We start from the raw sequence: 60948 nt of genomic DNA, 5'->3' as shown, positions 1-60948 counted from the left end.
ACACGACTGAAGTGACTTAGCAGAAGCAGCAGTAGCAACCCCCCAAAAGGTAAACTTCGGGACACAGGGTGGGTCTCTGGATTTCCCACATGTAGTTGCCATTACGTTGGCCACCCAGTCATCGAGGGATCCTGTGAAAATAGCAGTGACTGCGGACATCCTTAAACTTCCTGTTCATATCAGGTTCTGCTCATTCCTCCTCTGCCTGCAACATCTCCTGAATCTAATCTCTGCACTGTGCAGCATATGGGATCATAGTTCCCCAACTAGAGACCAAACCAGAGCCCCCTGCGTGGAAGCGCGGAGTCTTAACCACTGGACCGCCAGGGAAGTCCTCCTGAATCTATTCTTGCCTCTCTGTTCTCATGGAAACCCTGTGGATACATTGTCCACTGGAGCTTAAACGATGGAGAGTCCACACTGGCAAAAACTCATTTCCATCTGCCTCCGCAAGCACACCTCCTGGATCCACCCCCTCACCTGTCTTTCTCCTTAGACTTTTCCCCGCCTCATTTCCCTGTAGTTTATCCCACACAGTGTGTCAGGGTGGGCTGAACCTCCCTTAAGAACCTCCAGGGACTGTCTAGTGCCCAATAAATTAATGGTCAGTGCCTTCCCCTGCATTCTTCCATCTTCCATCTTGAATAATAACTATCGTTGACTTGTTCTTTGGTCCATGCTAGATAGTAAACTACTTCACAACAAGGTTCTACTGTTCATTTTGTTGTTGGGTCACTAAGTCACGTCCAACTCTGTGACCCGTGGACTGTAGCCCGCCAGGCTCTTCTGTTCATGGGATTCTCCAGGCAAGAATACTGGAGTGTGGAGAAGGAAATGGCAACCCACTCCAGTATTCTCTCCTGGAGAATCCCATGGACAGAGGAGCCTGGCAGGCTACAGTCAGTGGGATTGAATAAAAAAAAAAAAAAAAGAATACTGGAGTGGGTTGCCATTTCCTCCTTCAGGGGATCTTCCCGACCCAGGGATCAAACTTATATCTTCTGCATTGGTCAGGGGGATTCTTTACCACTGAGCCACAGGGAAGCCCAATTGTTCATTACAGCAGTAATTAACATTGTAATTCAACTATACTGCAATAAAAAAATAAAAAAAATGATTCAACTGTTCATCATTTCAACAAATATTTATTAGGAACTTCTTTGGCACCAGACACTGTCCTGTATGCTGGGGATACACCAGAGAACCAAAGATCCCTCCCCCCAGGGAGCTTACATTCTACTTGGGGGGGGTGCGGTGAAGGGGAGACAGACAATAAACTATAAAACTTATAATAAATAAATAAGTAAATTATATAGTAAGTTAGAAGATACTTGCTATGTGAGCTTTAATTGCTTTGGAGTTCATCCACTTATCTGCATATAAAAATACTCAAATAGAGAACTCCCTGGCAGTGCAGTGGTTAGGACTCCATACTTTAGCTACTGAGGACATGGGTTCAATCCCTGGTTGGGGAACTAAGATCCTGTAAGCCATGCAATGTGGCCAAAGCAAACAATTTTTTTAAACTATTAGGTTCAGTTTGGATAGGGCAAAATGCTGAGACTTTGGATGATGATGACATTTGATGCCCCCAGGTCTGGAAGGTCTGAACCCTAAGGACGGAGCAATTGATGGAGCAGGTGCTAACCTGCTAACCACCGGGCCTTGTCTAGAGCAGCAGAAGGCTGTTAACCTCAGACCAGACAGAGGAAAGCTCCACTTCACGGCTCTCAGGGAGGATGCTGGGTCAGTTCTCTGGTTTGGCCACCAGGGGTCATTTTACCCTTGTAAATCACTATCTGGAGGACTCAGGTAAACACAAAAGGCTTAGTAGGAACTAAAACACACAGTGGCACAGCCTGGGAAACTCTGACAGTCACACACAGACACACACACACACATGCGCACACACAGAAACATACAGCAGTGAGAAACAGAAATGCATGCAGGACATGGACATGAGCATGTCACCAATTCCCTTGTTAATCTCACTAATAATGTCAGGGTCTTAGGATGACATGGGGCTTCCCTGGTGGCTCAGAGGTTAAAGCGTCTGCCTGCAATGCAGGAGACCTGGGTTCTATCCCTGGGTCGGGAAGATCCCCTGGAGAAGGAAATGGCAACCCACTCCAGTATTCTTGCTTGGAGAATCCCATGGATGGAGGAGCCTGGTGGGCTGCAGTCCACGGGGTCCCAAAGGGTTGGACACAACTGAGCGACTTCACTTAGGACGACATAGTGCCAGCCCAGACTCCATTCAAGAAGGAAGGAAACAGTAGGTGGCTGGTAAATCAGACTTCCATTTCCTTACTTCCAGCTCACTAAGAGTAGTCATCCTGTTCCTGCCCTCCTGTCCATCATTCATCGGATTTACTTCCATGTAAACTTCTTGCCTGGCTCTTGTTCTGTTTCCTTTTCCCTGCCCAGAGAAACCCCCACCCCCACCTCCTCCTCAGTATTTGTGCAGCTCGTTCCACCCCCACCTCCCGCTGCAGCTCCACGATCCCTAGATAGTGCTCCACTGGAGTAGAGCACCTACGCACCTTGCCCCCACCCCCACCCCCAGAAGCTGCAAGCCTTTCCGATTGACTTGAGCACAGCTTTTTCCCTGGCATTAATAAAAACAATGTATATAATAGCCTGGGAAGAAAGTACACAAACTCTAATACTTCAGTACAGGTATAGTTCTAAAGCATGATCTGGGGATGGATTCTTTTAGAAAGTCTAAACTATTTTCATAATAATACGACTAAGCTGTTATTTGTCCTTTTCACTCATTCTCTCACAAGGAGATGATGGAATTTCCCAGAGGCTTCGTGACACTGTTGCTCTCACAGCTATTGGAATGTGTGCTTGCCTATTTCTGTTTTTAAAGTTATTCTTTTTTATTTCTAGTATGGTTAAGTATCAAAAGAACAAAGTATCAGCAAAAGTTCTTTGGAATGCTCCATGTTTAAGAGTGTAAAAGGGTCTGAGACCAACAAGTCTGAGAACTGTTACTTTAGAACAAGAATGTTCTCCTCATTGTATTATCGGTGAAGCAGCAGACGGGGCGCCAGGTGGAGGGGGAAGAACCGAGGACCTAGAATGGAGGAGATCTTGAAGGGGGAAGGCAGGACCTAGAAAGGGGACTAGGGACCAAGAACTTGGAGGGAAAACTCCTCTAACTCAATTTTGCCCTGCCCCCAACTATCCATGCTGGGTGTCAGGTCTAAATTGTTTCAAGTCACTAGACAAGAAGGAAACCAATTCAGTGAGCAGCCAATACGCTTTTGTATTATTAATATTATGCCTCAGTGCTGGGCAGGGAGAGCCTCCTAAGACTCCCTAAGCCTGCTGTGGCCGGTCTAAAGGCAGGACACCCATCTTCCGCTCCATCTACCAGCTGTGGGCCGCGTTTCCTGCCCACCAAGGACATTTCATCCAGTCTCCTGCCTCTACATGGGCAGGTTCACAGCAACACTTTCTAGGGGCTGGGGAAGGGGTCCTCCCCTGCTCACCATCACCCCCAGTTAAAGACATTTCCAGCGGCGCTCTTCCTACCGCGCGCCCCTGGGCCCCACACTTCGTTCTCTTCTGCATCCGGTAGCAGGAGCTGCCACTCCTAAGTCCCAGCGCCCACCCTACCGCTCCCCGGTGCACACCGCGGCGTGTCTGAGAGTACCAGAGGCGCGGGAGTGGGGGTGGGGGTGGGACCGTGCTCTGACACGAACGACTGTGCGTTCAGAAGGACGAATCCTCGTGGGATGGGGTGAAGGATGACCGGGGATCGGAGGGCTGGAGCTGCCCCTGGCTGGTTGTGGTCAGAGTAGAGGCGTGGGCAGTCTCGGTGAGCGGTTCAGCGAGCGCCTCCTGAGCCCCGTTGGCGGCCAAGGTCCTGTCCCGGAGCGGGGCTCTCAGGCCTCGCAGGGTGTTGCGGAAGCCCTCCGCGCTAAAGTAGTACACGAGGGGGTCGAGCACGCAGTTGGCACCGGCCAGCAGCACCATGACCATCAGCACCCCGCGCACCTTCTTGCGCGCCTCGGAGCTGGCGGGCACCACCTCGCCGCGTAGCAGCCCGTACACGGCCAGCGTGGCGTTGTAGGGCACGAAGCACAGCAGGAAGATGACCAGGCTCGCCAGCAGGAGGCGCACCGTCTTCCGCCGCCGCTGGCTCCGCGTGGCGTCGGGCCGCGCCAGGGTCCAGAAGACGCGGCCCGACGAGTAGACCACGGCCGCCAGGGGCAGCAGGAAGCCCAGCGCCTCGGCCAACAGCAAGAGCGGCAGTAGGCTGCCCTTCCACAACTTGTCGCTGAAGCTCTCGAAGCAGAGGGACACGTTGCGGCCGTCTCTGGCGCAGGACGAGGGCTGGTGCGCCAGGATGGTAGGCACGGCGAACACCAGGATGAGCGCCCACACGCCCAGGCAGAGCAGCCGCGCCACGCGAGGCCGCCGCAGGTGGCGCAGCCGCAGCGGGTGCACGATGGCGGCGTAGCGGTCCACGTTGATGAGCGTCAGGAAGATGCAGCTGCCGTACATGTTCATCTGAAAGACGGCGCCCGCCAGCTGGCACAAAAAGTCCGGGAAGGGCCAGTAGTGCCGCGCGTAGTAGGACAGGCGCAAGGGCAAGGAGAGGGTGAAGAGCAGGTCGCTGGCCGCCAGGTTGCACATGTACACGCTCACCACCGAATGCACGCGCAGCGCGCGCAGGAAGACCCAGAGGGCCAGCGCGTTGAGGGGGAGCCCGGCCGCCAGCACCACGCTGTAGACCACCAGATGCAAATGATGGATGGGCTGGTAGTCCGGGCACTCGGTGGGAAGAGACTTGGCCGAGGAGTTGGCTTGCATCGTGCCACTGTGCGCCGAGGAGCTAGGCTGGGGGCATCAGGGGGCGCACCCACGTCCTAGCATCTCCAGTCTCTGGGGCCGGGGCCTGGGGGCTGCACAGAGAGCCCCAGAGCAAACGGAGGTTCAGCATGGGCGTGTGGGTTGTGGTTGCAAGGCAGCCGGCCTGGGGGAAGGTGGGGAGCAGTGGGATGCCTTTGGTCACAGCCTCATCGGCAGTGGAGACCTGAAACAGGAGGGAAGCCAGAAGTCAAGATTGGGCAAGGAAGGGCTGAAGACACAAATGTTATGGAGCTGAACTCCCTGGCCTCTTGAGACCTTTTTCAGCCTCAGACCTTTCCCTTACCTTCCTTCTGTGTCCAGAACAGCTTTCTGCAGCCGTCTCCATGGCACAGTGTTAAATGCACAGACTCTGGAGTCAGACTTGCCTACGTAGAAATCTGTGCCTTTGTCCTCGTGTGCCTTAGCCACTTCCCTGGTAGTCCAGTTACTAAGACTCAGAGCTCCCAACGCAGGGTTCAATCCCTGGTGAGGGAACTAGAGCCTACATGCTGCAACCAAGAGTTTGCATGCCACGACTAACACCCTGCACAGCCGAATAAATAAATATTTTTTTTAAAGGAAAGAAAACTGAATTAATATCTCTACCCCTCATTTTCCTTACCTGGAAAACAAAAGAAAGAAAGGAGAGGCGTTCCTACTTCACAAGGTCATTAGACTCAACGAGTCAATATATATGAAATGCTTTGGTTACTGTTATCTGCTAATATCTCTTCCTTTCTTCCTTTCTTGTACAAATGCTTCCTGGGACTTTAGAAGGTTTCAGGCATGTTCAAAGCAGTGAACAAAACAAAGGCCTTGCCCCCACCTATTTTCCATTCCCCTGAAAGGAGACAGATGATAAAGTATTGGTAAATAGGTATTGGCCTCCTTGGGTGGATGGCTCAGGGGTAAAGAATCTACCTGCAATGCAGGAACCACAGCAGATGTGGTTCAATCGATGGGTCCAGAAGATCCTCTGGAGAAGGTAATGGCAACCCACTTCAGTATTCTTGCCTGGGAAATCCCATGGACAGAGGACCCTGGCAGGCTACGGTCCATAGCATCACAAAGAGTTGGACACAACTAAATGACTTAGCACACACACACGCACACAAATAGCTCTTATGTCAGGTGGTGAGAAGAACTGTGGAGCCCCTCCCCTGGCACCAGCCTGTTCTGCTTGTTCCCCATTATCTAAAGAATAAAGTTCAAACTCCCAAGTACAGGATGAAATCCCAGCCTCATCTCTGCTGTTGCTCCTGTGTGGGCTGGCTTTGTGGTCAGAGTGACCCAGTCCAGCTGGATGGTTTGACCTTGCTCACTCTCAGTTTTTTCATTTGTAAAATGGGGACAGTAATAGAATGGGGGTCCCATAGGCTGATGGCACACCTCAGCACAGTGCTGCCAGATGGGGAAGGCCTTGTGGGTTGAACTTCTCTGGGAGCTTCCCTGCAGAGTCTGACTTGGATGTTTCCTAGTGAGGGTTCTATGATGGGGGGAGATGGTGGTTTGGTCCTAAGGGCTTGAAGGGGGCGCTTAGCCCAGAGAAGGTGGCAATGAGCCAGGAAGTACTGTGGGCTCTGATAAGACTGAGACTGCCGGAAAGGGCAGACCACAGCCGCTGCCATCCTCAGGCAAAAGCTGGCACATGAAGGGTATGGCCAGAGGTAGTGGAGTCAGAAGACAGGACTTCATCTCAAGTCCTTCCTTAATGCCAGAAGGCCACAGAAGAGACCCCTCCATTGTGATCCCCACATGCTGTCTATTTTGTGTGTGTTGTAAAATATACAGAACTTATTAAAATTACCATTGCAACCATCTTTAAGACTACAATTCAGTGACATTAAGTACAATCGCAGTATTGTGTAACCATTGCCACTATTTCTGAAACTTTTTCATCATCCCAAACAACAGCTTTATACCCATTAAGCAATAACTGCTCATCCCCTTTCCCTCCCTCTCCTGGAAACCTCTATTCTACTTTCTGTCTGTGTAAATTTGCCTATTCTTGACCCCTCCTCTGAGTAGAAATGTAGAATTTCCATCCTTTTGTGTCTGGGTTATTTCACTTAGCTTAAAGTTTTCAAGGTCCCTCCATGCTATAGACTGTATCAGAGTTACAGTCTTTTATGGCTGAATAATATTTTCCTGAGCTTCCCAGGTGGGTCAGTGGTAAAGAACCTGCCTGCCAATGCAGGAGATGCAGGTTTGATTCCTGAGTCGGGAAGATCCCCTCCCTGGATAAAGAAATGGCAACCCACTCCAGTATTCTTGCCTGGAAAATCCCATGGACAGGGGAGCCTGGTGGGCTATAGTCCATGGAGTCTCAAAGAGTCGGACACAATTGAACAACTAAACAACAAAAACAAATATTTTCCCGTATAAACACCACATTTTGTTCATCTGTTCATTTGTTGATGGTGACTTGGGTTTTTCCATCTTTTGGATATTGTGGGTAATGGTAATGAAGATGGGTGGCCACGTGCCGACTTGGGGATCTTAAGGAAATAAGTTATCTGAAGACCCTGAGCCATTATCCCAAAGTACTGAACCTACTCCTTTCAGTTGGAACCACTTAAAGCCTTACATGGAACAAAGTTGTAAACCTGATCGTCATACGTTTTCTAGTGTGTTTTTCGCTTGTTTGTTTGTTCTCCCTCCAACCAGCAGTTTAAGACTTGTAAGAAGCACAGCACAAGAATAAAGAAACATTTCTCCTACGAAATACCAATTTCATCAACGAAAATAATGTTGGATGGGTCTTAAACATGCGGAAAAGCAAGTAACACCAGTTCTCTTCCTAAAATGTGCCCACTTCCCATGATCCTTTGCTCCAGTCATGCCAAACTAGTGATAATTCTGCAAATACTTGACATCTTCAGGGCTCTGCCTCTCACGTGCTGTCTCTTCAACCTGGAATGCCCTCTCTCCCCTTCTCTGACTGGTAAACTCAGCCACTTCTCAGAGCCCCATGATGCCTTTCCTGACTCCCGCCCTCCCACCAAACAGGCATAGTCCCCTCTTTGGTGTCTCCCCAGCACTTTGGACGCACGTCAGCTTTTCCTACTCAGGCTGTCATGAGCTGTTCTTGGTCTGCTCCTCCCACTCACCCGTGAACTCCCTGAGGGAGGGCCTATGGACTGTGACTTACTCATCTTTGTAGCCCCAGCCCCTCCCTCTATAAATGTTGAGTCAAAAATAATAGCTGCCTTACTGATCGCTCACCATCTCCCTGGGTGCCTTCTAAGTGCAAGCTCTAATCCTCCCAGCAGCCCTTGGAGGTCAGTGTTTCTCCTGATTTTTACTCAAAAGTGGTCAGTGAGGAGTGAAATCAGGACTCAAACCCAGGACGTCTCACCTCCAAAGTCCAAGCTGCCTCCAATAAGAATGGGTGGGTGGGTGTGAGCTAGATGCTGCACCTAACTTTTATTGCTGCCTAGATGAAATCTGTGCCCATAGGTGAACGCTTTTACTTCCTCCTTTGTCCAATTGAAATATGTACTGTTTAATAACCCACTTCCTTCTTTCTCCCACTTCAAACATTGGTACCACAGACTCATCTCTCACACACACAAATATGCCTCCTGATGATCTCCCCTTACCTACTGAATCAGTTTTCTACTTTCAGCTCCTCAGGTCATATCCTGTGTGTTTGTCCCATTTCCCCAACCAGATGATAAGGTTCTAGGGTAGGGATTAGGCCTTTTACAGCTTTCTTCCCAAGCTCACTCACACTTCAGTCTTTCCACTTAGCAGGCCCTTGTGATATTCACTGGCTGCCTGGAAGGAAATCTTCCCTCTGCCCCCCATGTCCATCCAGCCTGTAATCCTGTTATAATATTTCATGTGTCATTCCAACCTCTTATCACATTCCTGACTATCTTTTCCGCATGTGCAACTCTGAAAAGCATGTCCCTTTGGAGAGCCTTGTTTGGAAACTGCTTGTGATAAAACTTCCGTAACAGTTTACGGCTGCAATTTTTGTTGCTGTTTAGTCCCTAAGTCATGTCTGGCTCTTTGCAACCCCATGGACTGTAGCCCGCCAGGCTCCTCTGTCCATGGGATTTCCCAGGCAAGAATGCTGGAGTGGGTTGTCATTTCCTCATCCAGGGAGGGGATCTTCCCAACACAGGGATCAAACCCAGAACTCCAGTATCTCCTGTATTGCAGGCAGATTGTTTACCACTGAGCCACCTGGGAAGCTCACAGCTACAATTACAGTAACATTTTATCACTCTTAACCATTCTTTGGAGAATCAATAGCTCCTTACAATTAGGATGAATGAATGAGTGAATGGATAATTCTCTTCCAAGAATACTAAATCTCTCAGCACTTCCCTCGTGGCTCACTGGTAAAGAGTCAGCCTACAACGCAGGAGACACTGGAGACCTGGGTTCGATCCCTAGGTCAGAAAGATCCCCTGGAGGAGTAAATGGCAACTCCAATATTCTCGCCTGGAGAATCCCATGGACAGAGGAGCCTGGTGGGCTCCAGTCCATGGGGTGGCAGAGAGTTGAACAGGACTGAGTGACTAAGCACACAGCACACAAGGCTCTCATCAACAACACTGCATGTTAATGAGACCACAATGCATTAGGTGAGCTGCTACTAAAAGGTGGAGTTAGGAATTCTTCAGAGATGCTCTCTCCTTCCTCCTTCCAAAGCCGAGAAGCCCTTGGGTTGATGTCTCAAAAAGCCACCCCTCTCTGACAGACTCACACAGAATGGCCTAAGCCAAGCATTGAGAGCTGCCAGGCCCCTGCCCTAGTCCCCCACCCCATCCGCTTGCTTCCCTGGGGCTCCCTGTCAGAGGAACTGAATGGGCACAGTGCCAGGCCAGATGGCAGAGATGGGAAAAACTGCCAAAAAGGAGGCAAACAGGAAATGGAAGGCGGGCTCTAGGTATGGGGAAGGGGCAGCAAGCCCCTCTCCTCTGTCCTGCTGTCAGCAAGAGGTCAGGTTGGGGTGGGGGGCGGTAAAGCAAAGAAACAGCAGCAGCCCCAGAAGCGCAGAGACACCAGGACTTCATTTCACCAGGGAGAAGGGGAACCTCGAGGCCCACACGGGCTCAGCAACCTCAGCATGCCCAGAGGTCACGTGAGCACACAGCTGCACTCACGTGCAAGGCCACAGGCAGGTAAGGGTGCACCAAAGGATGGGCACACAAGATTGTTAGTAACATACAGATCACTGTGTAACACGTGTGTGTGTGCACGGAGCCTCAGACAGCCAAGCCAGGGGAGGAGGGCAGACCCAGCCCCCGTCTTCGGGACAACATCCTTAGATGGACAGACAGACGGGCAGCTTCAGGGGCACACACACAGGTGTGCAGATGGCCACAAGCAGATCCCTGCCCCAGGACACTGAGAGGCAAAGAGAGGCCTGGGGACTGCCCCTCCGGCATCCTCTCCCCCACCGCCCCAACACCATGCACAGACCAGAGTATGCGTGGTCATTCTCCTCCTCACCTTCTCCGTCTTTCAGCTTGCCATAAGCACACCCAGGGCCCAGATCCCTGTGTCCCTGGGACCTCTGGGACCGGCCCCACTGCCCTCTGAGCTGGGCTGGGCACCATGCTTTGCTGAGATAAGTCAGTGGGGCAGGGCTATTTTCTGCCTTGGCAGGAAGTGAGAATGGAGGATAAAAGTGGACAGAAGGCTAGATCATGATCTTTCCCTTCCTCTCCTCCACACAACTGGCCCGTGGCGTCCACCCTTCTGGCGCCTGACCAGGGATGCAGAGGGGAGCTGAACAGAAGCGGGGTGGGTGATTTGGGACACTGATGGGGGCAGGGAGGAAAGACAGACAGCTCCAGCTTCCTCCTGTCTGCTACCCTCCCCGTGGGCTTCCTGCCCCACTTCCCCCCTGCTCTCCCCGCCTCTCCGAACATCCACCAAAGGCCTTGCTCTCATCACCTCTTCACCTTCGGAATCTACACCCTTCAGAAATTTGGAAAGTGGGAATCTCCGGTCTCTTCATCCTTCTTGCCCCGGAAGACCAGCTCTGAATAGCTCTGACCTACTTTTAGATTTGGGCTGTCAAAAGCCCATCAGCATGTCTCCCCACCCCCACCCTCACCACACACACTGTGTAACCAGACCCTGTAGCTAACTGAACCCACTTCCTCTCTTGCTGCAACCTGGCAGCCACGAGAAGATGCAACCTCTACCCACAGACACGTGTGATTGTGAAGACTCTTATGGCCTGTATGTTCAGATTTCCCAAACGGATGCAAACTGTACTGAGCATCCAGCAGAAGGATGATGAAAGCTTTAGGAAAATCTCTGTCCCAGGGCTGCTCTGAAACACAGATGAATCCTGCCCATCAGCTTGTCCTGGGTCTGGGAAGTTTGTGAAAGTGACTAATAGTCGCTCAATCTTGTCTGATTCTTTGCGACTCCAGGGACTGTAGCCTGCCAGGCTCCTCAGTCCATGGAAGTTTACAGGCAAGAATACTGGAGTGGGTTAGCTGTTCCCTTCTCCAGGGGATCTTCCTGATTCAGGGATCGAACCTGGGTCTCCCGCATTGCAGGCTGATTGGGGCAGTCTGTAAGGTGGGGATAGTACCAGGTCACCCAGTTGAGTGGATGGCCTCCTCCTGACCCAGGGGTCATGGTCTTCCCCTCCACGTGTCCTGTCTAACCTCCATCCTCCTTCCTCTCTGGTTCAGGCCTGCTCTGCTTTCTGCAGCCCAGATCCTGCTCCAGCCTCTCCCCACCCTTCCCCTCTTGGCCTCTCTTTCAGCTCTTCCAACATCATCCTCAGCTGCATCTTTTCCCTTTCTCTATTCTCATCCCATTTCTCCTTTCTAGGAAAAGGCCATAAGTTCAATGACTAGTCGCCCGGTGAGTGGCTGTCACCTCCCCACCTGCATACATTTCTCCACCCTGCTGTCAAGAGCTGGAAAAACAGGAAACAAAGTCTCGATCACTCAGGACTCAAATGGGATCAACTCTCGGCAGCCCTGTGCTCTGGGTGGTCCTTGTTTTGGGACTTGGCTGGGTCCCACAGACTCAAAGAAACCTCGGGAAGCCTTTGGATTCATGGACCTGGCCCTGCCCTTGGGCAGCACTGAGTATGTGTGATGTGGAGCCCTCAAGCCTCTGTGATCCCTCCCCGGGGGCCTGGGCTTGGGAGGCTTCTGAGCTGCTGGGGTGCATGCTGAGGGCACCAGACAGGGACACAGCCGGGCTCTACGGTCTCTGGGTGGCCAGGAGATGAAGCTCAAGGGTTGAAAGTTTCTGCTTCTGTCTCAACCCAACCCTTGCCTCCAGGTCCCCTTCAGCGACAACCTCAGATCACCCTGAAGGGACCAGAGATGCAACCTGATGGGAGGGCCCCTTCCCATCAGGGAGGCCCCCACAAACAGGGAACAGCCACCCTCAGTGGTGTGACACACAGGTGTCAGGGACACCACTTTGATCCCTGATCTGGGAAGATCCCACGTGCCTCATGGCAACTAAGCCCCTGAGCCACAACTACTGAAGCTCCGTGCACCTAGAGCCCATGCTCTGAAACAAGAGAAGCCACCACAGTGAGAAGCCCGTGTACCACAAGTAGAAAGAAGCCCCCACTCTCTGCAACTAGAGAAAAGCCCGGGTGGAGCAAAGAAAACTCAGCACAAACAAAAATATATACATAAATACATATTAAAACAAAAACAAAAGAAGGCCCTGCACACGCTCAAATATCACCCCCACCCTACCCTGTGCCCAGTATCTGAAATCTTATCCACTGCATGACACTCCTGGACCACATCCTACCAGACCTGGCAGGACACTGGAGACGTCTGGCCTCAACATCTTATAAAGAGAATGCCCTGGGTGAAGGCAGTGTCTCTCAGGCACCTCTAAGACATTGGATTTGGCTGGGAAGGTCCCTATGAGGGCAGGTCTGTGCCTTGAACCCGCTCTGGAGTTTAATCAGGTCAGGTTACTGTCACCTGCAGAGGCCTGGCTCCGGATGAGTGGGCGTTGGACATTGTCTTATCTGAGAATGGGAGAGGGTTGGAAACTATCCTCAGAGGGCCCTCTTTCCTCAGTGGCCCTGGGACCCCGAGTTTAGCGTGAGAGTAGGTGAAGGGGAAGACCCAGCCCCCAGAACAGACAGACCCAGGGGCTGGCTTCATGCTCCAGGGCACATCCTCTGTCTGCGGTCTGCCTGCCTGAGGTCGTCCCTTTGAGCTCTTTATTCAGAAAGATTTCTCCAGGCCCAGGGCCCCCTCTCACCTCCACTCCCACCCACGTCCCCCAATTCTAAAGGAGGGGTGCTGTCCTTGTGCCCCTGTGAGGTTCAATCCCACCTGTGAGGCCCCCTTACCTGTGCTCGTCGGTGTGGCTCGCAGCTCTCCCGAGCTGGCTTCTGCCTGCTCTGCGCCAGGCCGGGCTGGTAGGACCTGCTCCCGGCAGTGGGACACACCCACCTCAGCAGATCTCAGCAGATCCCGGCACCCTGCACGCACCCGCACCCAACCCCAAGACAGCGGGCAGGGAGAGAGAGAGGAGGAAGCCGTGACCTCAGTGCCTTCACAGTTTGGCCAGAGAAGAAACCCCAGCAGAATGTCACTTAATGCAGCCCCAGCCCTCACCCACTAATGCCCTCACCACCACCCATCCCTCTCACACCCCTTGTAGTTTCCGGGAAGCCCAGCTGTCACACCCAGTACTGCAGATTCCAAATTACTAACCCCCAGCCTCTTGCTGTCCTGCCGGTTCCCCCTGGCTGTCTCGTCTGTTCTGGGTTCCAGCAGATGGTTTTGCTCTTGTCACAGGTGGCTTATACCTCCCTCTGTGTGTTTGTGGGGGAGGGGGAGCAGGACTCAGATGACAACCCCTAGTCTCTGTAGCCTGGGCTGAGCCCCTTGTCTTCCAGATCAATAGGGCCAGGCATGATGTCTGCGCTCTGTGCAAAAAAAAAACCCAAAAAACAAAAAAACAAGCTTTGAGCCCTAGGTGAAAAAGGACATTGTGGTTGAATGAGCATGGGAAACACTAAGTCGAACAGGTTTCTCTATTACAGGGTTTCTCAGGGTCTTAAAAGCTTGACCACATGTTGATAATAAAAGCTGGGTTATGGGGGCATTGAGGGTGCATTGTGAGTGTGTTAGTTGCTCAGTCTTGTCTGACTCTTTGCAATCCTATGGACTGTAGCCCACCAGGCTCCTCCTTCCATGGGACTCTCCAGGAAAGAATACTGGAGTGGGTAACCATTCCCTTCTCCAGAGGGTCTTCCCAGCCCAGGGGTCGAAACTGGGTCTCCTGCGTCGCAGGAAGATTCTTCACCTTCTGAACCACCAGGGTTGCGTTATTCTGTATTTGTGTATGCTTGAGCTTTTCCATAACGTTTTCTGTTAAATGCTATATAGTTATCTCCACGTGTGTGTTTCCAGAATATGTTTTGGGAGATCCGTTATTTTTTTTTTTGTTTGAAAGATTTTTTTTTTAACGTGGATCATTTTTATAAGGTTTTATTGAATTTGTTACAATATTGTTTCTGTTTTTTATGTTTTTGGTTTTTGTGGCATGTTGAGATCTTAGCTTCCCAAACAGGGCTCAAATCCATACCCCCTGCCACTGGAAGGCAAAGTCTTAATCATTGAACAGCAAGGGAAGTCTCCCAGGTTATTTTTTTTAACTTTTTTAAAAAGTTGATATGTTGTATTTTCATTTTTATTCAGTTCAAGAAATTTTCTTTTTCATTTTTTTGGCTACATGGCATGTGGGATCTTGTTTTTCCAACCAGGGATCAAACCTGCGCCCCCTGCATTGGAAGCATGGAGTCTTAACCACTCGACCACCCGCTAAGTCCTGATTCCCACGTTATTAAAGGCTGATGCTGGAGTCACATCTCCACGCAAGCTGTCATGACGCGCTCCCCCACATTTGGACCATTGGGCCCATGACTGGATGTCAGAGCAAGGGCTTCCAGCCCAGTTGCCTCCTCCCTCCTATAAATGGCAAATTCTGCCATACTGCCTGGGGCTGGCCCCCGCTGGACACAGTCTCATTCAGATGACCCTCTAGAGGGACAGTCCTGCACTCACATCTGAGATCATGGGATCAGAACTTCAGAAATGGAGACACACACGCCCTCGTGGCCCACACAGTCCCCAAGACACCAGCCATGACTTCTTCTGACTTCTCAGTCTTCTCCTGGCACAGGACTGCTTCCCTGAGAACCACCCCCAGGATTCCCTTGCCAACAGATGGCTCCATAAGTGCCAGGGGCTGTAGAACTGACTCCCTGGGGGCAGGGGGCGGGGAGGCCCAAGAGGGGATCACAACCAAACCAGGCCACACAAGTTAAAAATAAACATTTTATGTATAGACATCCTTTAAGGTGGGCAGAGTTCCCATCACCAACCTCTCTGGGACTGGTGCCCCAACCCAAAAGACACGTGATTCGGGCCAAGTAAGAGACAATCCAGGGTCTGAAAGCAATGGAGAGTATGGGAAGGGGTAGCGGGTGGGGAGAGGACAGAGTCCAGCTCATCCAGCTTGGCCAAGGGTCAAGGTGCTAAACTCCTGGCTCCATCGAAGCACGAGGTCCTCGCTCTTGTCCGGAGTCAGGACGGTGTACGTCTCATTCTGCAGACATCTCATGCGGGACACCTGTGCAGGGTCCGAGTGGGAGAGCCAGGAGCCAGAGGTGTCAGAAGTCCAGATCCCAGGGCGGGGGCGGGGGCGGGCGTGGTTGCAGGGAGTGCAGGAAAAGTCAGGGAAGGCGGAAGCTCAGATGTGGCTTTTTTAAAAAGCAGCCAGACACACCACATAGCCTGAACCCCTCCTTTTAGAAATGAGGAGCCCGGGGCTGGAGAGGAAGTGACTTGGCTCAGACGAGTCAGTGAGTAAGAGCAGGAGGCAGGACTGACATCTAGACCTCTCTGACCAACCAGGCTGGGGGTTCTTCCCTCCCAGTGTGTCCCCAGGGCTTCTTATGGCAGCCTCCCCTTTCCACCCCCATCCCGGAACCCTTGGCCTGGGGGCCTGGGAGGGCTGCTCACCTGTGGCTGGAGGAGTAGGGACAGAGCTCCGGGGGACACACCTGCTCTTCACACCCCCACCCCCATGCTCAGATGGATGCCACGGCTCGGGGTGTGTGGGGGAGGTGGAAAGGTGGTCAGAACAGGTCAGCGTGCAGTGACCCATGGAGGGGCTGATGGGGGTGGTGGGAGCAGCAGGAGGTGGCTCACCTTCCGGTCCCTGTTTCTCATCATACACTGCTGGCTTTTGAAGGCACAGTAGTTGGGGTACTGCACATATTCCGTGTCACAGATCTAAGGCAGGAGCGGGGGATGGGAGGTGGAAGACTTCAGAAGCCTCAGAGCCCTTCATAGCGCCCCCGACGGCAGAAACCAGGGCAGAGAACCAGACCCTCTGCACCGGGGTGTCCCCTTCAGTGTCACCCTGTGTCTGGGAAGACGCTGGGAGCTGAAACTAGGAAGGGGCTGCTCTGCCGGTCAGCAGGCTGCGAAAGCAGCTGAGAGGACCGGGGAAGTGAGTACCAAGGGTCCAGATCGTGGAAGGGTCCCAAGTGGCAGTCCCATCTCAGGGAGCCTCCTGGGGACGGCTTAGGATGGAAGAGGTGGAAGTGTTTCTAATGTGCGACCCTGGGTGGAGCCACTTCCCTCTGTGGCCCTCACCACCCCACCCATAAACCCAGGGAAACAGCTGAGATGGTCTAAGGCCCCGTCCAGATCTAGGGACTCAGGGAGGAAAGCTAGGCGGAGGCCCTTCTGCTCAGCTAAAAGCCCTTTCTTAAGTAGTCTCAACTTGTCCTGGTCTTGATTGTTTTCTGTTAAACCACAGAAGGCGGGGGTTGGGGGAGTGAGGGAGGCGGTGCTGGCTCTTAGCTACAACAGGTTGACCCACAGGGGAGGTGACTGCGGAGGGAGTAAAGCTGATCCCATTGAGAGGGAAAGCACTGGAAGATTCGGGAAGGAGCCTACAGACTAAGGCAGGGAAGCACTGGATCACTGTCAGCGGCACTTCAGGCATCACCCAGAAGTTTGTCTTAGGAATGAGGCCTCCCACTCCCACCCACCAAGGGTAACTGGCAGAGATGGGACCAGACCTGTCTCGTGTCCCCAAGTCCTGTACCCTCCAGCTTCCCGGATTGCTAGTCCTTTGCTAAACACAATCCTGGTCTCCTGGGGGCCCAGGGGAGGCGGAGGGAGGGGGGAGGGTGTTGGGGAGGGGGAAGGGGAGTCTGCTGGAAAGAGGCAGGAGGCTCAGTGAGGAGCAGCTCTCAGAAGCCAGGGCCCCAAGGCGCCCCCCACCCCACATCCTAGGGTTCCCCAGAGCGAGGGACTAGGAGGAAGCGTGGTGAGTGGGGTGGGGCTGACCCTGGTGGGGAAGTCTCCATCCTGGAAGCTCAGGAACTCAGTCTGGAGCCAGCTGGCCACTCGGTTGTCTTCGCAGCCCTTAGTGGCCAGCCTGGCACACCAGAAGTCCATGCGCAGCCCGCCGTACAAGTCCAGCCCGTAAAAGCGGCCCGATTTCAGGCTCCCTATCTGTGGCACGGGGCACAGGAGAGAGGTGGGCACCCTGCTCACCCCCTCAGCCCCCGGTTGCCCGACCTTGCCTAAAGCCCTACCCCCCACCCCCACCGCCACCACTGCAGCCCACCCAGCTGGGTCGGTACCTGGGTGCCAATGGTCATGCTCTGGGAGGCAAGCAGGGGGCTGACAAAGGGTGTTTTGTGGGAGCTGTCGCACTGCTGTCGCTGCAGGTTGGCCTCCGAGTGGCACTGCTCCAGCTTCAGTGAGCAGAAGTCACAGAGGGTACACGCGGCTAAGTGTCGCCGCCCCAGACTGTCACAGACCTGCGGAGGGGTGCGGCTGAGGGCCTGAGGCTGAAGTCCCACGCCCCCAACGAAGGTCCCCGCATTAAGCCTTTTCCAGAAGCTCCTCTGGCTTTTCCCAAACCCCCTACCCAAGGTCCTCCCCTCAAGGACCTCCCATCAGCTCTCTATTTCTTCCCCCTCCTCCAGGATGGTTTATTTCCTCACAAACAATCTTCATCTTCTTGCAGGTGACACCCAAGCCTCTATCATCCGTTCTAATCTCTTTCCTGAGCTCTGAATCCTCATGGCCAAGTGCCTGACAGATGTCTAACTTTGCCTAACTGAAAGAGGCTCACCGTCCTCCCTTCCTCTCTGCTAATGATAATGCTAATATTTACAAAGAGCTGGCACGGTGCTGCATGCCATGGCTGATAAATGCCTTCATCTTATTTGGTCTTCCTAGGAATAGAATAGCTACTAAGCATGGCTCCATTTGCCTGCCAGGAAACTGAGGCTCCCCGAGGCTGAGTCACTTGCTCAAACACACATCGAGTGCATGATGGACCTGGGACACTGGTCTGGCTGCTTCCAACTCAAAACCCAGGTCCTCTGCTGGAGCACCTGGGTTCAGAGCCTCCAAGTTCTTGGAGGACCTTCTTAGATGTGGAGCCGCCCATCTCCCTGTGGGGCTGTCCGCCCTGAGTGAGTCTCCTCAGGAAGATCTCGCTCGGCAGGATCTCCAGGCCGTCCGGTCAGCGCATCACAGTCACACAATCTCTTGCTCGCTCCTCATAACAGCTCATGGGGGAGGCATCATCAGGTCCCTAACCCCAAATCATAACTGAATTCCCCTTTCCTACCAAATGAAATACAACGGTTCGGACTGCCATTCGGGATTATTCACATCATGGCCTCTTTGACTCTGTTTCCAGGTAAAATGGGCTCCTTACTGTTCTTTCAACCAAGCCCTAAAATCCAATGAGCTCTCCAGTAGTCCTGAACTTCCTACGTGCGGTCCACCTCCACCAAAAAATAACTCTGTTTCTATCACCTACCATCCCACACTCCTTTCGTATAATGCTACTCAATCTCAGCTCCCTGAGAGCGGGAGGAAGAGTAACAGTGTGCTCATTCTTGGTCCTTCGTGGAATTTCTTCTCTCTTTCCTCTGAGCCTTTGCACACAGTAGTCTCTCTAGCAGGAACCTTCTACCAACCCCTTCTTCTGCCTGGTTAACTTCTTTTATCTCCAGGTCTCAGGTCATCAGTTCCTCTAAGAGGCATTCTCCAATCCTGCCCCAGCATGACTTTTGTGCTCGCCATCTGCTCTCTGAACTTTAGACTTATCCGTCATGCGTCGATCCCTGTCACACTGGTCTCCATTTTGTCCCTCTCTCCCAGTGGACTCCAGGAGGACAGAGGATCGGATCTTGTTGCACTCATCGCTAAATTACCTAGGACAGAATTGCTGGTGTCTCAAATACCTAGCCAGATCAATATCTGTTGAATAGACAGATGCATGGATGGCATGCCAGCTCTTAGCACACATTTGCTAACGTGCTTTTGGAAAGTCCTACACTTCTTGGAAATAGAATTTGCTGGGTTATGAGGACATATCAAGATTGGGATCTCTCTACAGAGCCCTGGAACGGGTTCTAGGATCCCTCCTGAAAGAAGAGCTGTATCTAAGGTACAGCCACATCCTGCGGTTGGTGAACTGACTGGACATGACTCAAGCTTAGCAACTGAACCACAGAAGGAATTCTGGCCAGGAATAGATTCCAGACTCTGTCTTGAGCCTCCTTCCTTTTAGGGGAGCTGGAAATGTCTTTCCAAGAAGGGGTTCTCACTTGGAGAGTTTTTCAGGCTTTCTGTGGTCCCGCCCATCCTCTACTCCCTAGGCCCGTGAACTTGGAGCCAGTGAACAGCTCAGTGGGCATACCGATATCCCAAAACCAAGGATCTCATTTTCCAAGTACTGCCAGGCCTTGGCTGTCGGGGTTATGACGCAGGTGTTCTCCACAATCGAGTAGCACAGGGTCAGCAAGGCCTCCACGTGGGGCAGCTGTAGCAGGCTGCAAAAAGACCAAGATGGCACCACTGCAGGGGATGGGCCAGAGGGCCAGGGCAGACAGCCATGCCTACTCGATCCCCACTGCCCTTACCATCCAGTCTTAGTCACATGCACTCAGCATGCTGGAGGTGAGAGGCCTCCAGATTAACCGCCTCCTTTTACAGATGAGGAACTGAGACCCAGAAAGGGGAAATGAAATTTGCAGTGCTCATCAGAGGCAGAGTGAAACCCAGAACCCAAGTCTGGTAGCTCTAGCTTCAGGGTTAACCCCATGCCAGGTAGAGATGGGCATCTAGGACAGTGCTTAAGCCACAGAGCAGGTGAGGCGGGCAGCCGCTGGGTGCACCCAAAGCCCAAGCAGATCTGGGTGGGTCTGAGGCCAAGGCTGGCCAAGTGGGCTTCTCATCCCCAAAGGCAGAAGGAAGGGTGGGGCCGGTGGGGGAGACAGAACGTCCAGTACCTGCCGGGGCTCTGGGATCTCCAGATGGTCTCCCCGTCATACACGTCATTCATTTCATTCATCTCCTGCGCCGATCGGATAAGCTCCTGGAGGTTCTCCATCAACATGGGAGTAGACTCCACTTCCCGCACCCGGGGAGTGAAGGAGAAAGGGTTGGAGGACACAAGTTCAGACCGAAACTTGGGCTCTGGGTCTGCCTGCAGCCTAGACACCGACTCCAGCGCCTCCTCTGTGCCCTGGCCCTCCTGCTTCTCCTCCTCCTGCTCCTCCTCCTGCTCCTCTTGCTCCTGCCCTTCCTCCTGCTTGTGCTCCTGCCCCCGCTCCTGCTTGTGCTCCTGCCCCTGCTCCTGTTTGGGCTCCTGCCCTTGCTCCTGGCCGCCCAAGGACAGGGAGGACTGGAGCAGCTCCTCCACATTGCTGTTCAACCGCTCGGGCCAGGGCTGGAAGACCTGTCGTTCGGTGGCTGCAACAGGGTTTGCGAGGGACCAAGAGAGAGAAGGGAAAGGGAAGGTTAGGCTTCTGGCATTCCGTCTTTGCAGAGGGACACACATAAACATGTAAAGGCACACAAACACACACATAAACACATAAGCACACTAAAAACACACAAACACATAAGCACACACAAACCGACACATAAACACAAAAGCACACAGACACACATAAACACATAAGCACATACAAAACGCACAAGCACACACATAGGCATACACAAACACATAAGCACACGTAAACACATAAGCACACATAAACACACACATAAGCACAGACACACTCATAAACACACAAGCACACACATAAACACATAAGCACAAACACACACATAAACACAAAGGTAGAGGAAAGCAGCCTAAATTACACATGTTCACACAACCAATCATACAAAACACAGGCAAGAATACAAATATCAAAACAATAGTACTATGGTGACGGTGGTGGCAGTGTTATGGGTCCCCTTTCCACCTCCCTCACAAAGGGTCCTCTTTCCTAACCCACTTCTAATACCACCTTTTGTCCCTCTCACTTAGGAAGCACCAAGTACTTTGAATACCTAGCAACCAATCCTTTTTGGAGTGAAGATGTGAGCTGAGAAAGGTGCCAGAGGACTTCTTAACGCAAGAGTGTTTTGGGGAGCAAGGAAAAATTAGTTCAGGGCAGAAATAGATGTAACGTCAGAAAACACCCTGATATAGGAAAGCCCTAACTTTCCTGTGTCAAAAAAGTAGGCTCTCCCCTTATGCAAACAGCTGCCCAAGGCTACCTCCAGCAGCTCACCTCCCCAGGTCCCTCCCGTGGATACCTTAAGCCCTGGGTTTGGGGACTCTGGGATGAGAGGCTGGCAGGGTCTCACCTGTGACGTGGGAGGACTTGGGGGAGGTCGCCGTGGTAGGTGGCGGCACTTCAGGTGAACTGTCCACCTCCTTGAGGGTATTGGGTGAGAGGATGGAGACTGGCTGGGAGCACCGGACCCTCTGCAAGGAGAGAAGCAGAGTGGGAACGCCTTTCACAAAGGGCACATTTCCACTCCACCTTATCCTCTGTCCCCAGGTCTCCTCTCTCACAGTTCCTGGGAGGAAATCAGGGAACACGGCCCTGAGTCGAACCCTCTAGATCTGAGACAGGGTCCCCTGCAAAATCAGACGCCCTGCTGGCCCACTTTCCTGGCTTTTACATTTGACTTGAATGACATCACTACTGGGAGGAACCCTAAGGCTTCTCTCTGCCTCCTCCCATCCCTCTCCCTTACTTTTCTGGCAACAAGGGGGGATTGTTCACAGAGTCTGAATGCCTAAGGTGAGACGGTCTGCACACAGAATCTGGGCGAGTGTCAGCCAGTGACTGAGAGGGAGGACCTAAGGATGGTCTGGAGCCCTTCCTCGGTGACACCAGGTTCAAGCTCTGTCTTGACCTCACCTTGGCGTAGTAGACATGGTTGGAACAACGGTATTGGGTGAACTGGCAGAAGGACTCAAACCAGGAGGCATAAGGGAGGTCAGAGCAGACTGCGCCTAGGGAAGGGTGGGGCACAGGTGAACACAGGGGTGTAATCCCTCCTGGAGAGAGGGTGCGATGGGCTCCTGGGGTCCGGAGAGCGGGGCACCCGGGCTCAGGGCCACCCGTCCCCTCGCCCTGGGTCGAGGGAGCACAGGGCTGGCCCTCACCGTCCGGCACCAGGCCGTGGTTTTCATACTGGTCTAGCTGGACGAGGGTGGGGTTCCGGCAACCGTGGGTGGCGCGGAGCCGGCAGGTGGTCTCCGCCTTCCAGGTAGGGGTCAGCAGTGCGAAGAAGCGCTCATACTCCGTGGGGGACAGGGGGCTGCCCGGCGTGGAGGTCGAGGCGGAGTCCTGGGCGGGGGCCGGTGCCAGAGGCAGGAGCAGCACTGCGGGTCGGGGACAGACCACGATGGGCCCCTCTCCGCACCCGCCGGCCGGGAACACCCACCCCGAGAGCGGGGCGTGCATTCGGGGGCTGGGCGCCTGGCCGCCAAGCTGGGGTGAGTGTGCAGGGGCGCTGGCGAGGCGGGGAGGGGCGATGGGGAGAGGCTGCAGGCGGTCCCGGGGGAAGGCGGCTCGGGGACAGTGGAGAGCTCCGGGGGCGGAGGCGCGCTCACCCCTCAGGAGTGAGAGAAATGAGCCTGCGGCGAGGTGCCTCATGGTCCCAGACGGCCGCCAGCGTTCCCCGGACCGAGCGCCTCTAACCGGCCAAGCCAGGGCGAGCAGACAGGCGGGAGGGCGGGGCCGCGGGGGGTGGGGGGGCGTCGAGACCAGTCGACGTCACAAAGTGGGGGCGGGGAAACTGATGCGAGGTTGGACTCGGCCGAAAGGCGGGGGCGGGTCCCCCGTGTGTCACATCCCAGCTCGAGGACAAGGACGGCAGGAGTGATCTGGGACTCTGGCAGGGGCTGGATGGCGTAGCTCCTGTCTGTTCTTTACCTTATTACCTATCCCATCTCCAAGCTGGCCCCACACACTGGACACTTTTTCTCCCTATTTTACAATCTGGCCTTCCAGTAGTCACACAGGGATCTAAGAGTTGGACCATAAGGAAGACGGAGCACGGAAGAATTGATGCTCTCAAACTGTGGTGTTGGAGAAGACTCTTAAGAGTCCCTTGGACTGCAAGATCAAACCAGTCAGTCCTAAAGGAAATCAGTCCTGAATATTCATTGGAAGGACTGGTGCTAAAGCTCCAATACTTTGGCCAACTGATTCAAAGAGCCAACTCACTGGAAAAGAGCCTGATGCTGGGAAGGACTGAGGGCAGGAGGAGAAGGGGGCAACAGAGGATGAGATGGTTGGATCATCGACTCAATGGGCACGATGATTTTGAGGAAGCTCTGGGAGATGGTGAAGGACAGGGAAGCCTGGTGTGCTGCAGTCCATGGGGTGGCAAAGAATCGGACACGACTGACTGACTGAACAACAAATCCCGTGTGAGGACTGGGGCAGAGATGGAACATACAACACAAAGTTGGGGCCTGGACAGTAGGAACTACAGAGGACACCTCCAGGTAAGCCAGCCAGAGCAGGGAATAAGATGGGGATTCCGGTGAGGAGACCCTGCATAAGGAGGGCTTAATCTATGGAAGTGGTTCCAGGTGGGCATAGACAATTCATTGGTGATAAGTTTTTGCTTTGTGTTTCAAATAAGTCAGGCTAATACTTAGTATAACAGTTCATGTATAAAACACAAGTACACATTTATTGGAAATTAAATGAAAGATATCTTATAGGGAAAAGATACACAGTCCTGAAGGTTTTGGAAACCCCTTGTCTGAGGCCCAGTTCCAGCCAGCTCTGTCCTTCCCATGCTGAGAGGTGGTGGGTCCTGGGGCAGTGGCACCACTTCAGGTTCCATGTCTGGTCCTACTTCCAGCATGTCATCCTCCTGCCTTTTAGCTGACTCAGAGGATGCAAGCTATGCTCAGCACATGTGCTAAAACAGTGTCTCTACAATAAACACAGCAGGCCAACACGTACAGCTTTTATTCACCAACTCGATTCCTTTACAAGTGAGATACTGACACTCTGCCCTGCCCCTCCCACTCACAAGGCTGGACGAATCCTCTTGGCACAGAGGAAGGGGTGCCCCTTCAGCCAGGGCTGTGGCCCAGAGGACCCGGAGGAGCCCCCCACTGGAAAAGCATGGAGAGAGTGAAGGAAGTTTATCACGCATGGCCCCCCCCACAACGAGGGGAGGGAATCAGGAAGCTGGGGGAGGGCCCCATGCTACTGCCCCAGTCCTTAAATACAAAGCAACGGGAGAAAAGAGGACCATCCCTCAAAAACACAGCACCAACCTCGGTGTGGAGGCAAAAGGACAGCGGGCAACACCACTTCCCTCTGAAGGGGGCGGGCTGAATGAGAGCACATGCCGTTAGCGGCCGCAGCACCCCTGGCCCAGGGTCTGGGTGCAGCCTCAGCACCGGAAGTGGGGAGGGGAGGAGAGGAGATGACAACATGTGCCACCCACCTCTCCCTGACCCCCGGCCCAGCCAGGCATCCCACTCCCCACTAGCCAGGTCAGGGGATGTGGAAGAAACTGTGTTGGAATCCAAGGCCCTTGTCTATTTCTTTTTTCGTTCTTGGGAGCAGCGTGGGCAAAACCTACAAAGGAAGGTGGGGGAGAAGGTGAGCGAAGGGGAGGATGCCCTCTGTCACTCAGCTCAGGGTAGTCCAGCCCCGACCACAACGCTCACTCACCATTTCCCCCGAGGCTTGGTGGTCAGCCCCACACAGGCAAAGTGGAACCACTCAATGGAGCACTGGAAAAGGAAGACGGTGGAGGAGCAGAGGGCAGGGAGCAGGGTGGGGCCAAGGAAAGAAAAGAACCCCCCAACCTGAGAGTCCTCAGGAGCATTCCCTTATTCCATCCTGTGGGAGGATTCTTGAAGGGTCCAAGGCCAACCACCTCCAACTCCCTTCCTCCTGTCCTGAGGTCCCACTCTTCGGCCCTTACCCCCTTCTGGTACCCAACTCCCTTCCTGTCCCCCAGAGCCCCCCACCCTGAGGCAAACCGGTTCTTACGTCAGGGTTGTCACAGCCAATCATCTCCCCGTAGGAGACCTGGTGACAAAGGCAATAGGTGGGTTCGTTGGGATCCACAGGCATATCCAACACATCAGAGGGGTGGACACTGCCAAAGGTCACTGAGGGCATCCCATACTCAGGGCTTCTGCGTGCCAAGAGGGAGAGAGAGTGTCACCTGCAGGAAGGGACGCTACAGCTTGACGCTCAGAGTGGCACGAGGAGGATCCCTGTGGGGCTAGTGGTCTGTGGCTTCCCCTCTGTATCCAGCAGATACCAGAGTGATAGAGAAGGGGGCAAGGGGCGGGGCAGGGGCAAAGAGGAGCCTGTCACTTGGCAGGGTGCTCCCTGACTCACTCACGTGCGCACAAGTTTTAACTTCTTCTGGGCGGCCTTGGGGGCTTCTTCGTCGGAGTTTTTCCCTTTGGAACGAGCACGGGCAGCTTTCTTCTCCTTTTGAGTCCGACCTTCCAGGGAAGAGGGGGAGGGGCAGCCAGAAGGCAGGGGGACAGAATGATGGGTTAAGGACCCCTCCTCTCCTCCAACGTGGGGGGTCCTCCCTTGGAGCTGAGGGATGGGCTGCTTGCCCCCTCGGAATCTTCGCTCCAACTCTCATGGCCCACCCCCCTCCTCACTCTTTTTGCCTTTGCTGGAAGAGCTGTCATAGTCACTTGACTCAATCTGCTTCTCCTTCAGATCAGCCTCAAAGCGGGCCAGGTCTGTGTCCAGTCGCCGAATGTGTTTGTCCACCTGGGTGGGAAGGAAGGAAGGAAGAAGGAAGAGCTACCAGGCTGGTTCCAGTAAAAGCAAACAGGCTAAGGCAGAATCCATGTATCTCCCAGACCCCAAACAGATCCCAGCACACTAAAGGAGGGGCGGAGGACCCTGAGGAACAGACGGGAGGTAGTGGGGAGCCATGGGTAGGGCCATACCATCTCATAGGTCTGCATGGCAAGCTGCACCTTGTCATCACCAAACTCCTTGCACTTGCCATAGGCTTCCTGGATCTGTCTCAGAAGGGCCAATTTTTCCTCGGAGCTCCGGCTGCGGGCGCTACTCATATATTCACTGGCCAACTTGTCAATTTCAGCCTTTAGGTCTACAACAGAGACAGGGCTGGTCACAATGGCCCCCGAGTGGCAACGTTAAACATACTTCTTCCTCTTGCTCCTCGGACCTTTTGCATTGACCATCATAACCTTTGAATTAAAACACACTCAACATTCCTAGGTACTGTGCCACATACTCAAGTGATGCAACATGGCCACAACATGCGTTCTGATGGCACCTTTGATTGCTGGAAACGTTGCTAGCATAGTTGAAACTGGACTTATGGAAACACAAGGAAGGATTCTTTGCATGCTGCACTAACGCAAAGTACGTTTCTGTCGATGTCTAAAGATGCTTCTTTGCACGGCTTGCTGTTTCTTAAACCATGACCTCTGTCTCAAAAGCCATCTGGTTTCTCGTCTCAGAAACATTCTGTGATAGCTCTGAGAGCTGCAGACCAGGCCGAGTCATCTGCTGCTGCTCTTGACTTCCAGGGTCTGTACATCTACATCTCAGTATTGAAAATTAGGCCAGAGTTCACTCATGGAACAGTTCTTCTGCTTACTGTCCACCCTGCTTGGTTCATCATTTGCAACTTGCGAATATTCTCCATCACTTTTTTTTCCTGTGTGTTCATTTTAGATATTGCTCCAAACATTTAACTAGGGGAAGGCTGGTGATGCCCCCGAACACTGAGACCATAGATGCCTACTGCCTAATACTATAGCACTCAGAGAAAATGTGGATGGAGACAAAAGCATGACTCCCAACATGGTGTAGCAACAAGTAACCACAGCGAAGACCTGTGAGCATACTAGGTTTATGCTCTGCTTTATTCCAGGCCCTTGAAGGAAGGTGGAAAAACATGTATGTGGTTCAGTTGTCTCAATGGGTCTTTCTGGGTATGAACTCAAGAGCCAGAACTATATTACAAAGCAAGGAGCTGGTGTTTGGCATTCAGCAGGGAAGTTCTCAGGGGCCTATGTCAAGGATCTTAGATGATATTCATTTGTCCATGAGCAAACTGACCCAGAGTAACTTAAATCACAGCTTTAGGCATTCTAACACTCCTGGGCAGGGATACATAAGCATACACCTACATATCCTTCAGCAAGCATGGACGATAGCGCCAACAGAGACCTTCGACTATGAGAGACAAACTCGCCCACTGCAGTGTAGCCTCAAGCTCCAAGTAAATGTCTCAATGCAGCCAAACTTAATCAATGTCCAAGGACGGCCACAGATGGCACCCAATGCTTCTGTAAGGTTGAAGAATATAGTGTAGAGATTCTGATGTTAATTGCTGCTTTTCCTCCTTTTTCCCCCCCCCTCTTTCTTTTTAACATCTCCTCATGCAGCAAAGCTGCTGTGTACCAATGTGAGCTGTAGTCTAAAGCCACACTGAATTTTGTGACAGTAATGTTAACAGCCCAGTGGAGTAGAAACATTCTAGTCAGTCTTCCTACAAACATATCGAACATGGAGAACAGAAATGAGTCCAGGGTTGACTTTGATTTTTCTCATTTTTCCTGAGGGAGATATAAAGAGCACAGCATCTCTAAATCCTTGTACCATTGTCACAATACTCCACGAGTTATGAAAAAGCTAACACAGAAACACAGGTCATCATTACTCTCCTTTTAAGAATTGCAAGAGAATGAAAGAGAAGACAAGCAATCTAGATCAGACCAGGTGATAGGGTAACACCAAACAGGAGGAGAGACGACCACACATACTCACTCGGCACCGGGCCCCTTACTCTGCACATACCCTCTGTTCTTTGGTCCAGGTCCCTCATGAGCTGGAAGTTTCTCTGCAGTTCAAAGGGCAGGTTTTCAATACCTGGGGAGAAGAGGAGAAACTAAGACTCCCTGGACTTCCTAAGCCCTATAGCTGCTTTTGGGGGATTCCCTGGTGGCTCAGATGTAAAGAATCTGCTGGAATGTGGGATACCTGGGTTCAATTCCTGGATCGGAAAGATCTCCTGTAGAAGAGAATGGTAACCCACTCCAGGATTCTTGCCTGGAGAACTTCATGGACAGAGGAGCCTGGCAGGCTACAGTCCGTGGGGTTGTAAAGAGTCAGACACGACTGAGTGACTAACACACACACACACAAACCCTGTAGAGTCAGGCGACTAACACACACACACACACACACGCACACACACACACGATAGCTGCTTTTAAAAAACAGGTCCAAAGAGCACTTGGTTATCCCTCCTTCAAACCGTTAGATTATCTGTGACAGCACTCATCATTCCTTTCTCAGGAGGAGCCATGTCTGTCTGTCTCCACACCTAGCTCCCCATCTCTGCACAGCTTTGTGTCCACCCTCCCCGCTTCAGTAACTTTACAAATCAGCCCTTCCCTCTCCATGCCCTCGGGAGTTCCCTGGTGGTACAGTGGCTAAGACTCCATGCTCCTAATGTAGGGGGCTCGGGTTCAATCCCTGCTCAGGGAACTAGATACCACATGCTGCAATGAAACATCCCACATGCTGCAACTAAGACCTGGCACAGCCAAATAAATACTTTTTTTTTTAATATATATATAAAAAGATCTCTTTGCCCTCAACTTACAAATACCCTCCTGGTACCCTCCAATGATCACACACACACTTCCAATCTGCTCTCCAAACAGTAGCCAGAATGTTCTTTTTAAAAATGCAAATCTGATCAAGTCTCTCCTGTTTATAAACCTCCAGTCACTTCCACGGCAATATTCCCAAGTCCTACTCTGCACTTTCTGGCCCTTGCTGCACACCAGACCTCACTCAGGTCAGTCTCTGTCTATGTGCTCTCTGCTCTGTCACACTGGCCTTCTCTGAGTGCCTTGAGCTTGCCAGTGCTCTTCCAGACACTTGGCTTTCTGCACACTGCTCTCTCTGCCCAGGATGCCCTGCCCCGTCTCTTTCACCCCACTTCCACTATCCCTCTTGGCCTACTGAACTTCTGTTCATTTTTCAAAGTTCAGCTCAACCCTGACTGCCCCAGACTCCAACAAGTGCCTTGGGTTATGCTGTCATGCTATTCTATGGCTACCCTTTGGCAGGGTAGATACTTTGGGGGCACTTATCCAATGTAATTAAATAACTAATTATGTAATTAGTTATATGGTATGTCTCCCCAGCTCTCCAGAAGGGTTAGATATGTCTGTCTTCTTCTCTCCTATTTCCCTAGTGTTCAGAACTATGACATACATACAGAGAATCCTCAATAAATAATTGAATATAAAGGCATGAATACTTACGTTTCTCTCATAAAAAAAAAAAAAATTCTCTTTCCATGACTCCACTTTCAAACTTTTAAAATGCATTCAATGCTTTAACCTATAGACTCGGGTCCACCATCAGTTTACTATTAAGTCACCACTGAGTTACCAAATCAAATAATCTAATTACTAGTTCTATCCCCCCAAAAATGTTTGCAGCATTCTCACCATCTTCTTGCCTATATGTAACTTCCTATTAAGATTCCAAATCTCCTCACACACTTTCAAGTAATTTCATCACTGGCATTCCCTTAGCCAGTCCCTTAAATGTTACTATTTTCTTGAGCTTACACTTAAGTTAATCCTATTATTTTCTCACTTACTTTCTCTGAATGATCTCCATCTCATTTACTCTTACAGACTCCTGAATTTCCTATCTTGTTGATGATATATGTCTACCTCACTTCCCGAACAGGAAATCGAGAAGTCACCTTAGATTCCTCCTCCTCTCTCAACCACTCATTCAGTCAATTCTGTTATATTTACCTCCTAAATACTTCTGTCACTCTTTGAGATCAGGTCCTCATCTCTGACCAGAACTGTTATTACTAATTAATCTTGTATTACCAGGGTCATCATGCTCCAATTTACCATACATCAATTACTTTCCTTTATTAAAAAAAAAAAAATTGCTCCATTCAGAAAATCCGTTGGTTCCTCACTATTTAGAGTGCAAGCTTCTTAGCCTGCCTTTAAAGACCATGCACAACCCAGCCCCAGCTACATTCTCCAGTGTCATTTCCCAATCTTTCACCTCAGAGTTCTACACATCAAACACTCTGGCCTCATCTTTCCCTGATCTTGCCACAAACCCATCAGAACACATTGGCTGATGCTTCCCCCAACCTTCAATCCCCTCTCACTCTCCACACCGGCAAATAAACACTCAACCTTCAAGATTCTTCACATTCTCTGTAAAGTTTTACCTACACCTCCAGGTAAACTAGTCTCTCTTTCTCCAGTGTTACCAACTGTCTGTTTAATGTATTTCTGTTATTTCATTTATCACACTTCTATAATTATTTATTAGAATCTGTGTCCTACTAGTCTATGAGCACCTTGAGGGGAAGGTCTGTGTGGTATTCATTCTTGTATACCCCCAGTACCTGCCATTATGTCTGACCCACAGAAGGACCTCAATAAACGAATGAATGACTCCCAACGCTAAGGCAAAAGAGAATAGGGTGACAGGCTCTGTGAAGGGCCACACAAATGCCACACAAATGGCATAAACAGAACACCAAATTTCCATCTGATGGGAACTGCGTCTTTACTCCAAGAGGAGAAGCCTTTCAGTCCATCATCTGACAGTGGTCACTCGTAACCCCCTATCCCCATGAGAAGACGCGTCTTCGAAAGAACTGGGCGGAGAACCGCGAGCAGATCTTTGTCGCTGCTCCAATGGCAGTGGATGATATACTAAAATGACCGATTCAGAACGACTTTAAGAAAAAGATTATCCTGAGGCCGGAGACCCTGAAGACAGGGGCAGCAAATATCTTCCAGGCTATGCCTACCAGCACTTCAAGAGCCGTCCCCCAGCCCCGCCGAGCAGCCCCTCCCTCTTCTACACCTCAGAGCGAGGCCTCGACCCCGCTGCCCCGCCCCCTATTTCTTCACACACTCCAGTATTTTCTCTCACGCAACCCTTCACGATTGTGACTTTCTGACCATCGGGACTTCAGGGCCATAGAGCTCCTCAGCCCGAACCCCCACCCCTACCCCTCTGTAACCCCTGACCCGCTCCTCCAGCCTGCTCTTACTGTCCAGATAATGTTCCAAATACATCCCCGCAGCCATCTTGAAGCAAAACAAAGCAACTTCCGCTCCACCCCGGAAGTGACTGAACGCAACGGGCGCCGAAGCGGTCTTCCACCCCCGTCCGGGAGCCCTTCCGCCCTCAAGGGTAACTTCCGCCCTCACGAGGTCAATTTCCGGTCTGAATACAGCACCCGTCGAATCGCCTCCTCCTGGCGAAGACACTCGTCCCTGGCGGGGCGGCCGAGCGCGGGGCCGGCGGCGGCGTTGGCTGAGGGCGCCATTTTGCGTCCTCGCTCAAACTTCCGTTCCCTCCAGGAGGGGGACGTGCGGGCGAAGAGACTTGTCTCTTTGGGCTTTTAGTCCACAAAGAGCTGTTTTCAGCAGCCGGGAAATGTGAAGCTGGCGACCAGGGCAGGTGCCTTCTCGAGTCACGGTGCGAGGTGTAAATCCTCCCCGTTTCTGTTCACTCACGCGAATGCCAACTCTCCAGGATTATGTTTTAATGTGGAAACAGCTCATTATTTATAAAGGCCGCTTGTAAGTACAAAGTACTCCTCACAATAAAGCTGCGATTCTCTTCACCTTTTGTAAGGGTTTCTACCACTCCAGGACATTCCCGCTTGCAAAGTGACAGAGTACTGCTTGCTGGCCTTGTCCTCCCGTGTTTGTCTCCCATTTTTACTCGTTTATGTATGATGTTAACTGGCACAGAGCTGTCAAAACTGGGCCAGATGGATGCCAGCTATCACCCTGACCCGCGACAAACACAGTGACAAATACACGTCTCATCAGAATGGAAAGCCACCAGGTGCAGACAGGCCACCACACTAGGGACGCAGGTGTCAGCGACCAGAACGGGAGGATGTTGGAGATCACTGTCACCCCTAAGCCACACGTTCTTGATAATTATCAATGCCACATGGCAGGTTTTTATGACATTTTCAGCCACATAAAATGTTTAAAAAAGGGCAAGGTGAAACCCCAGATATACTACTGAGCAGGTGGTACCACCTGGCCACAAATCTAGATGATGTCCTACCTCAGGAGCAGCAGGCCCTTGGATAATTTAATCTCCACGCCCAGGTCCTTCTCTACAAAATGACCCTATAGGGTTGTTACTATGAGTGTGAGTATATCCTTCAAGAGTGTAAATTCTGATTGAAATACCTCTGATTAAAGTAGGGCTGATAGTGTCAATTCAACAGTTAGAACAAGGGGAAAAAGCAGTATTCAGGAAACTAACAGACACCACCTACCTGGTCACATGTGGTACATTCATTCCTGTCACACTACAGACGGAGACTCTCTGATGCCCACACAAGGTCCTGTGCCCTCAACCAACAGGCCTTATTTCACTGATTATCCACATCCACCAGGTAACTAGTATGGGTGCCCAGCAGTCCCAGAGATGATGGCCACATTGTTGGACGTGGGAGCTTTGTCACAGCTTTTTCAGTGCTTAAAGACCTTTAATTCTCAAAAAATCTTAAGAGGTGATCTGGCCCAATCCCTTCATTTAACAGCTGTAGCAGCATCACCGCCAACACTGGCTGATAGGAGAGAGTGGGGCTAAAGTCAAGGCTCCCCAAGCATGCACTCCTCCTCAGCACAACCATCCTGTTGTTCTTCAGTCCTGGTGATGGTGTCCACCACTGGAGACCTCTGGTGTTAGGTGACACAGCTGAAGTTAGCACTGAGCCCTCGGATCCACAGGTCTTTCCAGGAGACTGTGCTTCCATTTTTTGGATATGGAGCTTCATGGTGTCCTGTTGAACGCATGACTGATACCCTGCTCTCACATACTTGGGCACTTAGTCCTCACCACAGGATTTGTCTGTAAGAACCCTCGTAAACCAAAGTTCCACTTCAGAAATTTCAAGGCTGTGTGGCCTTCTGTGGCTAGGGACACACACACACACACGGCCCCGTCGCAGAGCATTCACTCTTAACACACACACACTACTGTCAATCCTCCATCCTGGCCTTGAATGCCTCTCCAGATAGCTATTTCCCCCATGCTTATACTCACATCAGTAGCTCCACTGCCTCTGATCCTTTTACACGAATTTATTTCTATACAAGGTTCTAAAAACACCCCTTGGTTTTATACATAAGTTTTTCCTTTTTTTTGTCTTCATTTTAAATTGCTTTATAACAACTTGTTTCCTGATTTTTTTTTTTTTTTCCATTTTCTCTTTTCTCGGAAATCTGCCATGATTTAAAAAAAAAAAAAAAAAAAAGACCAAAAAAAAAAAAAATGTTGCTGGCCAGGAGACAGGGTGGAGAAAAACAAAAAGGGGACAAAAATAAACAAAACATCAAATATGAAAATTCTGAGATAATGCATTTATAAACACAGAAATGGTTACAACAAAGATGGCCGTGATGAGTGGATATATATATATATTTATATATATATATTTATATATAAATCCGTGTCCGGCAACTGACCGTGGCACCTAGGGAGCTAAGTCCAGTCTTTGCATTTGCCCTGAACTCTCCCTTCTCTGCAGCAGTCCCTTGTGGGGTTTCTTAAGGAACCCACAGCTCCTTAGGCTGGGGATTGGGAGACAGAGCACAGGGCCTCGGCTGGCAGAGAAGAGGAGAGACTCCAAGGAAAACCATAACCCACACTTCTAAGCCACCTTGACCATTTTGGGGATCTCTGGCCCCTTGGGGACCACATCTCAGCCCTTGATCCCCCACCCCCAGACCTCTTTCCTGTATTAGGTAGAAGTGAAGTGAGGTCATGAGGGAAAGAAAATGGCTCCCAGGGAGAGGGGCACGGGAGGAACCTCTGTTCCTTCGCAGGCAAGAGTAGAACAGGAGGCTGGATGCATTTAGGACTCCCTCCTCTCTGACATCTGGGAGGGCCAACCTCTAGTCCTCTTATCAGCCCGAGCTTGGAGGATCACGAGGGTGAGGAGAGAGTAAGTGCCCCGCTGGAATAGTCTCTATGAGGTCATAGCAAACCCCTCCCCTGAGCACCAACCCCCAATTTTAAAAGCTATGCTTAGGCAGGGAGGCTGCCGGATTACGCTACCAGCTCAGTACTCCTCTGCCCATCGGGAGGGCTGACGTTCCTTCTGAAGAGGAGCTGAGAATAAGGATGGTATCCTGGGAAGGAAGGCTGCGCCTGAAGCCCAAGGAGGTGGAGCTGTGGCCTGTCAAAGAAGAAGAGGACTTTTCCCACCGGGAGGAGCTGGAGAAAGGAGGGACCGGCTCTTCCTCCCCCTCTTCCCAGTGGCCGGCAGCACAGGTCTCTACGAGCTGGCCAGGTGCTCCACCTGGATGGTGCTGGTGGTGACGGTGAGGCAGATGTCCTTGTGATGCTCCGCCGTCTTATAGGGCGTCAGGTCAAAGGAACACTGGGGTGGAGGGTTCGGGTTGCTGTCCCCGCCACCCCCACCCTGGGGGGCTGCCCCAGGGGACTGGAAGTGTGGTGGCTGTGGCTGCTGTTGCTGTGGCTGCTGCGAAGCCTGAGAGGCCTGGGCTTGGGCTTGGGCCTGGGCTTGGGCCTGGGCCTGGGCTTGAGCTTGAGCTTGGGCTTGGGCCTGGGCCTGGGCCTGGGCCTGGGCCACCGCTGCTGCTGCCGCCGCCGCCTGCACCTGCTGCTGGAGATCAGGAGGGTTGTGTTTGCGCATGTGTTTCATCAGGTACGTTTCCTGGGGGAGATGGAAAAGGAGTTGAGGGGAGGAAAGAAGGGCTGTTATTTTGCTTTAAATGGAACAACATGGATACAGAGGTATTCTGGAACCTCACAGGTTCTCCCCTGAAGCCACTTTCAGGGCTCACTACTGGGTGGACAAGAGAGGGGGACCTTTATAGAGTCACCGTGGGCATTCATCTGGCACAGGGAACGCTGTCATTTTCTCCAAGATCTCTTAATGGAACAACTTGAACACCTTTTTCTGGAATCTAATGTGTGTGTGTGTTAAGTCGCTTCAGTGTCTTGACTCTTTGCAACCCCATGGACTGTAGTAGCCCACTAGACTCCTCTGTCCATGGGATTCTCCAAACAATAATACTGTAGTGGGTTGTCATTTCCTCCTCAAGGGGAGCTTCCCGACAAAGGGACAGAACCCACGTGTCTTACATTTCCTGCGCTGGCAGGCAGGTTCTTTACCACTTGCGCCACCTGGGAAGCCCCGGAGTCTAATGAAGAGGTCTAACTAAAATCTCATCTCTCACAATTTCAAGGTGCTTTCTTTTGTCTTATGTCTAAGGAAAATGAAGAGTCACTGCTGAGCGGTGGACCTAAGCTTAAAGGACCAGGCATCCTCTACATTTCTCAGCTCTGCGTCTTTTCACTTCGGTTCTCTTTCCTGATCCTTCCAAGTTGGAGCAAGGGAGGGGGCGTGGTCACAGGTGCGGTGCAGCACCTTCAGGGGGGTGGGAGGAGTGCTCACCGACGTGTACGCCCGGCTACAGATGGTGCAGGTGTACACCTTGGCATGCTTCACTGTGTGCGTGGACAGGTGCACCTCCAGCGAGGTCGCGTCTGTGTACGCCCGGTGACAATTGTGGCACTTGAAGGGTTTATCTTTGTTGTGCTGCCGCCTGTGGGACTGAGAAAATGGGGAGAAATCAGGATAGATGTGCCAGACTCTGCCCTCCTGCCTCCTCAACCTTAATGGAAGGCCCTGAGTTTGGCCCCAGGACTCTTGACCTCTGCTTCTGTCCACAGACACTAGAAACCACTTCAGATGAAACCTCAGGAGGCACCAGCTAAAGGAAGCAGCACCCATAGGGCAGCAAGCACCAGGATCCCAAAAGTCAGACTGGCAGCTACGCCGGGGCCATTTATTCAGTGCGGAGATTGCTGGAGCACACCAAGACCTCTCAGGGGGCTGCATAGAGATAACATAATGTCTAATATGGAATAGAATAAATGCAGCACAAAGAGAGTCCCTCCATCTTTCAGTGAGCCAGATGTTACAGAAGGAAGCATAAAAGTAAAACAATGCCATTCTTCTAAATTTTCTTTTTGGTGGGCAATGGGGGAGGATTTAGAGATGTTTATGCTGATGTGCAACAAGGTTTGTTATTTTAATTTTTTTAATTTTTAAAATTTATTTATTAAAAATCTTTTACCTGAGCCACACAGCACGTGGGATCTTAGTTCCCTGACCAGGGATCAAACCCACACCCCCTGCATTGGCAATGCAGTCTTAACCACTGGACTGCCAGGGAAATCCCTGTTTGTTACTTTTATAAACAAATTACCAAACAGTTTTTCAGTTTGATAATCTCTGTAATTAGATATGATTACCCACGTCAACAAAAGCTCTTTGGGTTCCTCGATGACTGTTAAGAGTGTAAAGGGTCCTGAAAAAGTTTGGGAACCACTGGCTGGTGACACAGCACCTCAATCCCCAAGACTCAGGCCAAGTCTCAGGCCTTGTGTGGAGGGTGGAGCAGTTACCTGCAGGTTGGAGAGCTGTGTGAAGGCTTTCTCGCAGCCTGGGTGTGCACATTTGTATGGCCTGTCCCCAGTGTGGATTCTGCATGGGATGAGAGGAGAAAGGGAGAGGACGTCAGCGAGGCCGCTCAGGAACCAGCGCCTCAGCAGGCCTACTTGGGGAACACGGCGCGGGTCTCCAGGAAGCGCCAGCTCAGGCCACGGGCCCAACTTCTGCTTGCTGCCCATGCCACACGGCTCAAGCTGGGCTCCTTTGCGGGGCTGGGGGCGGGGAAGGCTGGGGGCCTAGCAGCCAAGGGACAGTCAGGCCACAACCTGGCAGCTGAGGCAGCTCCCACAGCAATCATCCCTCATGAATGTTCAGAAACGTAAGATAAACAAAACAGTGAGAAGAAACACAAGACACTTCTCCCATGGTCCCCAACACACAGCCAGAAACCATCACTTCAACCTTAGCACCACTCCCAGAGAAAATTCTGGTGTCAAAGAAGAGCACAGAGTTACGCGAACCGTGAAGGGCAACGTGACACAGGAAGCTCCTGGGGTTCTGCCTAGTTCTGCCCTCACAGTAGGAAATGCCCAGGTTAGTACAAATCTGATCGCTTCAAACACCACAGGGCCCTATGCTGAGGTGAGCCAAGGACTTGAGGGTCTCTAGATCCCTGCTCCTTGGCAGGGACTTCAGAAGCATCTCTGTGACCAGCTGCTTTTTGAGACCATGGGTGTAAAAATCCTGAAAACCTCGCAGGATGCGTCTCCTTGTGAGGAAAGCCTGATTCCTCCTCTTCGAGAAGCCAGCTGTGGGACCACGTTAAGGGGAACTGCCACCTCCAGAAACAGCCGGGAGAGGAGGCCTATGGCCAGCAAGACCCTGGACTCCAGCTCAACTTGATCCCATCGAAGGTCATCAGGTCTTCCAAACGCAGGCTCACCTCCTCCCGGCTACTCGAGGATCACGGGACAAACTGCACATCATGGGGTGGGAGCCTTTTCGTTTCATTGTGCACATTTGGCATGTGTTCTGTTCTGTACTCCTGGCCTCCCTGGGAGCCTTGCGTGGTGCTGTCGGTGTCGCCAGGCTGGTAGCTGGCTGAAGTCTCATTCTACCTCCTGTTCATAGTTGGTGCCCAAGGGCTAGAGGGACAGTCTTCTCCAACCAAATGTCCTCGAGGAGAAAATCTTGGCAGACATGTGCACGTTCCAGGTTGTCTCCAGGCAGGAGGATGAGAGAAGGACTTGTCAGCTATGCTCCCAGCGGGTTTCCTCCTCCCTCAGATCAGGGAATGGCCCAGTCATTGCGTCTCCTCGGCACTGCTTCTGACCCACAAAGGCAGATCTCTGAATGTCCACCGGTGTCTCCAGTCTTGCGTGGTCTTCCTCCCCGGTGCCAGCTCTCTCCTCCAGCCGGGTCTCTCCCCCGCCCCCCGCATGCGGGTTGTTGTGTGTGTCCGGGGCGGGGGTGGGGAGGGCATGCCAGCGGGGCGGGGGCAGTAGCCCGCCACTCTCCCTTACCGTGTGTGCTGCTGGAGGTGGGAGAGCTGGCGGAAGGCCTTCTGGCAGTAGGAACAGTTGTAGGGCTTGGCCCCCGAGTGGATACGGAGGTGCTGGGCCAGGTAGGAGGTGTTGGCGAAGGTCTTGGAGCAGTGCGGGCACTTGTGGGGCTTGATGATCTCCGTGTGCACCTTGGAGTGGATCCTGCCGGAGAGGAGAGGAGGGAGGGGGAGGAGGGAGCGGCTCGACACCACGGGCTCAGCTCTCCGCTGGGTGCAAGGATGCTGCTTGATGGACGAGAGCACCCCGCCTCCCTCCCCCCGGAGAGGCTGGTGAAGAGGACACCCGCGTCTACGCTGCTGCTGATCTTAAATCGGTGGCTAGAATGGCAGTGAGATGATGAAGAGCGGCACCCCTGGCTCCAGTAACCTTAAAGAATTCCGGCGCGTCAGCCCTCCGCTTTGGGCCAAGGTCACACACTCACCACGGAAACCCTGCTTCCACACAGTAATCTGAACAAAGACCACCACCGCCTGCTGCCCATGGACCTGAGGCTGAACGCGCACCTTCGCTCTGACCTGAAGTATATAGTAAGAGCAGGGCCTGCTCTGCAGAAGATTTCCAAACACAGACACAGAGAGAAACCGCACAGATGGGTCCAGTCTCTGGGGCCAGAGAGCACAAGTCTCCCGGCTCCACCCCGCCTGAGCTGCAGGGACATGTCATTAGTTTTCACAAACAGCAATAGGAGAGTCGAGGCTCCCAGGGGCAAGGTGGAAAGGGACACAGGATAAAAGGTGGAGAGAGGAGGAGGAGGTGCTGGCCACGTGGCCTCAGGGTCCACGCTTGGCAGGGGAGTTGGGGGGGTGGGGGGGTACCGAGAGCAGCCTTACCGGGTGTGCTGCTGGAGATGAGAGAGCTGGCGGAAGGATTTCTCACAGAAGTTACAACTGTAGGGCTTGGCCCCTGAGTGGATACGGATGTGCTGGGCCAGGTAGGAGCTGTTGGCGAAGGTCTTGGAGCAGTGTGGGCACTTGTGGGGCTTGGTCTCGGTGTGGGACTTGGAGTGGATCTGCATCTCCGACTTCGAGTAGAAGGTCAGGGAGCACATCCGGCACCTGGGCCAAGGGAGGGCAGCGGTTAGGACTCTGTTCACCAAGCGGGAGTGGCTGAGCCCGCCCCTCCGCTGCCAGGGACGCCAACCCCTCTGATCTCTCCTGTGCCAGTCACTCCACAGGCCCTCCAGATGAGGGGCTCTATTTTATCTATCCTGACAGCCTACACTTTCAACACAGCCCGGCACAATGTGAGTATTTAATTCAAGTGTTTGCTTAATGCCTGGACTCCCCAGTGTGTACATAAACAAGAATTCAACCAAGTGAGACAGGAAAACCTTATGACTAGCCCTGGGCTGACGTGAATTCGCCTCACGCCCATCTTCCTTCTGCCTGTAACTTGATTTCAGATTTTTAAGCGCCCCTTCCTCTAGGGTCCCGTGGCGAAAGGACATCCCTCGAGGAACCCTCCAGCTCCTCAGAGGACAGTGAGGACAAACCGACCAGGTTCCCCAGAAGGACTTTTCTCCTGTCTCCTCAGATTTTCTCCTACTTCCTGTTTGACAGTGAATCTAGATTCCTCCATGGGGTGGAGAAACAGCACGATTACTTGGAGGGGGCCTTCCCCAACCCTGCATCTGGCCTCCACCCTGTATCCAATGTTTCACCCACTACCCCACCCCCAGCCCCTCGCCAGTCACATGAGAACTACTTCTGCAATGAGCCAAGGAAATTGCTGGAGTGGGTTGTACCCCCCAAACGTTCAGGAGAAGAAGACTGGCAAAACACTGAGCTTCCTGCTGAACCTTTGCTTGGCACCAACGCCAGCACCTCAGGTTGACAGCAGGAGCATCTGCGTGAACTTGCACTCATCACCTGAGCTGGCAATCCTTCTCCTACTGACATTGCCCAACAATATCAAATAAGGAGGCCTGTGGGCAAGATAAGTCACAGCTATCTAGACTTTACTGGGGAAAAGCTATGTAGTATCTACGTGAGTTGGAACCCTATCACTCCTGACCAACTCAGCAGCACGTAACGTGGGCTGCCAGCAAGGGCCGCAGCCTGGGAGCCAGGGCAATCTGGACCCTCTGCTCTGGGTCCTCCTTCTCGAAGAGGAGCTCGGGGATGGTGAAGGGGGGGTTCTGCTTTTTTTCTGATCCCAGGAAAATTTTCAGAGAATAATTCAGATGGGGACTAAAAAGAACTCTTGAGCTCCTCAGAGAGGATGAGACTCTAATGAGTTGGGGATACAGTTGCTGTATTGACGCTTCCACTAAAATGCCCATTGGTAAGGCTATTTCTATTCTAGAGTTGCCTGAAAACTCTGAAGGAAATCCAATTACCAGCTGACCAACCCCTTGCTGTTTGTTGTCTGGTATATCCACCCATTGTGTGTGTGTATATGTGTATGTGTGTGTGTATCTTTGTGTGTATGGGCGGGTTGCTGTTTATAGTCAGTAGGGTCCAACGGAAGTCTGGACACCTGGGCTCTAGGCAGGGTTTAATTACAATCCTGCTTGTCAATCTAGACCTCGATTTTCTGGTCTGTAAAATGGAGAGAGAAATATCTGCCCCTCAAAGACCCAGAATGGTCAACAGTAAGCCAAGTGTTCCCCAGTAACAGAACTGCATTAACGTTAGCAGCACCAGTGCTGGACGAGCTCACACTACTCTGTATTTCACTAAGACCGAGGTTAAAAACTAGACACGTTGTCACTTGGAGGAGAAACTGAACTAAAGTTATGAGATTAATTTCCTTCCACCACTAAGATTTCTCAGGCAGGTGGAAAGACACACCCACTCATGTTAAGTCCAATGAAACCTCGTTAGTTTGCGTGTGAATGCTGAACACATAACTGTACCCTTCATCTGGAATTAATTATAAAAAACAGAAACAAGCCTCTTCATCAAAGTTTTCAACTACAGAAGCTCTGCCAAACTTAAATTCATCGAAAATGGACTGGCAACAAAATGTGCCGTCTCCAGAGGGGTAAGTATCATACAGATGATTGTGATAATAACTCAGTACTAAATGGGAGTTAATAGATGTCATTTGCTGTTGTGCCTGAATTAGGCCCTTTAAAAAAAAAAAACACACAACACGTATTATTCATTGATTTGGCTGCACTGGGTCTTCACTGAGGCATGTGGGATCTAGTTCTCTAAACAGGGATCGAACCCGGGCCCCCTGCATTGGGAACAGAGTCTTAACCACTGGACCACCAGGGAAGTTCCTTGAATTAGGCCCTTTAAACACACGGTTTCCACTCCTCACAACAATCTGGCAAGCACTGTCCTGTTTTACAGACAGGAACACAAATGCTCAGAAAGGTGAAGCCATTTGCCATTGGACAACCCATGATTCATTCTCACCTGACCTAAGACTCCTCACTCTAGAAGGGATTGAGGGAGAGCTAGACCACTGCAGCATCTGCCAGAAACATTTAAACACTAAAACTACAGGGAGGCTTAAGTGACCATTAATGTACTTCCATCTCTGAAATCCTCTGAAGCCAAGTAAGTACAAATCTAATGCCAGGTATGTGTGTGAGGGGTTGGGGTTGTGGTGGGGGGAGGGAGAAACCCGACTAGGAGAGCTGTGGCAGTGGGCAGGATAGGAAGGCCAGTGTCCATGTCACCGGGCACACAGCTCCCGAGGCCTCTGTGCACACCTGATGCCACAAGGGTGCCCCTGTGGAGGCATGCAAGGCCACAGCCTTGGTTACAAGAACAGCTTTGAATTAGCGACTCTTTTTTCCCCTAAGATGATCAAAAACATCTGGATATTCAGATTTTCCTCAGAACATTTCCACAGGAGATGAGGGCCAGGATGAATCTTCCCATTTTACAGATGGGAATAGAGAGCAAGAAATAAGTTGACTTGCCCAGAGAAAAAGAACCCAATTCCCTCAACGCCCAGTTAAATGCTATGGACCACAGGAGTGGTTGTGGTTGACCCACACATGGATTTGCAAACGCGATTCTTCACGATTAAAAAGATTCCTCTGGAACCTCCGAGTTCTGAGTTTCTGAAACAATTCCATTTACCTATAACACAGTTGTGGTGTTGGTTTAGTTTCTCAGTCGTGTCTGACCCTTTGTGACTCCATGGACTAGAGTCCGCCAGCCTACTCTGTCCATGGAATTTCCGAGGCAAGAATACTGGAGTGAGTTGCCATTCCCTTCTCCAGGGGATATTCTCAACCTAAGGATTTAGTCCCCCTTAAATTCAGAGTTCCCTTTAGCACCTGGAGGTGGGGCTGGTCAAGAATTCCAAAAACACTGTGAGTATGGAAGTCCTGTCACGGCTGCCCTCCAATTGTAAGCTCACATTTCTTTGCACATGCAGTGTGAGAAGTCCAGAAATGGCTCTCATGTGGGTCCAGAAAGCACATGAGAAACCACAGCAGAATCAGAGGACCCCGATCCCTGTGAAGGGCCCCCCAGTGTCAGGGAGTCCTCCCATCACTTCTTCAAGGAATGAACTCATTGAGCTGTGGCTCAATGTCACAATGACCTCACTTTAAGCAAATACATAAAAACCCAGATTTGTACAAAATAAAAGGGATTTTCATTTTATGAAATATATAAAACGATGCCTTTAAATGAATCAAGCTTGTCAAGTACCTTTATGATATGACATGATGTAAACATTTTTCAGGAACACTTTTACTGTATAAAGTAGGGTACACCTGCAATAATAAAGCTGCAGTGAGCTTTCAGGTTATGAGCTGGAATTCTGCAGTGCTCAATACTTTCTGCAGAGCACAGCAACACTCCCCTCATTCTGATTTACAAAGAAGACTTTTAAACGCTCTGAACTCTCCATGATAGAAATGTACAACACATAAAAAATAAATAAATGCTACGTGATGACCATTTCTTATCTGTTTTGAAGTTCCCAACATTTCAAATCTTATCTGATAAATACTCCCAACAACTGGGAGGCATAAACAGAATTCTCCCCATTTTACAGATGAGGAAACTGAGGCCCAGAGAGGGGAAAAGGACTTGCCCAGGGTCACACAGCAAGTTCGTGGTGGAGCCGGGAACTGAATCCATGAGCCCAAGGCTCTGTCCATTTCCTGTGCCGCAGTTCCCTTCGCTCCTAAAATGGGAACAACATTGCCCATCTCGGTACGCTAAGGACAGACCCAGTCTCCCAGCCATGCATGTCTGCCCATCTGCGTCAAAGCTTCGACAATGGTTATTCCACTCTGTACACTGGGGCTAAACTCCCCGAACCCTCTAGGGCCCTTGATGGTTCTCAAGGGGAATAAAAGATTTCCAATTTTCAAAGGGTAGGGAGTTCAGATAATGTAACCATTTTCATATAGTATAACATGCAAATATGCTTAGAATGCTTTTTGGCAATGGGCAACTTAAAGGAAGTAGGAGATGAAAAGAACTTCCATAATGAGAAGGTGAGCAAACAGCCATTTAACAAGCGAATATTCCACAGGGGGGAGGGGAGGGAATCCTATTTGCTCCATCTTTTAAAACAGACCCCTCCCATCATCCCGTCATCCCAACCATGCAGGGTCAGGCAGGCTCAATGCTCAAACAGGGCCCACAAACTGGTGGATGGAACACAGGTTAAGGTTAGCTGTTTAACCAGAAAAGTTTCTTGGAAAAAAAGGAATGGAAAATGTAGAAAGCAAAAAGGAGATGGAGACAAGAGTCTTGAACCTAGTCTAAAGCCTCGTAACAAAACAAATTCCATTATGTCACCCCCAATAAGTCAATGCTGACAACCCCCAAAAATGAAGGGGCAAAATGGGTCTGCCTCCTGGGGAAGAGGCCCCAGAGAAGGGCCAGCAGCCTCATCTTCCTCCCCCTCAACTGAACACCTGACATGCACATGGATCTGAGGTGGAAGCTGCCAGAGCGCTGAGCCCAACAGGGCAGGGAAGCTGAGAGAGCGGCACCCACTCCAGCCCCCTGCCACCCTTACCTGTAGGTCTTGCCGTCTTTCTGATGGTCATCGTCGTCCTCAGGGGAGAGGACATAAGGGTCGTTCATCTCCGGCAGCCCTGACTCCAGCATCCGCTTCTTCTTTCGGCCCCGGGGGGGCTTAGCGGCCACCACAGTGCCGCCACCGCCACCTCCGCCGCCGCCGCCTTCCTCGGTGAGGGTTGATGCTACCTTCTTAGAGAGGTCAGGGACCACCTGCAGGGCTTGTGAGCCAGGGGGAAGAGCTGAGACAATCATGGGAGCCGAGATGGGGAAGGTCTGAGCTGACGTGGCTGTGGTCACGAGGGAGCCTGAGGGGGACGTGATAACCAGGCCAGGACCTAGGATTGCGAGAAAAAGGAGATGGTGTCATGTTGTCTGGTCCTCACCCTGGTCCTACTTCATTTTCCCCAGATCATTGTCTACGTAGCCCCTCACCACCGTCCCCCCACCCGGAGTATACAGGAAACCCCAAACCCTGTAGAAAAACAATGGTCTCCTAACCCCTGTCCCCACCCCGCCCGGTAACAGTGAGATTTACCCCTTGATTGACTCCCTTCTCTTCTCCACCTCTGAGAACAGGAGACTCCTTGATTCAGAGAAGGAAAGAATGTCACCTCCTCAAAGGCAGGGACCGCATCTTCTACTTCTTTGTATCCCCCACAATGCCTAGCGCATTGCTAGGCACACAGTAGGCACTTAATAAAGATTTGATTGAGGAATCAAAACACGTATCCCACTCCCCATGTCCCCGGCGCCCTCCAGCCTGGGGTACTGATCGCGGAAGATCAACACCTCAGATTGGAGAAGAGTGGAGGTGCTCACCGGCGGTCATCAGTCCTGTTGACGGCACGGGGACCACCGTGATGTTCTGGGTGACCGATGCCTGGCTGTGTGGGGTCAGCTGGTCTGACTTGGACTCTGTGTCCATGCTGATGCCCGAGGGCAGGGACACCGAGGCAGGCACTGTCAGCAAGGTGGGGTAGTGGGGAGGAGCCAGCCCACAGCCCTTCTCTGGCAGCAGCTGATCCTTCATCTTGTTGATAAACATTGTGTTCTCAATCTGAAAGGAAAGGAAGGAGACAGCGGCCTGTGAGGGAGGGTCCAGCCTGCATGCTCCCTTGGCACCCTGCTCCGTGGAGACCAAAAGACGGGGGTTAATAGCTGCGCTTCCAGAGATTAGCTGAGTGGAAACGCTATATAATCCTGGGGAGACAGCATAGGATTTATCTTGCTTCAGCATCCACAGTCACAGAACTCGCTACTCGGAGCTGACAAAAGTACACAAGGGAGCCAACCACCACCTACCTGTCCTGAGACCGTGGGGATTGAAGGCCAGAAGTACGGGTTAGAATTGAAGTGAGATTCTTCCATTCTACCTGAAGATGGAAAGAGACACCACGTCACAGGCAGGAATAACTTGAACCAGCTCAGCAGTGGGGAGAGGAGCAGAGGAGCTCCTGGTCTCTTCCCACAGGGCTGGGAACAAGCCCTCAGACCTGGCACACGGGTCCCTGCGCTCAGGGCCCTTGGCACTACATCCGCATCCAACCGGAGCTCCCAGGATCAGATGCTGGGGAGAGAGCTCATTTACCCACACAGTGCTTCCTGTAGCCCCAAGAAACAGAACTGGTATTGCTTTCTTTAGTGACAAGAAGAGAAAGTGAAGTCATGGGCTTCCCTGGTGGCTCAGTGGTAAAGAACCTGCCTGACAAGGCAGGCAACACGGGTTTGATTTCCGGTCTGGGGAAGAACCCTCATGCTACGGGGCAACTAAGCCTGAGCGCCACAGCTACTGAGCCTGTGCTCTAGAGCCTGGGAACCGCGACTACTGAGCCCAGGTGCCCCAGAGCCTGTGCTCCACAGCAAGAGAAGCCACCTCAATGAGAAGCCCAAGCACCACAACCAGAGAGTAGTCTCCGCTCATCGCAACTAGAGAAAAGTCCCTGTAGCAACAAAGGCCCAGCGCAGAGAAAAATAAATAAAATAGTATACTAGAAATTAAGAAGAGAGAGAAACTGAAGTCTTTCCATGAGAGAGGAAGGCAGGGGCCCATGTACACACAAAGCAGATCACTGATCAGGTTGAAAAGAGCTGGGGCATCTATCCTTGTTCCTCTCCCTTCATCCCTCAAATCCATCTCCTTGAAATAAAAAAAATTCCAAGGGTTCCAATCCACATGTCTATAGGTCATATAGTTTGAAAAGGTTCTTGGTCAGAACACAAAATGCCCAAGAAAATTAAAGAATGAAACTGATGAGAATCAGAATCACAGTATTTTGGGGCTCCATATGATATCTGGGAGCCACGCCCCCACAGATCTCCTCAGGGTGTAAGAACAAACTCAGTGCTGCACTGGGTACCACACACCCTGGACTGAGCAGCGAGAACATGCGGGAATCAGTTTGTTCTTTAAACATATATTTGTCTACACTGGGTCTTAGTTGTGGCTCGAGGGACCTTTGTTGCAGCATGAAGAATCTTCAGTGGTGGCATGCGGGATCTAGTTCCCTGACCGGGGATCAACCACAGGACGGTGGAGTCTTAGCCACTAAGCCACCAGGCAAGTCCCTGGAGTACGCAGTTTTAAAAGGGGTGTTAGCTCTCACAGTAGCAGCAGGACCCCAGATCGCCACCTAAAAGGATTGAGAACAGGGACTTTGGTGGGCCAGAACACACACACATTACCAGACCTCTCTGGAGTTCTCAAACACTGTGCCTCTACAAGCTCAAGTTCTCTGTGTGCAGATGACACGTAAGCTTAAAACCCTGGGAGTGAGGAATAAGAAAAAAGAAAAGGAATCCCTCAGGATCACACTGGAAGTCACCGACGGGTCTGAAACCCAGGCAAGAGATCCCACCACTCACTTTCTTTCTTGTTACTGTTTTTATTTTTTAAATGTATTGTTTTAATTGAGATGCAGCTGACCCACCGCTTGCTTTCACACTCTGATCACTGTTCCTGGCAAGGCTTAATTTCAGGCTGCTGGTCCACAGTAGCGTCTCAAAAGCCTGGACCAAGGGGACATCCAGGCCAGCAGAAGCAGGTGAAGGGAAAAGAAGAGAGTGCTACGAAGGGACGTGAGGAAAAGCGGAAACAAACATGAACACCTGCTCTGGGCCAAGAGCAATCAAGCTCCAGGAGGGGCAAAAGACTCGCAGGAGGTACTGACTTACAGCCACGGTCCCGCCAAGGACACACTGGAGGTGGACATCAGGGATACCAATAGCTGGAAGGGAGACTGGGCACAGAAACCTGGTCCCAAGAGCTGTTTGACTAGGCAAACCAGGAAAGTTCTCCAACAAAGGAGGTGGAGCCAAAGGATCTCACTCAGACGTAACCCTGTTCCTCAGCCTCTGAGAAGTCTCAGCACACTTACTGCTCTATCGAACAACACTCTCAATTTTCTTAAAACCTGTGAATGGAAACAGAACTGAATTTCAGCCTATTCGTTCCCCAGAAAAGAGAGGACAGGAATGTACCAAATCTGCGGCAATCACAGCTTCACGTGAGAGGCTCAACCTGAAATGCCCCGAGGGTCAAGCACAGACAAACCCTGCTTCCTGAGGTATAAATACAGTAAAATCGGACACTCTCCACCCAGGTGCTACCCACTTGCCCACCCGTGCTGGTTTATGGAGGGAGGGCCCTCTGCAGGCATTGGAAATTGAGAAACAATGAGATCCCAGCATCAGGGGATCCAATCTGGCCCAGCTTTGGGGAGAGGCAGGGGCCACATCTTGAACTTGTTTCCCAACTCTATAACACAGGGCCCATCTTCTAGTAAGCAATTTTGTACTTAACGAATCCAGTGACAGCAGCCAGATCTTGAAAGTCATGCCCAGGGCTTCAACTTGAACCTAAGCCCCCATCCGTCTTTCTGGCTGAGAGAGAGGCTGGTGAAATAGACAAGGGTGGTGACTATGCTGGAAACGAAGTAGAGAATTAGGCTGGCAAGTAAAGGAAAGGTGGGTCTGGGACTTTCCTGGCGGTCCAGTGGTTAAAAATCTGCCTTGCACGCAGGGAATATGGGTTCGATTCCTGGTTGGGGAACTAAGATACCACGTCTCGGAGCAACTAAGCTCGCACCACAAGTACTGAGCCCACACGCCACAACTAGAGAGTCTGCAATGCAACAGAAGATTCCACATGGCGCAAGGAAGATCCCCAGTGCCTCGACTATGACGGTGCACCCAAACAAATAATAAATACATAAAATTTAAAAAGAATGTTTTTAAATAAAGGAAAGGAGGGTCTAATTATAATTTCCCCCTAAAGAATCAAGGAAGTCAACTCATATGGATGTGAAAATGTAAGAGGGAGGAACTGAGAGCCTGAAAACAGGTTTTCCTCCGACAGGATTCCTGCGCACGAGGCCCCCTGTACCTCCAAACTACATTCATTCACAGTGTCCACCGGGGGCTCTGGAGAAGCGGTTTCTGGGTCAACCGTGGCCTGTCAGTTCTTACACAGGGGTGCCAAGTGATCTGGTGGACGGTATCACCACCGCCATTAGCATTGACTAAGTGCCAACTGTGTTCAAGAAACTGTTCAGAACACTTTACAACCATCACACCATTTAATCCCACAACAATTTAATGAAGCAGGATCCCGCAATCCCTATTTTTTTTTTTTCTTAAAAATTTTTATTGAAATAGTTATTTTTAATGTGATGTTACCCATTTTTCAAATGAAGAAACTGGAGGTAAATAGTAAACAGCAGAGCAGAAATCTGAACCCAGGACCAAAGAGCAAGCTGGGAAAGGGTCCTAGGTGAGACCAGCTCTAGTACGTGCTCTCTCACACTGCGGGTGATTCACAACTCAAAATTTAGACCATTTCCAGGGATGGACTATACATTGTGCAGGTAGTTCCCAATAAATGCTTTTAAAAATGGAAGTTTTCAGGGAATTCCCTGGCAGTCCTGTGGTTAGGACGCTGCACTTTACTGCCATGGGCCTGTGTTTAATTTCTGGTTGGGGAACTAAAATCCCAGAAGGCCCGGCTCAGCCAAAAACAAACCCCAAAATGAAGTTTTCAATGACGCAAAATGCAGTGAAAGACGATATTCACCTGGCCACCAAGATAAGGGATTTTAGAATGATGGAGTCTGAGTTAAAAGACCAGACAAATGGAATACAGGTCCCTCCAACCCCTTACCTCATACTCTGTTCTCTCACTCTGCTCTAGTCCTTAAAAGAACAAAGCTGCAGATCAGAACCATGGCTGTTCCCAAGACAGCATGATAAACGTTGACTGTGGGCTTCTGATAAACATATTGGCCCAAAAAGGGGGTACACGGGGAGCCCTGCTCACCCAACTAGAAGCAATACTTGCCGGCAGGGTGACACCTGAGAAGGGTCAACACTGTCCTGATGAGGCCGACTTACATCTCTGTATCCTTGACCTGAGATCAGACAGAGGCCAAGAAGGAAAACTGCTGCCAGAAGACATGTCAACGGCGCCCCCTGGGGTTGTGTCACAGGGTGCCCCAGCCAGTGCCAGGTCACTCAAATACCTGCCAACTGTTGTTTGACCCCTTCTCCTTTCAACTGTCTATGGTGCATGAAAGAATTTCCACCAAACCATCCTGACATCCAAGCAGGCGCATGTCAACAGTCTTAAAACCCAAAGAAGATAATGATATTACAGAGAAACTTTACCTCCATACAGAGTGCCAGGTTTTTTTGGTTGTTGTTGCTTCTTTTGCTTATTTTTTGTTTTCTATTTTGGCTGTGCTAGGAAGCTGGTGAGATCTCAGTTCCCAGACCAGGAATAGAACCTGGGACATGGAACTGACAATGCCGAATCCTAACCACTAGACCACCAGGCAATTCCCCATAGAGCAGCACTAATTTTGATGATTATGCCAAAATATTAAAAACAAAAGCAAACAGAATAGGTGACCCTAGAGTGGGAAGGAAGGGGAAGACTTCTATCACAGCCCCAAAGTGCAGGAAAGAAGGAAAACACAATACATGGAAAGATGTTGGCAGACTGAAAATTTGCCAACTTTACTTTAATTTAAACTTTACTACTGCACCATGCCTCCACTGTTCATCAGTGAGAAGTTGGAGAGCACGTTTTTTTTCAAGAGGTTCAGGAAACTACATATCCCTCTTCCAATCTCAAAAGAAATCTTGGAAGACCGAGGAAGTGAAAACAACATTCTCTCACCCAACCAACCTTTAGGAAATCATGAAATGTACCAACCAAATTTAGTAGCAAGAGGATGGACCGAGGAATCAAGGCTTCCAGAATCTGCATCTGGCCCTGCACATCAGTGGATGACTCTGAATAATTTACTACTCAACTAGGTTTCTACTTGGGTAGAGGATGGAAGAGTATAACCCCCGTAAAACAAATTCATAAGACATATGGAGATGAGATGGAGACAACACAAAAAAGAATAAAATGCTCAAAGTATTCCTAAAAAGAAGAGAGTTGAGAAATACATCCACGTAATGAGGACTAGTAGTGACAATTAGCAGAAGTTACATAAAAGTTCCATAATTACAAAGGATCTATCCCAAAGTCTCAGAACTATAGCCTCCAGCTTACTAATGACCAACTAGAAGCACTAACAAGAGAGATGCAAAGAATAACTAAGTTGAATTCAACTACAGAAAGAACCTGACACATGGATCTCAGACACTCATTAACTGTTCCAAGATGCACAACTGCAGAAAGGTTGCAATATTAGTTAAGAACTTGAAGTGAAGAAGCACCAGGATCATTTTTCGTCACTTATGAGACAAATCTTTTTCTCAAGTTATAAGGGCCTTCGAGAAGGGCCATCCCAACAGGATTTGGGACCCTCCTACCATGAACTCTTCCAACTACAAAATAATTCAGAACAGGTTTATCCCAACTCTACTGGGAAAGACCAGCACACCAGGCCCAGAAAGACCGACAGAACCTCAAAGCCGGCAACCTTCTACCCTAGGCACCACTGGATCACTGCACCTACGTCCTGCAGGAAGGACACCATAGTGGTTCTCCTTGCCTTGCCTATTCCACCAGTAACTGACAGGCCTGGACAACATGAGGCAAGAAAGAAAAAAAAGGCTGGAGATGAGAGAATACGCACCTAATATTTAATCATCAATTTGGCTCAGAAACCTACAGGGGAATACATTTTATAAACCAGCCTGGAACTGGTTCTCAGAAGACATCTCTAGAATTATAAGCTCTTTGGGGTTGATATATTGTCATTTTCCGACCACCTGAAACCCAATTACTATCAAGCCTCCTATTCTGAATTCTTTCAGACCTACTTCTGGAATCCATTCCATACAGTTTTATCCATTTTTATTTCAAACTACCCACAAATCAGTTCTTTTCCCCCCAAAACTTCACCCTGCTATATATCAAATTCAAATAACCCCTTGTCACAGGCTGAAATCACCCACCAGATCCCCTCCAAACACTCATGCAATGTTAAGGACACAAACTCCACTCCAAACTCAGTTCTGCTTGTTCCAAATACATGAAGGCGATTCCCTAAGCTATGCCACAAAGGCTACACTGGCAACTAGGGCCCATGTGTCCCCAAAGCAGAATAAATCTCTCCTTTAGAAACAGTGCAACGCTTAGTGCAACTGCTTAGTGATTTCACTTGAGCATTTCCCAACTCATTCGTGATGAGGACTGGTGGGAATGGAAGGTGATGGTTACAGTGGCAACTTTCTGCACAGAACTTCCTGGGTATCCTCAAGAGATAACAGGAAGAGGCTGATTTTTCTCCCACAGCAAACCCCAGGATTACAATTGCTATTACTTGAAAATTTCTGTCACGTTGTCCAAAAAAGGCCTATTTGATGATGACCCCCCTTCTCCCCCCAAACCAGAAAAGCCATTAACCCCAAATTGTCTTACCCTCTCTCTCTCTTCCTCCTGTCGTCTTATTCCTTGTCCTTTCCAGGGCTCCTGAACTTTCTGTAAACAAATTGTCGGGGTTACAGGGGCCGGTGAGGATGCAGCCACCAAGGAACTGTGGAGAAGCTCAGGAATTCTTTGACTGTCAGCACTCAAGACTGGAGGGCAGGCAGATCCCTCACCCCACCCCAACCTACAGATCCAGAGATGCAAGGATACAGTAACAGGAGTGCAGAGCCACCCTCTATGTGGATACAAGGAAAACAAACCCAATTCCCAGCAACTGAGAAGAACTCTACCACCACTGTGTGGGTTCCACCCCTGGGCTCAGACACTGGTTCTTCTTAGTTCCCGGGGGGCGCCCAGGTGATCAAGGGTCAGAGAACAGAAGAGTTGGAAGAAGAAAAGGGTCCCTGCCTCTCGAGGGTTGACTCAGAAGGCAAAGCTGAGGACTGGGGGGATGCACAAGGCCTTGTGTCAGGCACAGTGCCAGCTCAGGCCCAGGCACTTCCTCTGGCCTCCCCCCACTCTGTGAGGACTTCGCCCCTGCCTACCCAAGGCCCTGCGCCAAGAAGTACCTCCCTCAGCCTGCACAGTGGTCTAGCTACAGGAGTCCCCAGCTGTGCCCTAAACACCTTCTCTGCCTTGGGACAGCCCCTGGGCGCCTTCTCCTGAGGTCGCCCACCACCCGTTCCTCAAAGACCCTTCTTTGGGACGCCCCTCCTTCCCCTCCAGGGAGCTGAACTCTGCCACCCACCAGACAGACACCCGCCCCCTAAACCCCCCCATTCCTCCCCATCGCCCGCTCCTCCACAACCACTTCCGGTTCCGGGACGGACACACGTACAGTCCCATCGTGGACCCCCCCTCTTCCCCGCCCCCCCCCAAGGAAAAGGGGAGGGGGAAGGAGCAGAGAGCTCGGCGCGCGCCGGCTGCAGCGACGGCGAGACTCACCAGGCGGCGGCGGCGGCTGCGGCGGCGCCAGAGCCGAGCCAGAGCGCGGGAGGGGCGGTGTTTGCTGGGAAGGAGGGAGCCGAGTGCGGTGGGAGGACCCGGAGGGGGCGAGGGGAGGGGAGGGCGTCAGGCGAGCGCGCGGGCACGCACTTTAGGCGCGAGACAGACCCACACACTCACACGCAAGGATCGCGCGCGAGACACCCGCAGGGCGGGGGCGCGAGGCAATGGGTGGCCCCCTCCCTCCCTCCCCTAACACTCACCCGGAAGTGGTGCTGCAGCTCGTGCTCCCGAGAACCCCGATTCCTCCACGCCCCCTCCCTCCCCTCCCTCCCCCCACTGACTCAGAGTTGAGCCGCGGCGGAGAGAAGGCGGGAGCGCCGGAAACGAAAAGGGGGGAGGGAGGGAAATAGCAATGTGGGGGGGCGGCAATAGGGAAAGGGGGGGAAATGCAAAGGTCGAGTCACTTCCGGGAGCGGCTAGAGCACATCCGGCGCGGCCCAGGCTCCAGCACACCCCGGGAGGAAGTTACGACAGGTAGGGGCGGAAGTAGCTTCTGCCCGCCGGACGGGATAGACCTTTCAGGGATGTGACGCCACCGCGGAAGTGAAGGCAGGTTCTGCTAAGGAAGGGGGCCGAACCTTCAGAACAGCGGTCTCGGCTTCCGGAAGGGACTTCTGGGGAAGTGGGAGGGTGGGAACGCGACAGGTTCATGAATTATGCATCAAGGTAGGAGGGGCGGTATGGATTCTTTAAAGACCGGTCCTGGTTCCCTAACCTCAGGGGGCGATAGGCTGACTTAGGGAGTTACCGTTCTTTTTTCTTATACTCTCTCAAGGTTGTCTCAATGCTTTGAATATCCAGGAAAGAAAAAGAATGTGTGAGTAGTTTTCTGAGATCCCTCAGGGCCAAAGAGTAATAACTTCTCCCAACCGTCAGAATCCGATCCCTGCCTGACCACACCCCTTACTCCTTTTGCTTTGGTCTCTAAGTTCCTGTGGCACATCTCCTATCTCCTACTTACGCGACTTTACTTTTAAATACAACAGTCACCTCTCACTGATACTTTATTGTCTGTCCTTCCACCGGAATATCGTCCCCACGAGAGCAAGCACTCTGAATTGTTCACTGCTGTGTCCTCGGAGCCTGGCACTTTATAAGCGGTTGGTGAATGTTTGTTGCATCAGTGAACAATTCATGTGAACGCTCTCAGGAAGCCTTCCTTGGTTGTTCCAACCTGTAAGGGTCCCACGTTCACCAAATTTGAACAGCATTTAGTCCCTGCTTTTTAAAATTATATATATATATATATAGGAGAAGGGCACTGGCAACCCATTCCAGTATTCTTGCCTGGAGAATCTCATGGACAGAAGAGCTTGGGAGGCTACAGTCCATGGGGTCACAAAGAGTCGGACACGACTGAAGCGACTTAGTACGCACACATATATTTGTATGTATATGTGTGTATGTGTTAATCGCTCAGTAGTGTCTGACTCTTTGCGACCCCGTGGATTGTAGCCCGCCAGGCTCCTCTGTCCATGGGATTTTCCAGGCAAGAATAACTGGAGTGGGTTGCCATTTCCTTCTTCAGGGGATCTTCCCGACCCGGAGATCGAACCCCGTCACCGGCATTACAGGCGGATTCCCTACCAGCTGACCCGCCTCCCTGGTGGCTCAGAGATGTGGGCTGTGAAGAGGTTAATCCAAGCAGGGAACCCCATTAGCAATCCTCTTACTGTCCTTCAGCTTAGCCATTTCATTCATTCATGAACAAAATTTATTGGCTTTTATTGTGATTTATGGGGCTTCCCTGGTGGCTTAGCTGGTAAAGAATCTGCCTGCAATGCGGGCCACCGGGGTTGGGTTCTATCCCTTGGTCGGGAAGATCCCCTGGAGGAGGGAACTGGTACCCACTTGGGTGTTCTGGCCTGGAGAATTCCAGGACTATATATTCCTTGGGTTTGCAAAGAGTCGGAAAGGACTGATTGATTTTCACTTTCAATTTCTTTCATGTAACTTTTCAGCAAAATTGTCAGCAGCTCAGGAGAAATTGTCTCATACATGGTACCCTCCCACTACTTTGCTGAGCACACAGTAGATGCTAAATAAATAGATGTTATTTGAATAAATGAATGCTGCCACCAGGCTGCCCCAGATCTGAGCTGAATCCCTCTGGGCTCAGCTCTATTTTGAGTGAAACAGAATCAAAGTGCCTCCTATTAGCAGTAATAGTTCCTTGCCTAGAGATCAAAATAACCTATATAGGAATAACTATAATGCCAAATTTTACAGATAATGAAACTAAGACTGTAAAGACTTGTGATTTTTCCCAAGGTCACAGCAAGGAAGCAGCAAAAGACACATAAAAATAAAAATTTCAATTAAACATTTAAAGAGAAGATACGTATTTTTGGCTTGTAACTGTATCTTTTTAAAAGTGTCTGCTCTCTTAGAGGGAGACTCACAGACTTGGAAAATGGAACTCATAGTTGTCAGGGGAAGGGACAGTTAGGGACTTTAGGAAGGTCATGTACTCACTGCTATATTTAAAATGGATAACCAACAAAAACTTACTGTATAGCTCATGGAACTCTGCTTAATGTTATGTGCCAGCCTGGATGGGAGGGGGGTTTGAGGGAGAATGGATCCATGTACATGTACGGCTGAGTCCCTTCGCTGTTCACCTGAAACTATCACAACATTGTTAATCAGCCATACCCCAATACAAAATGTTGTTGGTGTCAAAAAAAATTTTAATTTTTCTTTAGAGTGCTCTCTTTATCACATTTTGGGACTCTGTAATCAGCCTGTGTTAACCCAGGAGCAACAGTTGGCGGAATAAGGGTCTGAAAGGTGCAGATATGAACAGACCTAGTTGCTCTATGGGTTAGAGATGGATCATTTGAGAAACCTTGACTTTGAGGGCTGAGATAGAGAAGCGGGAGCAGAATGGCAATAGTCACTGTAACAAGTCCTGGTTCTCCTGTTCTTTGCCTGTTTACAATAACTGGTACCCCTTTGGGCCTTGGTGTCTCCAACTGTCAGCCCTGCTTCTCCTGCCCTTGGTATAAGAAGCAAGTTTTAAGTGCTTTGAACTCCTTAGAGAAAAGCTTTAGAGAGAGAAATGGGCGTAGGGGGAGGAGGGCTGTTAATTTTAGCCTGGGGTTTCCCAGCTGGCACACTGTTTCCATCTTGAATCACTTCCACACCCTGAGCTCTGCCTGGGAGATCCCTCCTCCTGGGGGCTTCCCCACTCCTTGGTTTGGTCTGAGCCACAATGGTAAGCATTCCAGAAAAATGCTTAAGAGAAGTCTGGCTTAGTCATTTAATGAACAGTTCAGGAGGCAAAGGAAGCATAGAGATGAGAGATGCTGGTCCCGGTAGGTACTGATGTGTGGACTCCAAGAACCAAAGGGGTAGTATGGCCACTCTTTGTATTCTTGGTCTGTGACTGAGCAGTGACTCTGCCATTTGCAGCCCTCCAGGACCTTCCCAGGCCCCATAGTTTCAGTTTCAACTCTACAAGAGAGAAAGTTAGGATTCTTCTCCAGGGCCTCTTCCTGGTTAGCTTGATAATGGGATGTAGTTTGGGATCATTCCTGAAGACAGGAATCCCTGGTGGCTCAGATGGTAAAGAATCTGCATGCAGTGCAGGAGACCCATGTTCCATCCCTGGGTCAGGAGGATCCTCAGGTTGGGAAGATCCCCTGGAGAAGGGAATGGAAATCCACTCCAGTATTCTTGCCTGGAGAATTCCATGGACAGAGGAGCCTGGCGGGCTACCGTCCATGGGGTTGCAAAGAGTCAGACACGACTGAGCCACAAACATTCCTTAAGACAACTCAGAAGATCGAGACATCTTTCTCCTCTGTCCTTCCTCCACCATCTGATATTCCCTAAGGAAGGAGGGCATTTAGGGAGAAAGAACAGGTTAAGGATTTCCTGTGTCTTGCTGGTGTGTTTTAATTTATTTAAATTTAGAGAAACAGCAGTCTAATCAGGCGGTAATTAATTCACTCTTCATTAGGGGCCTTTATTCATGCCTTCTGCATATGGATGAGCCTCGGGGTCACACTGTCCCTCTGAAGAGGAAGGTGGTAAGAGACAAGTGCTGTCCAGGCACTTCAGCTCTTCCCCTTTTGGTGCCTCCTCTTCCGCCAACCCTGACCTAATAGGGACTAGATTCCTTAGGGGAAGGAAGAGAAAGGTCCTCTCCCGTCCTTCTCCTCCCCCTCCACATTCCTTGGATCCCTCCCTCGCTGCCCCAACCCATCCCAGCAGCACCTCTTCCTGCACTTCAGGTCCCATCCAGCCCTGTCCCATCCACCAGCTGTAGGCTGGAGTCTCTTCAGGTCCCACTGGATTGACTGAGCTCCCTCAGCAGTGTGTTTGCTTCGCGCTTCTGCTTTCAGTTGGTTCATCACTCCTTGGCCTGGCTCTGCTGCCTCTTTTTCTTAGGGAGTCTGACACCCTGAATGCACATACTGCTCTGATCCTGAGAAATACACTCCCTCCTCCCCGCGCTCACCGTTGTGTGCTGCGTAGACTCAGCCACACCTCACTGGTGTTACACAGTAAAGCTCGCCAACCCCTAAAACACGCACCTGTGGCCACACAGACACTCCTGATTCGAGCTGCAAAAGTAAATACGCAAAGGCCAACAGAGACCAGGGCAGCCCCCACTTACCTGTGATTGTCTCCTCTCCTTCCTGGAGCTCCCCCATTTCCAGGGAGCAAGTGGGGCACACATGGGGGTGGGGGGAGAAATGGGACCTGGATGGTTACCATGGCAACAAAGCCTAGCAACAACTGAGAGGCTGCTGTGTGGGCTTTTGCAGGGCTGTTACAAGAGCCAAACCTAGAATTGGGGGCTCAGAGGTGACTGATCCCAGCTGGGCAGCCTGTGTTCCCTCCTTCAAATACATCCCTCGATGCCACCCCCACACCCCAGCAGTGCCTCTTCAAGAGGGCAGAACAGGAAAAGCTAATGAGAGTTAACCACAGGGCTTCTGGGGGACAGCTGTGGGTGGGGGCAGGTTAGGGAGCAAGGCTGAAAATAAAGCAAGCAGGGCAGCCAGCCTCTCTCCTGCTGCTCCCTCTCGTCTTGTTTCCATTGCTCCATTTTTTCTTCTCCTTTTGCCCTTCACCCTCCATCTGCCTTATCAGCTCTCCTCTTCCTTTTCTGGCTGGCGCCATCACCTGAGCTGCTACAGAAGTGTCCCTTTGCTTCGGCCTCCTTTCTCATGGTCTCTCTTGACCTTCGCTGGTAATTAACAAGCCACTCTTCCAGTTTGCTCCGGCTGCTCCTCATCAGGTCTGCTCCCGTCAGTGTCTCTTCCTTCAGCTCCATCCCATATCAAAGCCCCCAAACCCCAACTCCAGGTCAGAGCAAGCCAGGTCACTCGGGTCTGGAGGGTCACCCCTCCATCCTCCTTTTCCTCCCTTTTGGCTGCCCATCGCCTTTCCTCCTTTCCTCACTGCAGGGCTCATGAGGCAGAACCAGGGGACTCAGGTATCTTGCAAAGGCTTTATTTGAAAATTTTGAAACTTACATCCCACAAGAATTCAAGATTATCACCACAAGAAGAAAGAGATAATACAAAAATATATATCACAGCATAGGAGCCAGGTAAGAGAGGAAAGAAGGAAGGAAGGTGGGAAAGCCATGAGAAGTTGGGACAAACCTGAGGGGTGGAGGGGACAAAAGGCAGGAGAGTTGGAGGAACCAAGGAGGGAGGGAGGGGCAGGTTGGGAGGCAGAGCTCCCGATGGCCTTGAACCAGCTGGCCCTGGTCCCTGGCAGCCTAGGTGGAATTAGGGAGGCCCTCAGGGGGACTGGAAAGTGGAGGACTTGATTGTGGGGGACGGTGGGGAGGAAAGGGGGCTCTGAGTTCCAGAGTGACACGCACAGACAGCCAGGACAGAAGAGACAGAAGGACTGGGGAGGCAGGGGAGGGCAAATGGGGGCCCCTTTCTCCTGCACTGCAGCAGGAGGCTCCCCAAAAGCCATCTCCCAGACAACAGAATTTAGCAGTGGGGCTGGGGAGGAGTTTTGGGGCCTCATGACTCCCCATTTCCACAGGGGAGTCCTTAGAGTGGGATGGGGGACATGGTAAAACCCACGATGTGGAGTGGGGTGGGACCGGGACGGATGGGGCCCAAAGAGCCCCCAGCTCATCTCCCACCCCGCTCCGGGGCAGCATGCAGGGGACACAGAAACTCCACCCGTGGGTGTTCAAGAAGTGGAGTGTGAGCACGACATTTACAACATCACAACGAGGGGCCGGGAAATGCACATGAAAGGTACACCCACTGACCGCCGAGTGATGGGCTGAGCGCAGGACGAGGGAGGAGAGGAAGTGAAAAGTGTGAGACAAAAGGGAGGACACGGGGGATCCTCGGAGGGGGGATGTGGGTGGGGAGACTGGCTGTACAAGAGCGTGAGTGTGCGATGGCCTGAGAGGGGAGAGGTGAGTGTGCAAGGCTAGTGTGAGTGTGCCAGGGTGGGGACCGGGGGGCCAGAAGCCACAGATAAGTGAGGCCCCCACCTCAAGGAGGGTGAGCAGCTGGGCTTGCCTGTGGGCCAGCGAGTGTTCCCAAGGTATGAACCCAGGCAGAGCCGCAGCGCCCACAGCCGCCGTGCCCTCAGCAGGATGGGGGCTATGCCGGGCCCTTGGCCCCCTGCCTGGAGGTGCCCCAACCTTGGGGGACATCACAGATTCACCAGGGGAATCCTAAGGGGAAAAGGGAAAGGGCACAGTCAGGAACCAAGGGGCAAACCAGAATCAGGAGGGCAGTTCAAGAAATAAAAGGGATGGAGATTAAGGGGGCAAGGTGCAGTGAAATGGCAGCATGAAAACAGGACATACATCTACAGGGAGACAGGTGGGGCCCCCCAGAGAGCAGAGGTCCAGTCTCCTGAGCGTGGGCCAGTCTGCCTCCTCCCCACCCACCCAGTGGGGAGTGCCCCACCCACTGCCACTGCCCACCTCCCTGCCCTCTGCCCTGCCCTCACCGGTTCAGCTGGAAGGCTGGTGCCCCCTTGGGCTGGGGCATCCCGGGCCGGGGCCCCCCTCGGGGTTCCTCGTGGTCAGGGGTGGGGGTGGGTGAGTCTCCGAAGGCCCCCAGCACAGTGACCCCAGCTGGGGACAGGTCAGTCAGGGGCTGCTGGCTCTCCTCTTGCCTCAGGGCCCCTTGCTGCCCCGAGGGCCTGCGCCGTTTCTGACTGCGGTCCCAGCTGGCGACCCCAGAAGGAGAGAGGGTCTCACCCATTCGAGAAGTCCCCAACCTGGGCCCCCTCGGGAGCTGGTCACCCCCCAGCCTCCCCCAGGCACCCGCAGAATCTGACAGTAGAGAAACCAGCCTCTAATTGTTCCCTACACCCCAGATCCTGAGACCCTGTCCACAAAACCACTTCCTGTCCCCGCGCCTCCAGGGGGGCTTGGGAATCTAAACCACCCTCCCACCTGGTCCAGAGCCACAGAATGGGGGCCCCTCCCCATAGACACACAGAGTCCCCCACAACTGCCCCTACCCCCCCACACACACACCCAGAGAGCCATTTCTCTCCGCAGCAGGTGCCTGGCAGGTTTAGTTCTAGTTCAAAGTCAGCTAATGACCTGAACACCTGAGTCTAATGAGTCTTGCAGTAAAGTGTGAAGGACTGAGTGACCTGCTATTAAGTGCATGCCAAAAGCTGGGATTTTCTCCCTCTTCCCTTTAAGGTGGCCTTAAGAAGGGCCCTGCAGAATGACAAGGGATGGCCACCCTAGCCCCCCAGCTTGTGCTCACAATGATCTTCCTACCTCTCCCATTCTCCTTGTATTTCCCCAGCAGGAACCTGAGCTCATTTCTCACAGCTTCCCCTGCCCAGATCCTTCCTATCTTTCCCCAAGGTCT

General features: G+C 51.5%; 5 protein-coding genes across 67 annotated transcripts in view; all 5 read right to left on the bottom strand.

Moving 5' to 3' along the window:
- Positions 1–2933: 2933 nt before the first annotated feature.
- LPAR5 (lysophosphatidic acid receptor 5) lies at positions 2934–13239 on the bottom strand. 3 transcript variants are annotated; one of them, XM_086402265.1, is made up of 3 exons: positions 13187–13239; positions 5171–5410; positions 2934–5050 (listed from the first exon to the last, which is right to left on the bottom strand). In XM_086402265.1, exon 3 carries the CDS (start codon positions 4825–4827, stop codon positions 3724–3726), a length of 1104 nt encoding a protein of 367 aa, XP_086258391.1. In that variant the 5' UTR covers positions 4828–5050; positions 5171–5410; positions 13187–13239; the 3' UTR covers positions 2934–3723. The 3 variants fall into 3 exon arrangements, with proteins under 3 accessions (XP_086258391.1, XP_086258390.1, XP_086258392.1); XM_086402264.1 differs by lacking the exon at positions 5171–5410; XM_086402266.1 differs by lacking the exons at positions 5171–5410; positions 13187–13239 and adding an exon at positions 10336–10442.
- Positions 13240–15168: 1929 nt separating this feature from the next.
- ACRBP (acrosin binding protein) lies at positions 15169–22897 on the bottom strand. Of its 2 annotated transcripts, XM_086402241.1 has the most exons (10): positions 22795–22897; positions 22345–22563; positions 22097–22191; positions 21534–21654; positions 20183–20645; positions 19591–19723; positions 17510–17689; positions 17211–17378; positions 16059–16142; positions 15169–15477 (listed from the first exon to the last, which is right to left on the bottom strand). In XM_086402241.1, exons 1-10 carry the CDS (start codon positions 22835–22837, stop codon positions 15355–15357), a joined length of 1629 nt encoding a protein of 542 aa, XP_086258367.1. In that variant the 5' UTR covers positions 22838–22897; the 3' UTR covers positions 15169–15354. The 2 variants fall into 2 exon arrangements, with proteins under 2 accessions (XP_086258367.1, XP_086258368.1); XM_086402242.1 differs by lacking the exon at positions 17211–17378.
- A 955-nt stretch (positions 22898–23852) lies between these two features.
- On the bottom strand, positions 23853–31350 carry ING4 (inhibitor of growth family member 4). 24 transcript variants are annotated; one of them, XM_086402254.1, is made up of 9 exons: positions 29512–31350; positions 28214–28316; positions 28031–28102; positions 26143–26309; positions 25846–25960; positions 25572–25677; positions 25211–25358; positions 24887–24948; positions 24154–24790 (listed from the first exon to the last, which is right to left on the bottom strand). In XM_086402254.1, exons 3-9 carry the CDS (start codon positions 28056–28058, stop codon positions 24751–24753), a joined length of 666 nt encoding a protein of 221 aa, XP_086258380.1. In that variant the 5' UTR covers positions 28059–28102; positions 28214–28316; positions 29512–31350; the 3' UTR covers positions 24154–24750. The 24 variants fall into 24 exon arrangements, 18 of the variants coding, with proteins under 18 accessions (XP_086258373.1, XP_086258385.1, XP_086258374.1 ...); XM_086402256.1 differs by having other exon boundaries at positions 25855–25960; positions 29512–30247; XR_015164344.1 differs by lacking the exon at positions 28214–28316 and having other exon boundaries at positions 25211–25249; positions 28001–28102; positions 31296–31350.
- A 2274-nt stretch (positions 31351–33624) lies between these two features.
- ZNF384 (zinc finger protein 384) lies at positions 33625–53546 on the bottom strand. Of its 37 annotated transcripts, XM_086402205.1 has the most exons (14): positions 53314–53453; positions 53051–53114; positions 52097–52156; positions 46906–46986; positions 45526–45596; positions 45043–45280; positions 44759–44806; positions 44219–44558; positions 43280–43372; positions 39100–39324; positions 38228–38410; positions 36719–36797; positions 35703–35861; positions 33625–34958 (listed from the first exon to the last, which is right to left on the bottom strand). In XM_086402205.1, the coding sequence occupies exons 5-14, from the start codon at positions 45589–45591 to the stop codon at positions 34557–34559; spliced, it is 1833 nt and encodes a 610-aa protein (XP_086258331.1). In that variant the 5' UTR covers positions 45592–45596; positions 46906–46986; positions 52097–52156; positions 53051–53114; positions 53314–53453; the 3' UTR covers positions 33625–34556. The 37 variants fall into 37 exon arrangements, with proteins under 37 accessions (XP_086258331.1, XP_086258328.1, XP_086258366.1 ...); XM_086402202.1 differs by lacking the exon at positions 46906–46986; XM_086402240.1 differs by lacking the exons at positions 46906–46986; positions 53051–53114 and adding an exon at positions 42892–42956 and having other exon boundaries at positions 53314–53426.
- A 5017-nt stretch (positions 53547–58563) lies between these two features.
- Positions 58564–60948, bottom strand: part of PIANP (PILR alpha associated neural protein) — a 6471-nt gene continuing 4086 nt past the window's right edge. Inside the window, exons 5-6 of the mRNA XM_086402243.1 lie at positions 60065–60286; positions 58564–59783 (exon numbers count right to left, since the gene is read on the bottom strand). Coding sequence (XP_086258369.1) covers positions 59762–59783; positions 60065–60286 — 244 coding nt within the window. The 3' untranslated portion in view covers positions 58564–59761. The remainder of the gene's footprint in view (positions 59784–60064; positions 60287–60948) is intronic.

The sequence above is a fragment of the Bos grunniens genome, chromosome 5 (genome assembly GCF_055505025.1).
Source record: "Bos grunniens cultivar Pamir isolate PY7600 chromosome 5, Bosgru_T2T1.0, whole genome shotgun sequence".
NCBI classification, from domain to species: domain Eukaryota; kingdom Metazoa; phylum Chordata; class Mammalia; order Artiodactyla; family Bovidae; genus Bos; species Bos grunniens.
This window is presented reverse-complemented; position numbering and strand designations above follow the sequence as displayed.

Bases quoted from the DNA above. Each gene is read 5' to 3' on its own strand.
- LPAR5 (XM_086402265.1), bottom strand. From the start codon at position 4,827: ATGCAAGCCAACTCCTCGGCCAAGTCTCTTCCCACCGAGTGCCCGGAC.
- ING4 (XM_086402244.1), bottom strand. From the start codon at position 31,332: ATGGCTGCGGGGATGTATTTGGAACATTATCTGGACA. The intron at 25,359-25,571 runs GTGAGTGAGTCA...CTTGGCACGCAG, and splicing joins AAGTTAAAACTTGTGCGCAC to AAGCCCTGAGTATGGGATGC. The intron at 24,949-25,210 runs GTAAGAACCGGT...TTCCTTTTCCAG, and splicing joins TTGGCTGTGACAACCCTGAC to TGCTCCATTGAGTGGTTCCA.
- ACRBP (XM_086402241.1), bottom strand. From the start codon at position 22,837: ATGAGGCACCTCGCCGCAGGCTCATTTCTCTCACTCCTGAGGG. The intron at 21,655-22,096 runs GTGAGGTCAAGA...CTCTCCTTGCAG, and splicing joins ACCATGTCTACTACGCCAAG to AGGGTCCGGTGCTCCCAGCC. The intron at 17,690-19,590 runs GTATGCCCACTG...ACCCCTCCGCAG, and splicing joins TCCTTGGTTTTGGGATATCG to GTCTGTGACAGTCTGGGGCG.
- ZNF384 (XM_086402199.1), bottom strand. From the start codon at position 45,591: ATGGAAGAATCTCACTTCAATTCTAACCCGTACTTCTGGCCTTCAATC. The intron at 36,798-38,227 runs GTAAGGGAGAGT...CATCCCATGCAG, and splicing joins CACCTCCAGCAGCACACACG to AATCCACACTGGGGACAGGC. The intron at 35,862-36,718 runs GTAACTGCTCCA...CCATTTTCTCAG, and splicing joins CACAGCTCTCCAACCTGCAG to TCCCACAGGCGGCAGCACAA.